Here is a 72,089-nt window from a genome sequence, read left to right on the forward strand (position 1 = left end):
GAGCTCATGTAGGAGAATTATTCTTTGTTACTCTTGGAAAAGATTATGATTCCGTTCATCCTACGTTTTACAGCTGCACTGGAGAGATGGCAAAAAGCTTCTTATTCTCCTTTCCTAAATACTAATTTAGACAATTCTAGGAAGGAATGAGACCATGTTCCAATCCATGACGGATTTCATGAACCTTAGTATTTCTCCAAAGGAAGACTTATCCACTGGGATACTGTGTGGATGAGACATCTTGTTATCTTCTGACTAAAAATAATGGACTGATTCTACTATCTCCTTAGAGGAAGTCAGTCTAAGGGACAGCCTTGTACCTGAGCTCAAGAATGGCTGTGCTTGTATACAGGTGATATGCATAGGAGTGTATGTTTATATGTATATATCTGCACACACACACACACACACACACACATATATATATATATATATATATATATATATATATATATATATATATATATGACAGATGAGCTCTGAATGATGGGTAATATTACTGGTGCTCTATGTGCAAACGCAAATGGTTACCTTGGGGACCTAAGAAATTTATGCTGCACCTTGTGTTAGCATCAGTCTGCATTTGGTAAGGCTGAGCTGCTACACCTGCAAGCAGAGGCCCACCATATCTCAAACAACTGCTTCAAGACTTGGCCTTCACAGTACACCTTAGTGAGAGAGGAACTAGTGGAATTTTCTCAACATGGGCCATCAAGTCCTGATGTTTCCAGATGACAATCCTAGTAAAAATGTCCTTAGTCCTGAGCAGTACCACTGAGTTATGGCCAAATGACCAAATACTCTCCTCCTCTCCCACACTCCTGCCTGCCATATACTTATGTGCCTCACTGACCAGATCAAAGGCAGCATATACTCACTCTGAAAAGGTATTTGTTGTGGGGAGGCACCTATCCTTGATCTCTTGTAATGCACCAAAATGGAGGATGTTTGTAAACTGAAACCATCATTAATTGAGGGAAAGGGCATGCCAACACACAGGGGCCAAGTGGAGGCTGTCTTTGAAACAGACTGATCTCCAAAAAGGTATGCCAGTTGTATGCGCTCTATTTTTAATGTTTGGTATTTTGAGAGGGCCCTCCTTATGATCCTAAATCTTGACACATACCTTCTTTAAACAATGTTAAATCTTTTGTTTGGTAACACATCTGTTGATATTATTAATACATTTTATCTTGAATGTTTATGGCTCTGTTTTTAATAAATTCTCTTTGCAGAAGTAAAAACAAAAATTAGATTCATAGTTTCATAGTATTAGTCAAAATTTATAACTGCTCCAGTATCTAAAACTGCATGCATGCTTAATTTCCTGAAGACTTATATTTATTAGAAGTTTTAGAAACTGCTTTCTTCTTTCCTCACAGTTTTTTTCTCCCCATTTTGTGATTTTTTTGGGGCTTAAAGGGCTTTTTCTAGTGTGTTTTGCTTGTGACTTCAAACATCTAAATGTAGTTGCCTTATTAAACTTTGTGAGATAACATGAACTTCAAGTTTAAGTTCAGGCCCTAAACAAAACAACCACTGGTTGAAGACATTTTAGCGTGCAATTTTTTTACCATAAGCATGCATGTTAGTTAATTAATGGTAGAAGACAGGATGTTTATTCCCTTACTTTAGCAGAAACAGAAATGGCTACATTGCTCATTTTCTTCTATTTTACATTGAATTCTAACACATGGAGGTAAGTATAATTACTCTCCGCAGTAGAAAATCTCTGGTATAATAAAAGCAGATCAGTAGCACATAGATGATAGAAAATATGAAGTGCTTTGCATGACAGCTATGGATTTATGTTACATGCTTCAGTAGTTTCAGTACTTTCAGAGGCATTAAACCAACACATGCATTGGTACCATCACAGGTGCAAGACCAGCATAAGCCTCAGCAGGGAACATGTAAAGCTTTGGTAGAAGTCATGGCAGACAAAAGAAACAGAAACTCATATGTAATGAGTTACAGTTAAAGTGACAGTGACATGTACTGAAGAAAATTAAGTAACACCAAAACACACTGATGGGTTCCCATACAGGTTTGTTCATGGAGTTATTACAAATTCCAGTACAAATGAATTATTAGAAACAACTGACTTTACTAACTTGGAACCAACTCAATAGAAACAATGGAACCAAAAAAAATGGTCATGTGGCCTCACTGAGACCAATGAATGGTGTTGAAACCATGGCCTTAAGCTTAATGCCAAAAAATGCATCATCATCCCCTTTGGGAAAAACTCAGTTCCCACTAATTACCACATCGATGGGAGCCACTGAACACTGAAGGCATTATTAGAGATCTGGGAACACAGGTTGACAGCAACCTGTCCTTCGACCACCACATTGCCACTGTGGTCAGAAAGTCCTTCTCTATGGCACATCTCATTACCAAGAGTTTTGCATCCAGGAAGAAAGAGGTCATCATCCCTGTCTACTCTTCCCTCATTAGGCCAATCATCGAGTATAATGCCCTATTTGGTATGTACCTCACTAGACACATGCAACAGCTGGAAAGGCCACAAAAGTACCTCATGAAGAGGATCTTCAGCCTTAAACACGTCCTACATGGACAGACTCAAAAAAGCCAGCTATTGTCTGTCTCATATCGTCTACTAAGAGGCAATCTGTGCTTGACTTACAAAGCCATGTCTGACCCAGCTCTGTTAGAAATGCTACATCTAAAGAAATCCCAGTCCCAACACACAACACACTCCAGAGACCTCAACCTCATTACCACAATCAACAGAACATGCTGGAGGGACAGGTTCATAACCCAGAGACTGCCCATGCTCTGGAATAGACTTCCCATACATGTCAAGCAGAGCACCACACTAGCTCTCTTCAAGAGAAATCTTGATGAGTGGATGGGAAATAGAAAGTTCACCTCAGGGATCACTCCAGTGGCTTTACTTGATAGAGGCACTGGGAATTAACATCAGGCGGTATGATGCCAGGGCACTTCTATGGGCTAGGCTTGTAAAGGTTCCAGGGCCATTAGCCTAGTACACACCTATAAACCTATGAACCTATATTTTCTAATAGTCTTACCCATGGGGAGCCTACAGGTATCTCCACAGAGCTATGCAATGCAAAATCCTTTACCTGGGTTATGAGAATAATAATAAAAATTGTAACTGAATATTCTAATTAAGAGTGATTTCAGATATGATGACCTCTGGCTTAAAGAATAAATGGGCTGACAAAGCAACTCTTTCATTACTGGATTACCATGTAGGGCCCAGAAAACATTAAAACCTGCAGCTCTGACATCTCATAGTTGTAACTGCAGAAATAAAGATGTTTTTCAAATTAGGATTTTCAAAGAAATAGCAAAGTCCATTTAAAAAAAAAGCTTTGTAAACTTTTCTAAAACAAATGTCAGTTCTTATGTAGGAAATAGAATCTTCTTAAGAGTTTAAGTTGAAGGACTCAGCTATAAAATAATTTAATAACAGGTGAGAAAACAATTGAGAGAAGTTTCCCAAATTAAATGAGCTGACAAAGGAGAACAGTGGTTATTACTGAAAGAGCAGGGTAGTCCTAAAACTAAGGTTTCAGGTATATATTCTAGGCTGAGAAACAAGATCTTATTTTGACACCAAAAGGAATATCATCTCCGGTTTTAGTGTTATTTTCTTGTGTTAAGTTTAATCACTTCTTGCAAAAGCCAGTCATTAAAAAAAACAAAACAAAACAGAGACAGAGATGACACTATTCCAAACAAAATATCAGAATTTAAAATGTAAGATGAAAACTGTGAATAGAGGGCTGAAGGACTCGACCTTGCAGATGAAACAGGACACAGTTCCTGAAAGGAAGCCAAAGAAAATGGGATGCTCTTTCTCTCTCTCTCTCTGTAAGAAGGATAACTACTGTTCTCAGCAAAATGAGCTATCAGTTTTTATAAATCTTTCCCCTTTCTTCTTTAAATACTACCCTTTGAATAAGAGTCATTGTTCGGAATGTATACAGAAGAACCCCCTTTCCAAACCTTTGCATAAATACCTTGCTTCCAGATAAGTCAAAGAGGAAGCTGTGCATTGTGAAGAGGAGGCCAGTAGTTCAATCTGTGTGCTCCCCCAACACATACAAATTAAAGACAAAGGCAGGAAAATCTGTGTGTTTAGACTTGGCACTGGTGATTGAGAGAGAGAGGAATAGTGTGACTCACTTATCTGGCAGCATAATATGCTTCCCTGAAAGGTGTACACCTTTCAGGGAAATTCAGAGAAGCAGGGTCCTCTCTCTTGAGTCATGGTCATCCTGCAGAACTGGTAAGAATGTGCTCTGCCCTGATGTTTGATGTACCTTGACTGCAGTGTTGTCCATGATCATCAGTAGAAACACCCTTTTTTGGACAATCCTTGAATGCCCTGATAACAAAATGTACTGCTAGAGAGGCCATTCATAATGGTTGCTGGCTTGGTCTGTAGTAAGAATATGAACTAAACAGAATTTGATGGTTTAAGTCAGAGATTTTAAACTTTTTAAATCTCATGGCACACATAAAATAATTAAAGAATCTTGCTTCACACCTCATTTCCACCCCGTGAACAGACCTCTGTAAAGACAGTCTCACAACATTCATGTCATGCATCCAAGGAAGAAAAGCTGAACTCCTCGTGTGCTGAGCTACCCCACACTATTACAGACCTTTACAGGCAATGATTTTGATTTTCCTACATAAGGAGTATGTTTGTAAAGCAAGTTGTTGTCAATGCCAGATCAGATCAATCAGCTTTCATTCATGCACTGTGATCTACTTAGGAAGTAGTTGAGGTAGTGGATTAGAGCATCATAACTTAAGGATTCATCAACAGTAGTTGGGTTGCCCAAAGGTTTAAATGATCTGTCAGAAATCACACGATGCATGCACACATTTTAATTTCTTAACAAGTTTTCGAAGTCATCCAGACTATCCACTCCACAGCAGAGGATACATGGATGCTTACATTGTAAGCTGGGAGCCTCTGACTTTTTAAAGTTATTCAGAAGGAAAGCAAAATGACTGCACACACACGTTTTTGCAAGAGCACAAACTGGGCACCACTGGTTACAATTCTTTTTATTTACAGCAGGCTGCACTAATTCTGTCACCCACCTCTCATGCCTTGTATAGCTACAACAAATAGAATAAAAAGGGGTCTATATTAAATCATTGAATGCTTACAAAAGCGAACAATGATTTATCGATCCCTATGTAAGCAAAAGCTTACAAACTCAAATGCTTAGAACAGCGATTTTTTTCCAAGGGAAAAAAATTGCTGTTCCAAAAAAAAAAAACTCTTAAAACATAACATTGCCCCCCACACCCCCCTACTTAAATATACCAACTCCGAGATCACACTATAGTGACGGAAATGGCAAAATAATGGATGCGGCCAAGTGATTTCTTTCCCAGGTAAAGAATTCCTTTATATGCCACTTCATCATTTCACCTTTTCGTCTTTTCAAGTTCGACCAAGACCCCTACACCCCCCCTACTTAAATATACCAACTCCGAGATTGCACTACAGTGACAAAAATGGCAAAGCAACACATGCAGCCAAGCGATTTCTTTCCCAGGGAAAGAATTTGCTTATATGCTGCTTCGTCATTTTGCCTTTTCGTCTTTTCAAGTTCGACCAAGACGCATTTGAAAGAATGCATCTTCGGTCATCTAATAGGAACCCAAGGAAAAGCATATGGTGAATAACCGCTGGCTCAAAATGTTTTGCTTCTACTTTACTAAAGTAAAAATATGGAATGTACACTTAATGGCCCATGTCCTCTGTAACTCAGGACAACTGCATGTCTAAGCATAGTCAATGCCCACAGTTCATGCTAACATCCTTTAATTGCTTATTTTTACCTGCCAAGCTGTACCCAGCTTCCACTTCAGGGGGACTCCCTCTGCCAAGAGCCACTGAAGGCACAGAGTATATTCCAGTAAAGGTGTTTGTATCTCCTTTTTGTGTTTTCAGCTCATATCTTAGCACTGTCAGGTTGTCAACAAATGCTTGTTCACCCTACCCACTAACACTTAGTAGAAGGTTAAGCAAAAGTGAAGGGAGGAATGCTGGGTTGCACATGGCATTGTTTCAGGTTGTGTCAATGGAACAACAGCTTCTATGATTAAGTTCCATTTAACAGTGAGTTATTTTTATGCCAATGTTTTATGTAAGGTACTTGACAGAAAATGACTGATATAGTAGTAAAGTGTATCAGGTGCCTATATGCTTGATCAAATGCAGCCACGGCGTACTGAGGGATAAATAGGGACACTTGTAGATTTCTTTTGTGTTGTATTTCTTTAAAGAAGTTTTTAATTAATTTGTTTTAAAAAATCTTGCAGCACACCTGTTGACCTCTTTCCACAGCACACCAGTTGAAAATCGCTGGTTTAAGTGAATGGTGAACAGGTCTGTCTAGACAGTGCCATCTTGATTAGCAAGTACCAGAGCAGCTTTTTGGGTTGGAGTACAGCATCCTCTATATAATATACAGAATGCAAGGCACACTTGAGTAGATGCAATTCTATTTGAAAGAGAGAGATACCCCAAACAAAATAAACTAATATCCATTGTAAAACTTGTGATATTAGAGTGGAGTCAGGACAGGTGCTGAGAAATACCTGGTTGCAGAATGTACATGCCAACAGCTCCAAACAAGAATTACATCAGGAGCATCATGTGTGTGATATTAAGACTCTGCAATAGTAAGGAGGTGCTTTGGCCAGGAAGATACCATCAAACTATTGATGAACTTTCTTAGCAGTTGGAACAATAATTTTGTGTTGTATGGTAGAAGGATTCTCTAATAAATCTCTCTCAACAGCCAGGTGTGCAGAAGGGTATAAAGCCTCCTGTGCATCACACTGATCTGTAGATGTCCTACAGGTAACATACACCTGTGCAGAGTAAACAATATACTGCAAAAGAAAGCAACACCCAGTGCACAAAGAGTAAACAAAAAAGAACCCAAGTCAGATTAATAAGGAACTGCCATCAATAAAACATTAGTTCCAGATGAAACAGGATGCCCTTTAACAAAATGAAGACCAGCAGATAGTTAAATGCTCTAACTTTTAAACTTCTTCATTGAGGCCCCTGTCTATCTCTGAATACAAATGCTTATTCTCGAAACCTATCCTGCTGCATATTGATCTGTAAAATATGATGTTATGCCTGGGAGGTCTGAGTGGGCCAACAAAGACCTTTTTCATAGGAGGCCTAGATAGAAAAGCTCAGTAATGTTACAGAAAATTAACAGCTCCATGATAGTTGTAAAATTAAAATAGCAAACCAATAATGAAAAGAAGAAATTAGGAAAATTGGAAGCTCCATGAGAGTACATAAACTGAGCCGTAAACCAGTAATGAGAAAAAAGATGGAAAATAACAGTGCATGAGATTAAAGATGGGGTCATCCTGCTGGCAATATGATTATCACTGGCAGTTAGACAAAATGTTAGAAACATTAAAAAATACACAGAGTTTCACTGTAAGCTCTTGGATCACCTGATGGAAGTGTAAGATCAGGTTTCATTTTAATCTATTTTGTTAGACAAAACTACAGTATTCTGTTTGCAGAAGTCTAGAAATACACCCATATTAAAAGAGGCCTTCACAGTTTACATACAGTTTCAGTGAAAACACTTTCAATCATTGAAAATAACCTTCTGTCAAGAATACTGAAAAGAAAAGAATGTGCTGTACATTAAAAACCAACAAACTATCCTGTCTGGATGGTACAAGGCTTGGGAACCGAGGTTAAAGAGAAGTGTAGATTATTAGGAATTATACCATGACCCCCCCCAAAACGTGCACGCTGATTGGCCAGCGTGCCCATTGTAAATCGAGTTATACTAATGGAAAAAGGTCCGGTCGGCCGGACTTTTTTCCATTAGTATAACTCGTTTTTTTAAAACACTGTCTCGCTATGTTAAATGGGTTTAACATAGTGAGACAGCTTTAAAATAAGCAACGGAGATCTCCGTTGCTTATTTTAAAGCTGTCTTGCTATGTTAAACCCATTTAACATAGCGAGACAGTGTTTAAAGCAACGGAGAAAGCAAGATCTCCGTTGCTTTTTTTTAGTGTTTCACTATGTTAAATGAGTTTAACATAGCGAGACAGTTTTAAAATAAGCAACGGACATCTCCGTTGCTTATTTTAAAACTGCCTCGCTATGTTAAACTCATTTAACATAGTGAAACACTAAAAAAAAGCAACGGAGATCTTGCTTTCTCCGTTTTTGCCCAACTCTGATGTACAGGCGCCAGTACATCAGAACTGCCGCGGATGCCAGACATCTGCGGAAGGGCAGCAAACAGGCATTATACTATGCCATTATTTAAGAAAAGTAATAATTTCTTTTCTTCAATAATGTCATGGTATAATAGCAATAACCCACTTCTGGGTGTGGGTAATGCTAAATTTACCCACGGTTGGCTTTGTTTGGTCCTCGGGCTCGCCTCGGGACCAAACCACGCCAACCGTGGGTAAATTTAGCATTACCCACACCCAGGCATGGGTTATTGCTATAATACTTCAGACACAGTTAAGTTAGTCCATTTGGACTGATATGTAGAAAGTCATTGCAGTACAGTCACTTGAGTATGAGTGCAGAAGTCAGGTAAAATGTTAATCCTATTATTCTGGAGGATAGTGTGGAAGCTATGGACATAACTATCAGAATATGAGTGCAGAAGCTATGGACATCATTATCAGCATTGTTACATTATGATCACAGAATTTATGGACAGTATAATGAGTGCAGAAGCCATGGAAATTAATATTTTTATTCAAATATTGTTGACCTCCACTGTACAAAATAAAAGCATTTTAACTGAACTACAGTGTGTGCAGATGTTATTCTAAAATGTACAAGAAGATTTGGCCCATAAAGGAGAGACTGACACCTACTCAGCACAAGTTTGGATAATTAACAGATAAAGACATTAAATCCAGTCTCATTCCAGTTTCTTCAAGTTGCTTCCAGCTCATTCTAGCATTCTATAGTCAGTTCTTACTGAAAAATTCAAATATACTTGATTTTTAAATATCTGACAAAACAGTACCATTCATATACATTAGGCAAGCTTAGTTGTATAGCATCTTTGTAAATATCCATGCCTTTACAGATATTTTGACATTCTTGCTAAAAATATTGCTAATGCTATTTTACTGTATTCATGGCTTTACTTTTAAATAAACCTGCATTAGTTATTAATTTGTACAATTTTCTTTGATTTGTCTTTATTCATATGTCATATTCCTCACCACATCTTTCTGTCCAACAATGGATTTTGCAATGTGACTAGATTACATATTATATATATATATATATATATATATATATATATATAATATGCATACATGTGAGTTATTACTTGCAGAGCTTTTATCCCCGTGCCTGTACTAAAAGTGGTCCTTAAACCTAACTAGAAAACTTGATTAACAAAAGAAAAGCAAAATATATACATGCATACATAAATACACAAATAGAAAAATAATCAGATGCTGTAAGAAGACTGCATTGTGAAATATTTACCTTTATATCAAGGGAAATGCTAGTGAAAGGTTCAAATGTATCTGAGACACCTTCACAGTTGAGACATTTTACTGAAAAACACAAAGTGAGTTATTAAAAAAATGCATAAATGCATTTATGCCAAACACACATGTATGCGATAGCATATGGTCTTACTTCACAGAGTAAGTATTAAATCATGTAATTATGCTCATTCATGCAATACAGTGACCAAAGTAACAGATATCTCCAAGCTTTGCTCATGGACTATGAGTAAAACAAAATAAGAATGAATCTGATGGGGTGTGACCAAACATATAGCAACATCAAGACCCTAACATTTTGTTCACCAGCGTAATGACATGCACAATACCACCACCCAGTAGGCCCAAAAATGCCATGCACAATATCAGCACCCATTAGGTCCAGCAATGCCATGCATAATGCCAACACCCATTGTTCAACAATGGCACTCATAATGCCAACATTCATTAGGCTCAAGAATGGCATGCTTAATACCAGCACCCATTAGGTCCAACAATGCCATGCACAATACCAGCACTCATTAGGTCCAAAAATGGCATGCACAATGCCAGCACCCATTTGGTCCAACAATGCCAACACCCATTAGATCCAGCAGTGCCATGCCCAATACCAGCACCCATTTAGTCCAATAATGGGAAAACACAAAACCAGCAGTCATTATGCCCAACAATGCCATACACAATACCACCATCAATTAGGTCCAACAATGGCATGAACAATGCCAGCACCCATTAGGTCCAACAATGGTATGCACAATACCAGCACCCTTTCATTTCAACAATGCCATGCACTGTGCCAGCACCCATTAAGTCCAACAATGATATGTGCAATATTAGGTCCAACAATGCATTGCACAATACCAGCACCCATTAGGTCCAACAATACCCTGCACAATGCAGCATCCATTAGTTCAAATAGTGACATGCACAATACTAGTACCCAGTCTGTCCAACAATGCCATACACAATGCCACTACCAATTAGGTCCAACAATGGCATGAACAGTACCAGCAACCATTAGTTTCAACAATGGCATGCAGAATACCAGCACCCTTTAGGTCAACAATGCCATGCACAATGCCAGCATCCATTAGGTCTAACAATGGTATGCACAACACCAGCACCCATTATATCCAACAATGGCATGAACAATACCAACACCCATTATATCCTACAATAGAATGCACAGTACCAGCACCCTTTCAGTTCAAGAATGTCATGCACTATGCCAGCGCCCATTATGTCCAACAATACCAACATCATTAGGTCCAAAATGGCATGCACAGTGCCAGCACCCATTAAGTCCAGCAATGCCATGCACAATCCCAGCACCAGTTAGGTCCAGCAATACCATACATAATACCACCTCCAATTAGGTCCAACAATGGCATGAACAATACTGGCACCCATTAGCTCCAACAATGCCATGCACAATACAAGCACCCATTAGTTCCAACAGCACCATACGCAAATCCAACAGTTATTAGGTCCAACAATAGCATGCACAATGCCAGGACCAGTTAGGTCCAACAATGTCATGCACAATACCAGCATCCATTAGGTCTAACAATGCCATACACAACACCACCACCAATTAGGTCCAACAATGGCATGAACAATGCCAGCACCCATTAGATCCAACAATGGTATTCACAATACCAGTACCCTTTCAGTTCAACAATGCCATGCACTATGCCAGCACCCATTAAGTCCAACAATGGTATATGCAATATCAGCACCCATTAGGTCCAACAATGCATTGCACAATACCAGCACCCATTAAGCACAACAGTGCCATGCACAAATCCAGCAGTCATTAAGTCCAACAATACCATGCACAATCCCAGCAAACATTAGGTCCAATAATATCCTGCACAATGCAGCATCCATTAGTTCCAATAGTGACATTCACAATACTAGCACCCAGTCGTCCAACAATGCCATACACAATACCACTACCAATTAGGTCCAACAATGGCATGAACAATACCAGCACCCATTAGTTCCAACAGTGGTATGCAGAATACCAGCACCCTTTAGGTCAACAATGCCATGCACAATGCCAGCATCCATTAGGTCTAACAATGGTATCCACAATACCATCACCCATTAGGTCCAACAATTGTGTGCACAATATCAGCACCCATTATATCCAACAATGGCATGAACAATACCAGCACCCATTAGATCCTACAATAGAATGGACATTACCAGCACCCTTTCAATTCAAGAATGCCATGCACTATGCCAGTGCCCATTATGTCCAACAATACTAGCATCATTAGGTCCAACAATGGCATGCCCAATGCCAGCACCCATTAAGTCCAGCAATGCCATGCACAATCCCAGCACCAGTTAGGTCCAGCAATACCATACACAATACCACCACCAATTAGGTCCAACAATGACATGAACAATACTGGCACCCATTAGCTCCAACAATGCCATGCACAATACCAGCACCAGTTAGGTCCAACAATGTCATGCACAATACCAGCATCCATTAGGTCTAACAATGCCATACACAATACCAGCACTTATTAGGTTTAACAATACCACTCCCACAAGAGGGAAAAACATACTGGACCTGATTATCACCAACATGGGGACTCTATGCTCCAGACCAGAAGTGTATCCCTCACTGGTAAGATCAGACCATAAACTAATCTCACTGGATATTCACATCCAGACCCCACCCGCTCCCCAGAAAACTACAGTGAAAAACCTCTCTAAAGCAAATTTCACACTCCTCAAAACTGAGGTGGAATCCTTCAAAGCCCCCGGGCCTGTGGAAAATACAGCCCAGACCGCAGAATCCTTTATAAAGGCATTCTATGAACACCTTCAGGAATGCATGGATCATGCAATCCCAAATAAAACCAAGACCCAATCCTCCAAAGGCAGACGTCCTGTCTGGTGGACCCCAGCCATAAACAAACTATACAATAGAAGGAGGAAGCTACTACATGATAGAGCAAAATCCCAAAAAGGGAAGGCATCTCTGATCAGTGTTAGCAAAAAACTACGGGCACTTATAAAATTGTCTAAGGCCAGCTTCGAGAGAAAAATTGCACAAGACACTAAGGATAATCACAAGGCTTTCTTTAGTTATGTTAGGAACCTGGGTGGGAATTCCCAGATATGCTCAGAATTAGTCCAAAATGACAAAAAATACACCGAACCCACAGACATTGCCAACATCCTAGCTGACAGGTTCAGTGCAAACTTCTCCCCACCCTCCCCACCAAAAGGGCAAATATCTATCCCAGCAGAGTGCTGCCCCCCTGACATCTCAGATGCTCAGGTAAGAGCCGCCCTCTCCAAAGCAAAACACACAGCATCAATGGGACCAGACGGTGTCCCGGGCTGCGTTCTACATGAACTCCAAGAAGAGCTAAACCCAAACATAAAACTACTGTTCAATCTCAGCCTTACCACAGGATCCATTAGGTCTAACAATGCCAAAGAGTGGCCTACAGCAACAGTGGTCCCTCTCCACAAAGGTGGTGCCTCAATGGATCCTGGAAACTATCTCCCCATAAGCCTGACTAGCTTGGTCTGCAAAGCTATGGAAAGGATCAACATGGACCTCATAAATAAAGATATTGGGGACCTACAGACACTGGATCCTACCCTGTTCGACTTTGTTAAGGGCAGATACTGCCTCTTAAACCTGGTCGATTTCTTTGAAACAGTTACCAAGGCCATTGACGAGGGGAAGGTGGTCCACACAGCCTACCTGGACCTCGCAAAAGCATTCGATACAATACCCTACTTGGGCATTATAGATAAGCTCACCAGCTTAAATATAAACCCCTATGTCACTAGATGGGTTGCAAACCGGCTCAAGGACAGAACCCACATGGTTAGAATTGCTGGAGCCATGTCAGACTCCAAACCAGTTACAAGTGGCGTCCCACAAGGCTCAGTCCAGGGACTGGTCTTGTTCGGTATATATTTCTCGGAGATACAGGCCAACACGGAAGGACTATGGCTGACTAAGTTCGCAGATGACTGCAAACTGGGTGCCATAATCGACTGTCCAGCCGACACAAGCATCCTCCAAAAGGGCCTCATAGAAAGAGACAACTGGTGCCAGAGCCATGACCTCAAGCTAAACGCCAAAAAGTGTATAGTCATCCCCTTTGGCAAAAACAAAGTGCCCACAAATTACCACATAGGTGGTAATCCATTAAGTACGGAAGAAGTAATTAGGGACCTGGGGACCCAAGTTGATAGCAATCTCTCATTTGACAACCACGTGGCCAAAGTGGTTAGAAAAACATTTTATATAGCCCACCTAATCATGAAGGGATTCACATCTAGACCAGGGGAGGTCATCGTGCCTCTTTACTCATCCCTCATCAGGCCCATAATTGAGTACAATGCCCTTTTGGGATGTACCTTACCAGACACCTGCAGCAACTGGAAAGACCCCAAAAGTACCTCACCAAGAGGATCAAAGGGCTCAAACAGATGCCATATGCTGCCCAGTTAAAGAAACTCCAGCTCTACTCAGTGGCATACCGCCTGCTCAGAGGTGATCTGTGCCTGACGTATAAAGCCATGTCCAACCCGGAATTAATGGACATGCTGCACCTCAGAAAATCCAAATCCCATTGAGCTATGCACTCGAGAGACTTGAACCTCAGCACTGAAATAAATAGGACATGCTGGAGGGACAGATTCATAACCCAGAGGCTCCCTTCACTCTGGAATAAAATCCCAGTCCAGGTTAGGCAGAGTCCCTCATTGACTCTCTTCAAGAGGAATCTTGATGAGTGGATGGGGGATCGTAGGTTTACCCCGGGTGTCACTTCTGTGTCACTGTTAGACAGAGGCACAGTATACTAACCTCGAAAAAGGACATAGCAAAATTAATTTAAAATAGTTGGCGAAAGCCAAACACACTCTAGCTAGGCTTATAAATGTCCTAGGGCAGATAGCCTAGTATGAACCTATGAACCTATGAACCTAATAGCATGCACCATCAGCACCCATTGAGTCCAATAATGGCATGCGCAATACCAGCATCCATTAGGTCTAACAATGCCATACACAATACCAGCACTCATTAGGTTCAACAATAGCCTGCACTATCAGCACCCATTGAGTCCAACAATGGCATGTGCAATATCTGCAGACATTAGGTGCAACAATGACATGCACAATACTAGCACCTGTTAGATTCAACAATGCCATGCACAATACCAGCACTCATTAGGTCCAACAATGGCATGCACAATGCCACCACCAATTAGGTTCAACAATGGCATGCATTATCCCAGCACCCATTAAGTCCAACAATGGCATGCGCAATACTATCACCCATTAGGTCCAACAATGGCATGCAGGGGAGCAACTGCTCACCATTTGCCTGCTACATACAAAGAGAGAATGTCACACAATTTGTTAAAACTGCCAGACTCCATGACATACAGGATTAAAGCTCAGACTATGACTCAGAAGATCGGTTTGAATAGCAGCTTGGATGTTGGAGGAACAGAGGAGAAGGAAGAAAAGAAGATGGGAGTAAGTGGTCAATGAAGGCTTACTCATTCTGGGAGGAGAAGATGGTGATTCATCTGGCTGTTTGCCATTTGAAAGCAGATTGTTTTAGGTGGTTGAGATGCAGCCAGTAAGTGGGGACATTGGCTCAGTACTTCCAAACCAATGATGACATCTTTTCTTGTTGGTGTATGAAACGTGACGCGCACAGGCAAGAGTGTAAGAGGCCCTTTAGGTGATGTGAGAACTCATATTAGCCATGGGGGCAGTGCTGGGATTTAATTAAAAATTTCCACCCATCTGCCTTCCTTAAAGAAGGCTTCACTGTGGGCTTATGAACAAATTGGGTAAATGGCTATGGTAGGCAGAGGCAATCCAGTTTGTGTACTTTAAGTCTGTATGAGAGATCTGATGTGAAATTTAATTTCTCTTGTGGTCATTTGTGCTGCCATTCAGAACAATATGGGGTATGGGGCTGGTAACTCACTCAGTAGACAATAGGCTAATATGTAGGCAGATCGCCTGCAGACTGGATTGGTAAAGCTACCTTCATACCTGTCTGGTTACTGGTGAACGGATGGATACAACTAATGGGGGAAGGCTGATGGCTGAAAGGTGAGTAGGCAAAAGTCATTTAGAAAAAAGTGCTGTTTCTTTACATGGATAGGCTCTTTTCAGATAAAAAAGTAAAGTTATATTGCCATAATAGATTTATGCAACCTCACAAATTCAATATCTGGAATAGTAAACCTACTCTGAGATCTAAGATAGCCTCCAAAAATCTGGTGAACTAATGTTGTTTCCTCGGTTTCTGGATCAAGCCTGCAACAAACAAATGTATGTGAGTTATTACTAATTCAAATTACAAAATAAAACAGGTTAAGAAAGTCAGCTACATAACTTAAATTCCATACTATGTCTGTTTATTTTAAAGCACTCCATGAAGGGTACATGTGCAGCTCTATGTACATTTCAAAGTTGAAGACAATATTTGTAAAAATCATTACTAGTCTAAAGGCAACAAAAAACCCTGTATGTATATTTAAAAACAGCCTGTTTTAATCTTTCATTTTTCTTGTTGCTAATACAGCTTGCAGTCAGTTTCTCAGCAACCCTTACATAGTTCTGAGGTGGAGTGGGATATAAAATGTTTGTGAAACTTGTAGAGTCAAACTATGTATATATTTTTGTTAGATTGTCTATGCCCTCCCATAAATGTAAACAATTATTTGTATGCTGTGCATTGTGTTGTTAGATTAGAATGTAACCTGGCCTGAGCCAGTAAATGATCATTGTTTGATCAGTGTTGAACCTGGTAAATACATATAAATAAATAAAAATAAATAACATCATTGTTTACCTGGTTGCCATCCCTTTGTTCCAATCAAAACCCCTCCCACTGCTCACCTCTTTAATCATTCTCACCTCTGCTGAAGCTGCTGCCTACTGTTGAATATGTTCCATGACCTCATCCTCTGTTTTGTCCATGAAGGTGCATAGCCATCTGTGAAACCCAGTTTCTTCAGTTCATCACAGCTCATATGCACAATGATAATCCCCATGCACTAAATCTTAAATACTACCACCTCTCCTTCTTCACGTTACCTCCCCAGATTCTGTTCCTTAGCACTTAACTATTAGGTAATTTTTCATTATTTATCTATTTACTGATTTATTTATTTATTTATTTACTTACTATTTGGGGCAGTGCACTGATCTCAGTGGACCATTTGTAGGCACAGCTGCCTCTTCACTACATTCTGTCGCATTGTTATCTCAGGCATTCCTCCACTTTACTTAAAGAGCAGACTAACTAAAAGAGAGGCTGAGCATCAGCAAAAAAAAAAAAAAAACAGCATCAGATGCTCAGTCTAGCCACAACAATCTTCTCTGTTTGTAACATCTCTGGAAGAAGCAGTCACACAAATTTCTAAAGGCAGTCCAGTGTAGTGATTTTTTTTTATTTAAATGGCATTTCTCTGAACATTACAAAACATCCAAAGTACTACGACATCCTGTAATAGGCACAAACTACCACCTAAACCTTACCCATGCCAGGAGCAACACCTGACCCTCCTTCTCTAATAAAACTCCATGAAAAAAAGGCTATTTCTCCAGTGTTAAAAATGCTGAAACTATTTGATGAACTGCATATCTCTGAACCATGACTTAACAGCTAGTATCACAATGACCACACAACATTACTAAACCATGAAGGGTCACATACATGTAAAAAATTAAGATGCGTAAATGCTGTATTAAGATACATAACAAAATAAAACACTAATCTCATTTGAAACCAGAGAGAATGGGCGAGGAACTATCCTAAAAAAACTGCTACACTTTAGCAGAAGCATTTAATGAAGTTACAATTTCAGAATTTTGAAAATTAAGACATTCACAATCATGAAAAAGTCAACCTATTCTTGTGTAACATTTTTCAGTTTATTGCTATTCTCCATTTGGACTGCCAGACTTAATTTACTTAAAGTGATGCTCCAGTATAGAAACATCTGGATCTTCATTTCTATAAACTTGCAAATCATATACCAAATCTATCTTCCTACATGGGAAAATAACAGATATCACATAATAAAATGTTTTTGCATTAGAAATGAAATTGTGTCATTAAGAATATTAAATACATGGGTATTTCATGTAGAACTTACACATTATTGCCACTCAGGCATGATCTTTGCATGGCATTGATAGTCAGACAAAGAAATTCATGGGCGTCTTCCTGTCTTCCATAACGTAAATGTTCTCCAATCTCTGCAAAGAGAACACATTCAAAATGCTATTAAAATGCAAAGGTGATAGCTTATGCATTTGTTTACTCTACATGATTAAAATTCATCCTAAAATGAAGCAATATTTTTCTTTTTTTTAATATTTATCACATGAACCCTATACTTCATGTAATTACTGTCAGGGTCATAGACATCAGCATAGCTGGTAATGTCTGGAAATGCTCTTTTTAATAAAGCAGATTACATCTAAGAAGTGCAATGACAGTTATTAACCAATTAAACATCCTTTTAATGAGTGCTGTCCCATGATGCTGACAGTAGTAATTAACCATGTCACCAATGGATCTTTTATGGCTAATCTTGCCCACACTGAGTGACTTTTAAGATGGCTTCCTCAATTTAAGATGGAGGTGAACAAAAAAATCACAAGGACAGAAGACAATGCTATCCTACCAACTCCCTCTCGCAGGTCAGAAACATAAAGCAGCAGATATCCAAAACAGCAAAAAATGAAGCATGTGTCTACCTCTGAAACAGCCAGTTCCAAAACTCAGTGTTATAAGAGTAAACTATTTCTGGAGGGAAGTGAAGCCTTGTTCAACTCTATGATGAGAGGGGCTATATATTCCGTACTCCTTCTAATTCCATACACTAACTTTTGAGTTTGTTGCTTTCAGTACTAAAACCTAATTTTATTTTGAAGTTTTCAAACATTGTAGCTTATTATTTCACTATCCAGATTACTCCAAGCTTTGTCTGCTCTACACCCGAAACCATACATTTAGCAGTTCTCATGGCAAACTGTCATTTGTTGGCACAGTTATTTTCATCACATATTAATCACTGGTGAATCAAAATTAAGTCTTAACTCATTTCATAATTTAAGGACATTTAATGCTTCAATTATCAAAAATCTTTTTTAATCAGAGAGCACTGAGTCTTTAGTTCCAACTGCTCTTCCGGATGTGGCCCATTCAGTACTGGTAACTGCTCGATGTACTGCCTCTGTGTTTACTTTTTTGTGGTAGATAGCTGCTTTTTGTTTGGGCTCCAAACAGAAAAGCCACAGTCTGCTTCTGACTAATTTATTAAATATTGTCTTCTTATTGGCGTGGAGTCACTAGTTTTTATATTTTTCAGAGTACAATGAGATAGTCCAGAGGCCTGTTTTCATAAGTTATCTAAACTGAAATCAAAACTAAGCCAGTTATGCACTATCACATCAGGTCATTGTATGATGAAACTTGCATGATGATTTCAAATCTATTTTTTGAGATTCCATGACGTGATCAGTTGATATGAAATGTTAAACACAAAGAACATCCAAAAATGTCCAAGCTGATATTCTTGGTTGACAACTTTTAAAAGCCACAAAAACGTAAACAAGGTTTAGCGCTTTTGTTCCGCTAATGGGAACTTCATCAGAACAATTAAAATCAGTGCAGTCACCCATTTTAAATACACAAACACCAATAAAAAAACTTTCCTAAAATCACATTATGTTAATTATAAAATGCTGATTATTAAACTGCATCAATTATTTCAATGCATAGTTATTCATTTTCAAAATAGGAGTTATTGAACATCCCTCATTTAAACCAGGTAAAACCATAGCTTGTAACCTTATTTGCCATTTTAACTCTTCAATGTTAAGGTGTTCATCCACTATCTTTCTTTGCATGTCTTTCCTTTTATTTGGCTGATAACCTGAAACCCAAAAGTATGTGCTGGCTTTACTGATATGCATTCATACAGTATATTGGTGCTTTTTTTTTATTTTTGATGTCATTTAGATGTTCATATATACAGTCCTTTAACCACCTGGAGGTTTTACCCACATAATATGCCAGGCAGTGTGAACATTGGGCCAAATATACCACATTCATGGATGTGCAATAATAGTGTCCCCTTATTTCATATTCCTTGCCACAAATCATAAAAATATTTTCCTACTATAACATTATTACATTGTGTACAGTGTCCACATTTGTAAGTGCCTCATTTGCTAGTTACTATTTTTGGGTATTTTTTGTCCCCCAATATCTGTTTAATAGACCTGTCCCTTCTGTATACTATTTTAGGGATAGAAACAAATCTTTCCATATAAGTATCATCAACAGAAAGAAGTCTGCAATTCATATTTATTACCTTGACTATTGCCATACTGTCCAAGGATTAAGTGGTGATAAACAATAATTCACTGCTCATGTCCTTTTTATCATAATGTCCTGGTTATTGCATAAATCAATGTTATTACCATTCAAAATAGGAGACATAACACCCAGACTACTTTTTACTGTTACTTCATTTTGTATTTCCATCAAAAAACCTTCTGGATATCCTCTCCTCTTAAACATTTCCATCAATCTTACAGACTCCACTTGAAATGTGTGATCATCAGAAATCATTCTGGCCAGTCTGACCATCTGTGCTTTAACAACTATTTTTTTCTGATGATAGGGGTGCCAACTGAAGTAATGCAGATAATTATTAGAAAAGGTGGCTTACGGTAAATTGTAGATACATAATGCCTTTTTTCCACATCCTTACTCAATAAGACATCCAAAAATGCTATACTATTGACATCATAGCTGTGGAAAAAGGATAAATATATTGACTGTATTGTTGAGATAAATTATAAACTTCTTAAGCTTCTCTCCTGTATCTGTCTAGAAAATAAAAATTTCATCCAAAAAGCGGGTGTATAACGACCAGCAATTACTGTCCCCGGGATTCATGAAGCTTGTGCCAGGCGCAGGCATAGTGTCAGCGATCTAACACCAAATATGGCCACCGAGCAATTCAGGTACGAGCTGTTTCCACGTGCACTACCTGCATATGCCACGCCCGCACAGCTCCCGGCACATGTATACTAATTACTCCATGTGCAGCAGAGCAGCATGCAAATGAAGGTATATAGCGATTCAGGAAGTGGTGCAGGCATAGTGTAAGCATGCAGAAATGTAAATCGAAAAAAACGGTTTACATTTTTCAAACATAAAATTGGTGCCATGACAGTGGACCAAACTCACGTATTATACTGTTAATATATGTCATTGGCTAAATATATAGCCATTGGCATAAAAAAACATGCACAACATATAAAAAAGAACATTTAATGTCATGCCCACACTAACGCGACGTTAAATCGCAGGGCATCGGTGCACAAATGGGATCACAATGAAAATATAATTATATGGAATAAAACTGCAATGTAACACATTTCATGAATTCCCCATAATAGTCAATGGCACGCACACTACACCACACCATGGTGCAAGGATTGCTAAGGGGCTGTGACAGTGTTCTACGTGGTAACTAGGCATTAGTAGGCAATGCCATGCAAATGAGAGGAGTAATACTGAATCACAAAATCCCCGCTGACATAAGGATGCACCTCACAGCGTAGCAGTACAACACCGAGGTGTGGCCTGGAGATAAAGATGACATCAAGAGAGGGGTGTGCCACCTTAGCTGTAAACACATTGGGGCATTGCTAATCCGGTTTGCCTGTTACTAAGCAAAGCTGTAGGATAAGGTTGTGTTGAAGTAGCCATAGCTTTGCTTAGCTGAGAGCACACAAGGTAACCGAATGTGCATGTGAACGTGGATGAAAACGCACTCGAAACCCGGTAAACGGCTGTGCGTGGCACACACCAGAGCTGAAATGGGAAGGATACAGGAAAAAATTAAGGAAATGCTGCAGCATGGTAATTGCAGTACAAATGAGTAATTAACACCTAGGAACCCACAGTGGGCCATTGACAACAGCTAACAAGGTTGCTAGCAGCTATCTGCAGAACAGGAAATGGGAGGTGCCATACTGCAAAGAAAAGAGAACTGTCACAGCAAAACAAAGCAAACTTGCAGCAGATCAGCTACATAACACATTTCGCAACACAATCCTGGGTTGGGAAAGTACAAAACAAGAAAGTTAGCAACTGGATGCATGCCTGACAATGGGAGGGGAATCGGGTTGAAAAGTGAAGTAAAAGGCAATAGATGAATCACGGCAGCCAAGCATAATTCAACACCAAAGGCCCCACAATAGCAGTACCCACTGTAACACCCATAATTAAGATACCCTGCAGCTGGAATTGCACATACACACCCAATTACACCAGCGGCATCCATAGCACAATAGTATAAAGTGTGAAAGCACCTCACACACTTGTATATTCCCAGACACTCTGCACCATTGGTATATACAGACAGGGAACTTTTAATATGTACATGTTAGGGGCTGCCATAGCTTTGATTCACCAGCATATGTTGGAGACTGAAGATGGTGTGGAGGATGATGCTGACAACCATCTCAGGCACCAGAGGAGGAGAACAGTGTTCAGACCCAGGGTAACCTGCTAGGGGCTACATGATAGGGAGATAGTAGAGCATTACAGGGTGGAGAGGGACACCATACAAGAACTTGTTGAGCTGTGCTGGCCATGCCTCAGAGCCAGAAATAACAGAGGGAAACCCATCCCAGTGGACACAAAGGTATGTGTAATCTTGAGAATACTAGCCACAAGTACCTTTCAAAGGCCAACTGGGGATATCCTGGGGATCTCACAGGCATCAGCATACAGGGTACTCCACCAGATCCTGGATGCCATGTTACCACATGCCAATGAGCACACATATGTCCCCTGAATGCAGGAGGAGTTGGCTAGCAATATGTGTCTCTTCCACCTTGTGGCAGACAACCTGGAGGTACTGGATGCAATAGACTGCACGCACATACACATCAAGTCACTACCCAGTGAACAGGGTAGGTGATAAATAAACTGTAAGGGATACCCCTCCATCAGCTGCCAGGTCGTGTGCAATGCCCAGGGCATTATCATGGACGTGTGTGCTGGCAGCCCTGGAAGCTATCATGACTCCCACATCTGGCATGCCTCACAGCTGTATCAGGTATTTGCCAGGGGGGACATCCCATATGGCCACCTGGTGGGGGATGCTGGCTATGCACTGGAACCATGGATGATGACTCCCATCAGAAATGCACATACACCCATCCAAGAACGCCATAATGAGGCACACACACAAACCAGAATCATCATAGATGTGTGTTTAGGATGCTGAAATCACAGTTCCATTGCTTGGACATATCTGGTGGACCCTTGCAGTACTCTCCAGGCACGTGTGCCCACATCTTCATAGTATGTGCCATGCTACACAATATGATCCTGCAGAAACAACTGCAGCAGGGACAGACTGGTGAAGGCCTTCACAGCCCACCACCATTACCAAGGGCCCCACAGGCACAGAGGGACTCAGACCACGAACACCCTGTGCCAGCCCCAGTAGGCAGACGGAGGCATGCCCAGTATCCATGCCTTGGCAAAGAGGGAATGTATAGCACACACACTGACAGTGTAGGCACCTATGGACTGACACCCTTCTCCACCTGCACACACAGTAAACATGGATGGCACACACACAAGACCACCTGTAAATTGTCATGTATAGGTGGTCTACTGTGTGCATCCTACAGAGGCAGCCCTCAACTATTGCACACACAATGCTATTGGCACAAGGTAAGTCAACACCTGAACAGTAAATTAAGCTATTGGCATGTGCTGATACTGTATGTATAGGTTCATAGATACATAGGTAGGTATGTGGCTAACTGCCCGAGACCATTAATACGCCTAGCTGAAATGTGTCAGCTGTTGCCACCCCATTGATTAACTAATTGTCCCTCTGTGGAGCAAAGCCAATTGCGAGATCCCTGGGGTGTACCCACTGTTCCCCATCCAGTCTTCAAGGTGTCCATGGAGTGTTAGTGAGGGGCTCCATATAATGTAATCAGGGATGTAGTTCCAAAGCATGGGGAGTACCTGTGACAGGAATCTGTCACTCCAGCATCTTCCAATTATGGTTGTGGCAAGGTTTAGCTCATTACAGTGCGTGGCTCACTGTGACATGGATTCCCATAGGTGGAGCATATCCATTAAGCCTGGCTTGGACATGTCATTGTTTGGCAGCAAAGATCATCTCTGAGTAAGCGAGATGCCACTGAGTAATGCAAGAGTTCATGCAGTCTGGCAGCATAGGACACATGTCTGAGGCCAGTAATGCTCTTGGCGAGGTATGTTCGTGGACCCTCCAGCTGTCAGATGTGTCTTCTGAGGTACATCCCAAATGGGTTATCATACTCGATGATGGGATTGATGAGTGATGAGTAAAGGGGCACAATAACCTCAGTATGTCTAGATGTGAACCCTCAAGTAATCAGATGGCCTACATAGATGGATGGCCTAAGTACTTTGGAGATGTGATTGTCAAAGGAGAGATCACTATGTAATGTAGTCCCCACATACCCATTACCTTGTCTGTATTAAAGTTGCTGCCACTCATGTGTTAATATGTGGGTGTTTAGTTTTCCCAACATGGAATGACCATGCAGTTTGTGGCCTTTAGCTGGTGGCCATCACTGTGACATCCTGTGCTGGTCTATGTGAGGCCCCTTGAAGGATATCTGTGACAGCTGGACTGTCAGTTATGGCCCCCAGTTTGCAGTAATTGCCAAACACAGTCTGCTGTAGTCCACCTGTGTTTGCCTGTACCTCTGAGAAGTATATGGCAAACAGTAGGGGTCCCAGGACTGAGTCCTGTGGGACACCAGTTGTGACTGGTTAAGAGATGGGTCTGGAGGCTGCTAGGCTTACCATGTGGATTCTGTGTGTAAGCCTGTTGGCAACCCAACCTGTGATGTAAGGGTGTATGTACTGGCTGATGAGTTTATAAACAATACCTGAGTGAGGAATGGTGTCATAATCCTTAGCGGGGTCCAGGTAGTATGTGTGAACTACCACACACCACACCTAACATCTAGGTGACTGTAAGACATCAAACAGGTTCAGTGGGCATGGTCTGCACTCATCAAGCAGACCTGGGTTGGGTCGAGTGTCTGGAGGTTCCCAATGTCTCTGTTATTGAGTTCCATGATGATGCGCTCCATAGCCTTGCAGACCAGGCTAGTCAGGCTTATATGGCAATAGTTCACAGGGTCCGTTGTGGCACCACCTTTGTGGAGTGGGATCACTGTTGCTGTTCGCCACTCTGTGGGTATGTAGCATGTAGAGAGTCTGTGTTTGAACAGTGTGTTTAGGTGAGGGGTTAGTTCATTTGGAGCTCATGTAAGACGCAGCCTGGGACACTGTCTGGTCCCATTGAGGCTGTATTTGTGGCTTTGGATAGGACTGTTTTATCCTGTGTGTCAGGGATTGCTAGGGCCGTACATTCTTCTGGTATGGTTAAGGGCCATTTAGGGGTTGAGAGGGGTGTGATGTTTGCACTGAAAATGTCTGCCAAAATGCTGGCAATATCAGTTGGTTCAGTGTATATTGTGCCAGTCTGCACCATCTCTGAGCAGATCTGAGAGTTCCCACTTAGGTTCTTAACATAGCTAAAGAACGCTTTGTGGTTGTCTGTAGGGTCCTTGGGAAATTGTCTTTCGAAGCTAGCCTTGGATGATATCATGAGGGATTGTAGTTTATTGCTGATACTAATCAGGGATGCCTGTCCTTCTAGGGATTTTGTTCTTATCTGTACTTGTTACCTTCTACTATTGTAGAGCCTGTGCATGGCAGGGGCCCACCAGACCGGTTTCCTGTACTTGGAGGAGTGAGTTCAGGTTAGACTTGGGATAGCATGATTCATGCATTCCTGCAGATGATCATAGAGTGCTTTTGTATAGGTTTCAGCATCTTGGACAGCATTGTCCATTGGCGTGGGGGCTGTGAACCGTTCCATCTCAGGTATAAGCAATGTGAAGTCTGCTTTGGAAAAGATTTCCATGGTGGTTTTCTTGTTTGGGTTTGTGGGCAGAATGTGAATATCCAGAGTGATTAGTCTATGGTCTGATCTAACCAGCAAGGGGTTGACGTCGGGTGTGGAACACTGGTCACCCATGTTGGTGATGACCAGGTCCAATATGTTGTTCCCTCTGGTGGGGGTGTAGACCAGTTGTTCCAGGGCATTAGAGTTGGGGAATTCTAGGAAACGCTGGGAAAGGGAGTTAGTACTTAAGTAGTTCTCCCAGTTAATGTTTGGGTAGTTGACATCATACAGCATTAGGGTGTTTGGTAGGAGCCACGTATTTCCCAGTGTCCCTGGAAATGCAGAATGTGGGTCCTAAGACATGGTGGGTGATCTGTAGCAAGCTACAATTTTGATTGTAGTGTTGCCCATTGTCACTTGCACTTGGAAGATCTCTGATACATCGTGCTGCACCACTAACTTGGAGGTGTGAGTATTCTTGATGAATATGAATACACCCCTGCCTTTTGTGTTCCGGTCCAGGTTCTGTGGCCAAAAGGTGTGATATGAGTTATAGCCTGGTGGTGCTGGGGTGCTCTCTGGAGCCTTAAACCGGTTGTCTGTTACTGCACAGATATCGATGTTCTCCATACTGAGGAGTGCCTTGAGTGTGTGCAATGTGAGGTTTAGACATGTTTCTGGTTACATGTGCTATGTATGTTGATGGGTTTGTCTTATGAGCCTTGCCTAAAAGTCCACCTTGCCTAATATCCACCTCTCTACTATTGTTTGCAATCAATGACAGCTGTTCATGTGTACATGTTCTGCAAATGTGTAGTGACCCTTGTTACAGAGCTGTGCCAAATGGCTATGTGCACACCTACATAGAGTGGATATTGACAGTAGAGACACACTGGTGGAACATGTAGATTTGTGTAGCCTAACCTCTCATTGCCAGACTAACAGCTGCTTGGAAATATGTTGACAGTACTGGTAATGAAACAGGGTGTATATTATCTTTAACTCTAGTGTGACATCTGCAGTAGGCATGTAAGATGTAGGAAACTGCTGCCCATGTGTAATAACAGCTTCATAGGTGATTGTTGTTGTTAAGGTGTTAAGATGTTTTTTAAGCTTATAAAAATAAATGTGGCCCTCAGAGGGGGAATGCTACTAAAGGTAGCTACCATGTTCCTGTAATAGCGAGTGTTGCCACGTCCATAACGCAGATATTTACATGTGAGCATCACTGTCTAAAACATCTTCATAAGCAGTAAGTATACTAAATACAGTACATGCTCATACAGGCATGTCCACTACTCAGCTACTGGTGTTTACTAATGTCAGCTTTGTGTATGTGGCCATCCTGGAGGAATGCAAACTGTATTCCATGTACACTGCCAAACCCTCCTAACACCGCACCCCACACATTGTCTGGGATGCAGCTACAGGGGTGATCTTGGAAGCAGTCCATACTACACCCATGACTGGACTAGACAGTCAAGAGGTGTAGGTTCACATGCATCTCATCACCACAACCAACACATACCCTTACCAGAACACAGTAAGGACAGACACACATCCCACCAGATATCACACACATCCACAGAGGCCTCTAAGTATCTGGCCAAGCAAGAGACCTCCCAAGTTGCAATAGACAGACAACAGAATGCAAAGACTGTACGACATAGTTCACATAATTGGGTCACACCTCAGAACATGTGGCCGGAAACATGGCAAAAAGTACTCATTTGTGAACGCAAACCCTAGCACTATATTACACACCAAGCTATATGAGGCCAAACATACTGTCAACTGTCTGTCTGCGATGATTAGCAACATACCCATGCACTCCAACGACCTTTAGAACTATACACATGTCACTGGCATATGCTATGTCATTGTGCAGGACCTGTGATGCAGTAGCCTGGACTGCATGGAAACACATGTAGGAACTTTCAGGTCATGTAGCCCATGCGGGTATGTCCCCAAGGCCTGGGTAGCATTCTGCCAGTGGCCAGAATGATGCAGCAGTACAGGGACAAGGATTATATTCCACAATCGTGCCATTTACTGGTGTAATGCAAAGAGTATGCAGCATTTTTCTGCCTGGGATAACATGGTTGATAGACCATGATGCTTTGCCAGACAGGATCTGCACCTGTCACCCCTGAGATTCTGGATACTGGCAATGGCCCATTCATCCCCTATAGTGCCCTCATCATGCTAGGTTCAATTGAAAGTCCACTGGGGCAACAGGGACAGCCAAGAAATAAACTGTGGGTCTTGCTACTCAATGATACAAATCAGGTACTCAATATGGACTCACGTACGGCAATCTGAAACATGGAGAACATATCTGTGCAGCGATTGAGAAATGGTTCAATGCTTTGGAGAGCACTCCTGCATGACCATGTTATAACACATACCTCACCTCTTGGCCAACATCCTTTATTGGAACACATGGGCCACAGGTGTGTCCAACTACCTAAGGGGATATGTACACACCCACGCAAGTTGCACTTGCACAATGTAAGATGCATTATACTGAGCAACTACCTTTGTGCCAAAGTGTAATCCAAATTGCACCTTGCGACAGATCATCCACCATGCTTCAGAAATCCCAACTGTCATTGTGCTGTAATGAGGAATACCAGCTGTGAGACAGGACACCATAATCATGGCCACTCAGCTATCCCATTATGAACTGGGAAGACTCATAATGTACCAACACATGTGCTTAATGCATGTTGGATGTCATCAACACCAATGACCTGGATCACAATAGTCACGCATGGTCAGTCCTCAAAGCCAATGTTATGCTCCTTAAGAGTGAAGTGGTGACTGTCATGCACCCATGCAGATGTACAATGCATGTGCAAATGCTGAGTCCTACACAAATGCACTTTAGGCACTCACATATGTGCAGTGATCATGCCATTGAAACAGAAACAGGATTCAAACAAACACAACCAGGAAGGCAAACTGGTGGTACCCTGCCTTAAACTGTACCACAGAAGGTAGTACATGTTGCAAGGGTCAACACACATGAGTGGAAGATGATCCATGGTCAGCCTCAGTAAGATGCAGATACACCATATAATGCCACACAACGCTACTGTGAAACTACACATCCACATATTATGAGGCCAAACACAGAGGATTTCATAGCTGTGTCATGAAACATAATGGCAATAACAACACCTGCTGTGCTTCACAGCACTATGGCATGAGAGGTACTGCACCTACGGAAATAGCACCTGTTCAGCCAGATAGGGTCTTGGATAACATAAACACACTGCCCCCCCAACAGGTACACATTCATATATCCATGTACACTACAGAGCCCCTGTAATAACAACTATGCAGGTACAAGCTGCAGTTTCTAATGCCATACATACAGGCTGCATGAGACCTGTCCACGTTCCAGGTTATATCTTACACAAATGTCAAAACATTCTGCTCTCCACATAAACATCTCGTGCAATCATAGCTTCATGTCAGGCTGTGTACACACTCAATGGTACACAGCAACAGTCATCTGTTAATGCTGTCAATATCCGAGGAACCCTGGTATGTGTACAGCTGACCTGGTTACAAACAGTGGTATCATTGCATTGCATAACACATAATGTAACTGTGTCAATACATTGGGTACTCTGCACAGTTGTTGTAGGGCTAGGTACAGTCCACCAGTCAAAGGTTACTTGGTGTTGTTCCATTACATGTCATACCACATGTATGGATGTGTGTTGGTGGTCTGAGGACATGGTGGTGTCTGAGGATTACATCCTAGGATGCAGCTTTTGACACTGTGACCTGCACCTGGCTCATCTGTGATTATACATGCTGGAGTACTGCTCTGTACATGTGAGTAGCCATTATGGATGTGGGGACACCACCACCTGGAGTGGTCTGTACAAGTGTTATGACCCAAATGTCTGGTTCTGAGTTATATGGTGGTAGTGCTATATTGCACAACAGAGCGGTCAGCCAGGTGTTCCTCACTGCACAGATGTCAGTATTCCCCATTGTAGGTTCAACAGTGAGCAGCTGTGATTACAACAGCAACACATCTAGCACTGGTTAGCATAAGCATACAATACAATTGTCTTCTAGGTGTCAGGGTGTTATCCTGTGCTTAGGTAATTTGCCCTGGAATGACATTATATGGGCAAATGTGAATGAGGTATTATCAACACTCCCTTGAATCATGTGATCTGTGACAAAGTCTTGTCTTCTGTCAGTCATGTCATCCCAGACTGACAGACACTGGACAACCTTGTAATTGCAGCAGGATATTGGCTCATTGTGTTGGTCAAGAAGTTGCCATTCCTAGCATGAAATCACTGCGAGTGGTAGTATTGTGCTTGTTATAGACTGATACATCTAAGGTGTCGGACAGCAGCAGGTGTTGTGTAGATGACCAGTGTCAGATACATGTAGTGCAGCATTCCTGCTAACAATGACAACTACTAATACCAGAGACCATTACAACATGTTCTGTATGTCTAACTGTATGAGCATGGCCACTGTGGCCTTCCGTATTTAGAGTGCATCCTAAACAGCCCTGTGCTACTAAGTGTATGAGTATGCCCAGTATAACCTTGTGTATTTGGACTCATAGTGCATTCCAAACAGCCCTGTGCTACTAAGTGTGTGAGCATGCCCACTGACACCTTGTGTATGTTATGTACTACTATGTGTATGAGCATGGCAATTGTAACTCTGTATAGTGATAGTAGTCGTCCATTCCACAGAAGGGCATACTCCTGTTCGGGATGGACTCCCACATTAAACACATAGGTTTACAGCTATGTAGATCATAACTGTCAGCATCCCTGTTGATGTCCGCAATCCTAGGAGGTCATGATGACTGCTTTGGAATGTGTAATCTCTGTGGCGCAACTCGTAACTGCGTAGTACTGTACTAGTGATCTGTAGATAGGCAGGTGTTCTGATCCCATCACTGATGTGTGTGTCCATTTCCTGGTGGACAGAACAATGCTTTTTAGAGTACTCACACTCCGTATGATTCCTATACTCAACTTTGGCAAGGCTGATGATGTCACCAACCTAGGAATACTCCTCTGGGATTGATGTGATCCAGTAATCTCGAAAGCGCGTTCTGTAACTGCGTAATGCTGTAGTGTGATAAAATAGTTAGGTCGATATTCTAATGACAGACATGCCGCGTGTGAGTGTGTGTGTGTGTGTGTCCGTCTGCCGGTAGACAGAACAATGCTTTTTAGAGTACTCACACTCTGTACGATTCCTATACTCAACTTTGGCAAGGCTGATGATGTCACCCACCTAGGAATACTCCTCTGGGATTGATGTGACCCAGTAATCTCGATAGCGAGTTCTGTAACTGTGTAATGCTGTAGTGTGATAAAGTGGTTAGGTCGGTGTTATAATCCCAGACATGCCGTGTGTGTCCATCTGCTGGTGGGCAGAACAATGATTTTTAGAGTACTCACACTCTGTATGATTCCTATACTCAACTTTGGCAAGGCTGATGATATCACCCACCTAGGAATACTCCTCTGGGATTGCTGTGACCCAGTAATCTTGCTAGGGCATTCTGTAACTGCATAATGCTGTAGTGTGATAAAGTAGTTAGGTTGGTGTTCTAATCTCAGACATGCCAAGTGTGTGTGTGTGTGTGTGTGTGTGTGTGTGTGTGTGTGTGTGTGTGTGTGTGTGTGTGTGTGTGTGTGTGTGTATCCATCTGCCAGTGGACAGAACAATGCTTTTTAGAGTACTCACACTCCGCATGATTCCTATACTCAACTTCGGCAAGGCTGATGATGTCACCCACCTAGGAATACTTCTCTGGGATTGATGTGACCCAGTAATCTCAATAGCGCATTCTGTAACTTCATATTGCTGTAGTGTGATAAAGTAGGTCGATATTCTAATGCCAGACATGCCGAGTGTGTGTGTGTGTGTGTGTGTGTGTGTGTGTGTGTGTGTGTGTGTGTGTGTGTGTGTGTGTGTGTCCATCTGCCAGTGGACAGAACAATGCTTTTTAGAGAAATCACACTCCGTATCATTCCTATACTCAACTTTGGCAAGGCTGATTATGTCACCAACCTAGGAATACTCCTCTGGGATTGATGTAACCCAGTAACCTCGATAGCATGTTCTGCAACTGCGTAATGCTGTAGTGTGATCAAGTAGTCAGGTAGGTGTTCTATTCTAAGGCATAGCAGGTGTGTGTGTTTGTTTTGTTCTTTCCCTATATAGTGGCCATAAATGTCACAATCAGCCAAGAGACTGGGTTGGCAAGGCATACCCATACATTTGGCAATAGGCCTGGTGAGTAATGTCAGCAACCCTAATATTACCCTGAATACAGTCTGAACCCATGTGTTGCACAGAAACACACTTGCCTTGGGATTAACACCAGCACATAATACAGGTGTCGCTGGTGGTTTCCTTTTCATTCTTGTCTAATGCTTTGCTGTCACGAGGTTTGTTCTTGAGATATATATGCTATATCTATGTGTGTGTGTGTGTGTGTGTGTGTGTGTGTGTGTGTGTGTGTGTGTGTGTGTGTGTGTGTGTGTCTATATATATATATATATATATATATATATATATATATATATATATATATCTATGGACATTAACACAAATACATCTACGTGATTGAATACATGTCCTATACTGCTGAATGCCTGTGCTGGATGATTTGTATGTGATAACATCTGATGTATGTATATCTGCCATGGCTTAGTAATAAAGCATGTCATCTGTGGTGTGCAGGGTCCTGGTTTCGAGCCTTGCAGGGGCTGGTTGTTTTGTTGCTGGGCAGAACAAGGGCGGTTGAATAGGGTGTGAGTAAGGCACATTTAAGCAGTTGTGTGTGGGTTTGCACGACGGTAAACAGTGGTTAGTTTTTGGGGGGCTCAGTATGGGTCATGTAACTATGCATTAGCAGGCAATCCTATGCAAATGAGGTAAAGGAGAGTTAATCCCCAGTGTGTGAGGCAGGTCCCAAGAGTGTATGTGTATAGATAACTGGGTGCAGGACTCAGATATGGGTGACATCATGGGGGGGTTGTGTCAGGCATACTGTACGTGGATAGGAGCCCTGTGGCTCGGGATTGCTCCTAGCTTAGCATGACTAAGCTAGGGGTATGTCTATACCTGCCAAGTGCAATTGGGAGGGGCAACAGCAGTAGGAGAGTAATCAAGGTGAACTAGCTGAGCTGACAGGTGATACGTATCAGAATCAGCAGATTACAGGTCCAGCAGACCAGCCCAGCCCAGAACACTACTATAAACTAAGCAAACACCTTCCCCTCTGGTTTTTTCACCCTCTACACCACTGGTGTATACATGTTGGGAAATTTTAACAAACAAACATACGAAATGAGAAGGGCTGCAGCAGGCAACACAGACCAACATGTGCAAGAGGCGAGGGTGGTGAAGATGTGAATGTTGCCGAACAACCCTCAGTGAGGAGACAGAGAAGAGTGTACAGACTCAGGGTAACCTACCAGGGGCTACATGAGCTGGAGATAGTGGAGCACTATAGGGTGGACAGAGACCTCCTACAGCAGATTGTTGAGCTACCGGCCACACCTGACACATCAAACAGGCCGAGGGAAACCCATCCTAGTGGATACCAAGGTATGTGTAGGCCTAGGTATACTAGCCACAGGTACCTCCCAAAGCACAACTGGGGATATCATGGGGATCTCACAGGCATCAGCATCCAGAGTATTCCACCAGTTCCTGGATGCCATGTCAGCACATGCCACTGAGCACGTATATTTCCTCAACACATGTGAGGTGTTGACCAGCAATATGCGTCTCTACCACCAAATAGCAGACTACCCTTGGGTAGTGGGTGCTATAGCCTGCACGCACTTGCACATCAAAGCACCACCCAGTGAGCTGGGTAGGGCCTACATCAACCACAGGGCCATCCCCTCCATCAACTTCCAGGTCATATGTGATGCCCAGGGCATTATAATGAATGTGTGTGCTGGCTGCCCTGGAAGCTATGATGATTCAGAAATATGGCATCTGAAGCAGCTGTACCACAGCTTTGCCAATATGGACATCCCCTATGGTCACCTAGTGGGGGATGCTGGGTACCCACTGGAGCCGTGGCTGATGAGACCCATCAGAAATGCACACACACCTAAACAACAATGCCATAATGAGGCACATGCACAGGCCAGACATATAATAGAGCATGTGTTTGGGATGCTCAGGTCACAGTTCCGGTGTTTGGACACATCCGGTGGAGCCTTACAGTATTCACCAGCTACATGCACCCAAATTGTTATGGTATGTGCTATGCTGCACAATATGATCCTGTGGAAACAGCTGCAGCAGGAACAGCATGGGGCAGGGCCACACAGCCCCCCACCAGTGCTAAGGCCTGTACAGGCACAGAGTGACTCAGAGGGGGAACAACCTGAGCCTAACCCAGTAGGCGGAAGGAGGCGTGCCCAGTATGACCTGGCCTTGGTGACCGGGTGGTGCTTGGCAAAGAGGCAATGCATAGCATATGCACTGACACAGTAGGGACCCAGGGAATGTCACCCTGTCTGACTCGCACAGACATTAAAAGGGATGCCAAACATGATACTACCTGTGCTCAGCCATGTATAGGGAGTGTACTATGTGCATCCAACATAGGCACATCCCGTGCAATACTCAAGTTTACTTTTACATGTTATTGGTTTTACAGCAGAATGACATTCATTCCACAAGGAAAATGATATGTGCTATAGTCGAACCTGAACCGTGAATGCCTATTTGTTAGGTGGATGCTCTAACCACTGCACTACTGGTGTTCTGCTTCATTTATATTTATACCCATGGTTCATAGTTACTCGAACACACACCTCAACACTTCACTAACACAGAAGGCATCCATTCTCCTGATGGGAAAACCGCACAACTACACATGCGCCATTCCCTATGGCTCTGGACGCATCCCGCATGTTGACTCACTCCAAGTATATTCAGACTTCCCAAGTCTATAGTCCTGGCACATACGTTTGCATGATGGTCAGGGTGTTCATATGGTCATCTGGGTTTAGGCTCATCCGACTGGGGACCGGGACTGCCCTGTACCCATTTGAAAGTCAGACTTAGAACATGGACAAAGTTACTCCCACTGTTAGCATCCTACCTGTGGGTGGGGACGCAGAAGGTGTGTTCACATCTGGCCAGCTTGATATGACAGCACTAAATAATACAGGGGTGTTCCGCTGCTGTTTCCCTTCAAATTCATTATGACTGCTTTATTGTGACCATGTTCATTCTTCTTGTGTGTGTGTGTGTGTATATATATATATATATATATATATATATATATATATATATATACATATATATATATATATATATATATATATATATATATATATATATATATATATATAAGTATATGTCTGTACATACACATGCATATACACCTGCATACTTATTTCCCTTTCCATACTGTTAAATGACCGCCACTTACCGCCGCCCCTATATCCGATGGCTATTATTCTGGGCATCATATAAAATTAGCAGCCCTTGCATGGTTTGGACCCAGGAATGGAAATACCTTAGTCACTGGTTTGACCACTACACCATCTGTGGTACATTCTGCATGGATAGTAGTTAGGTTATATGACTTTAAAACAGGCATTTCACACTACTGGCAACAAATGTGACAGTCGGTTGGTGTACATATGTATAGTACATGTTAATGTTCATATGTTTCTGAGAGACATATGTATACATTTGCAAATATACACATTTATAAATAGGACACATACTTGACAACTTCTTATATGTATGTATGTGTGATGTGTAGCTGTAGCTATGCGTATATAAGTATGCACATTTATAGATGTATGAATACATATCTGGGGTTGTACTTGGCCATGTATATGAACTCCTGCATCTGAGAGAGATGTGTACCGTTTGTATACAGGGGTTGTGTGCATCATTACAACGTGGAACCTGGACATGGCATACAATTTGGGTCGTGTACTATTTGAACGATGGCTATGGGGAAGCTTCTAGGGAACATGTGAAAGGTATATATTCCCGATAATGCACATGGGGAGATGTGCATCACAGTCAGGTGTTTAATCCCAGGTCGTAGGTAATGCAGGTCCGGCTGGAGGCTGAGCAGGGTTGTGGACAACTACTGCTAATGCAACTTTTGTCCAGATATCTATGGGGCTGGACATTGTTCTGTGCCACCAAGTCTAATCTTTAGTACAGACACTAATCCCACGAGGGATGTTCAAAAATTGCCGACGCCAATGACTCCCATTCTTTTGGCTTTATGAAAATGAGGGAGGGTTATACATGCATGGGATACCTAGTTTTCAAGCCTGAGGCTGCCTAGGGTGAGACTGCCTACTTGATGTGGGTAGGGGGCACTATCTGCAGATATGGCTGGCCCAAGCTAGCAGCCTGAGAATGGGTGGTTTTGGTGGACGTTCAAGGGGGGTGTGCTGTGGAGGGGATGATGGGTATTCAATTATGTATCCAGGTGTGTGTAGGGGTTGGATGGCTCAGTTCAGGCCAGACCATTTTGTGGGTGTGAGCCGGTACCGTTTCTGTACATGTGTATCACACATTTTAATGTTCATATGTTTGTGGGATTGTGTTCTGCAGTATGGCCTGTCAGCATTTATTGGGGATGTGTGTGTATGTTTTTTTGGTTTCCTTTTTGATTTACCCACTGCTCTCTTGTACACCTCCAGTTCCCCTATTGTACATCCGACCCAGTCTCCCCTTGGCAAATTATTACATTATCCATCACCCCCCCAAATTCCACAAACACACCATCCATCCCTTCTCTGGTTGCTGGCCCATGGCACAGACAGCAGTACACATTGCGTACTCTACATATCTCTGGTACCAATATGATTGTGAGGGCAACCCTAGCATATTTGGTCTTCCACATGCTATAATTCACACACATAGGTACACACAAATACTTATCTTTCATGACATAGTAGGGTGACCTGGGTAATACCCATTCATCTTTGTACCGTCCAGACAAGGACGACTCAGACCGCGAATGGCCAGTTATTGAGCAAATGCTCTGACCATTGGTAGGGTTGCCACCTTTTCAAATGGCCAAAGTGGGACATTTTTCGGGACACACATCAGATTTTACAGGCAGACACATACCCACAGTCAGTACAAAGGATAGAACTTAACTTTTTTGCCTACATGATAGCTTATTCTTGTAGCATTTTAGTTGCTTATTCTGTTTCTTATAACATTTAGGTATTTTAGATACAGAATAACTGTGTTATGCAACTATTACATACAATACAGGACATAATTATGTCCTACAATCTCAGGACATTTGCCATTTTTAATAAGTTTTGCCAGGACACAACTGCCCAAAGAGGGACTGTCCCTCACAACATGGGACAGGTGATAACCCTAACCATTGGGCTAGGCTTAGCAAAGGGCAGTGGCGTGCAAACACGCTGCATTTCACTTCCACTTGGTATAACAATCAACACTACAATGAAATAAGGACATGGGGTTTCAAATGTCATTGTTCGAGGGACGGGGGCTCAAAATTCAGCTACGTGCTTTTGTGTTTACTCCTGTGATTTAATTTTGGGATTTGCAGAACTCTCTTCTATGCTTTGCATACATTTCAGTATCCATGGACACTAACAGGAGTGATTACTATTAGAGGCAGGCTGTACTAGTCAGCATTTTAGGTTATGCGACTGTAGCCGACATGTTCACACCTCAGTGCAGTGCTTAAACACGCACCTGTACTTGCACACTTTTCCTGTGCAAGTGGACGGTGCAGCAGCACGCCTTCATTAATATGCATATGGTGCTGCTACACCATCTCTACGCCACATGGTCGGCACAAGGCTAAAGCCGTCCTTGCACCGAACTTCATAAATCCCGGGGTATATGTACAATTTGTAGCATATTGTTCTTCCCATTCAGCCATAATTAAATTGGCGAAACTGGCAGCGCATGCTACGCCCATGGCTACCCCTGCTACCTGTTTGAAAAATTGTCCTTTGAAATATAAAAAATTATTCCTTAGGACAGTTTCCATAAAGGTGACCAAAGTATACACCCTGTTGTTAGTGAAATCACTACCTTTCAACAATTAAGAGTAAAGTGTCTAAAGTGAAGTAAATTTGTAAGGATTCATGGCACTTTTTACAAATGATGAATGGCATAGATTTTTGTGCACATGCATTTTTTGTCACAATTGATTTCAAAAATTTGTTTTCAGTTATCCCATATGAACAGGGGTTGCTGTGGTTTGAATAACAGTTGTTGAAAGGTAGTAATTTCACTAACAACAGGGTGTATACATTGGTCATCCTTAAGGAAACTGTCCTAAGGAATTTGAAAATGAATAATTATGCATTGAAATAGTTGATGTGTTTTAATAATCAGCATTTTATAATGAACATCGTGTGATGTACACATTTTTAGTCATGTGATTTTAGGAAAGTTTTCTATTGGTGTTTGTGTATTTAAAATGGATGACTGTACATTAGCGGAACAAAAGTGCTAAATCCTTGTTTACATTTTTGTGGCTATTTAAAAGTTGTCAACCAAGTACATCAGCTCGGACATTTTTGGATGTTCCTTGTGTTTACTATTTTTTTTATATTTGGTCATGGTGATATGAAGTGTTATACAGACTGTTTTAGTATGATTCCTTAATTGCACACAAGATTCTGGTGTTATCTGCATATCATTGATTTACCATTTGTTTCCATCACATCTAAAGTATAAATTGTAAATCACTGTGAACCCAATACTGATCCCTGTGGGTATCCAATAGTCATATTTTAAGTTCGCCAATGACAGTTTAATTGTGGGAGTGGCCACGGTGGTGCAGTGGTTAGCATTGTCGCCTCACAGCAAGAGGTTCACTGGTTCAATCCTTGGCTGGGGTGCCGGTTCTCCGGTTTCCTCCCACATCTCAAAGACATGCTATAGGTGGATTGGACACTCTAAATTGGCCCTAGGTGTGAGTGCGTGTGTGTGTGTGCCTTCTGTGGAAGGTTGGGCTCCGGGCTGGCAACTCAACACTGCAAAAGCTCCACTGGGAAAAGCCAAAAGAAAAAGAATGACAGTTTAATTGTACTTATCATTGCCTTCTATTATGATGGAATTTGATTAGTACATGGAGATATGTTTTTTTTCCAAAACTGGTAACATTTTCCCCATGTCAAAGACCTTGCTATAATTGAGGTAAACTATACATTCCTGTATATTATCAACTTTTGACACTCTGTCACTTGTATACAGGGATACTGCAGCTGCAGCTGTAGACTTCATTTTACATGCACCCTGATTCCCATTTGAATACTTGGTCTCTGTAATTTAGCCAATACTAGATCCATTATTCATCACAAAGTGAATCTGACCAAATAGTCTGCGAGATTTATTGGTTGATAATTAGCTCCATTACACCTGTCCCTTTTCCCTTTGTGTACAGCTACTGCATCCACATATTTCCATTCTACTGCTACTTATTAATAACTTTGTTATTTAACTGTAACCATGTTATGTCAATAAGGAGCTTTTCTCCTCAGACCTGATCTGAAAATGGGATATTATCCCATTTAGACTTTCCTAGTAAACAAATGTCAAAGAAATAAAAAAATTCTTGAGCTGTACTGCCTTAAAAGGATAGTGTGATCTGTGTTGTTTACCTGATACTATCTCTCCTCTCTAGCTGTTCTGCTACTACTTCTAACTAACCTGCCATATCCTTTTTATTCTAGACCAGCTATATGTCATACTCAATTGAGTCCTCAACATTTTCTAAACTACTAGTCTACTTCCTCACCTCCACAGACCTGTTCTCATCTTCACTTTCTCCTTCCTAGTACACTTCAAGAGAAATCTTGATGCACATCTATGAACCTAACTCTCTGATGATATTCACCCCAACCCTGGCCCAAACTAACCCCCTTGAACTCCTAACTCCTAAACATCTCTCCTTCTACTCTATCAACATTCATAATATCCTTAATAAATTAACTGAATTCCACTCATGGATAAACTTGGCTTAAACCACACAACACTGATAATGAATTCCTCCCCCCAGGTTACAACATTCTACACCTTGATAGAACCTATAAGAAAGGCGGTGGAGTTGCTATCCTGTACTCAGACTTCCTAACCCTAACTCCCCTACCAAATCTTCCTACCTCCTTTCATCCAGCTGAGCTCCTCATAGCCAACCCAATCAGAAAACTATAACAATAGCTGCCAACTACATGCCACCACGTGATAACATACCCTTACTAGAGCAGATTCTCAATTGGATCTCTGACCACATCCCTAATGAGACCATTATACTTCTTCTGCTTCTTCTTTTGGCTTTTCCCAGTTAGGGGTCGTCACAGCGGATCACCTGTCCACTCATGATTGGCAGTGGAGTTTTATGGTGTCAAGTTGCCAGCCCGATGCCCAACCTTCCACAGAAGGCACACACATGCGCACACTCACACCTAGGGCCAATTTAGAGTGTCCAATCCACATACAGCATGTCTTTGGGATGTGGGAGGAAACCGGAGCACCCAGAGGAAACCCACGCAACCACAGGGAGGATATGCAGACACTACACAGAAGACACCCTAGCCGAGGATCAAACCAGAGAGCCTCTTGCTGTGAGGTGGCAACACTAACCGCTGCACCACCGTGGCCGTCCAATGAGACCATTATACTAGAAGACATTAATATCAACTGGCTCACTCTCACCTCTAACTCCCCTACAACCTGCATTAACCTTTATGGTTACACCCATCTTATCTCCTTCCCCTTATTCCACAACAAATCCACCAACTCCAGTTCTATCATTGACTGGATTCTTGCCTCCAATCCCAGCCTCTATCTTCAGCCTGAAACACTACTGACTCCATCAGTGACCATTGCCCAATACGAATCCTTCGACTCTCCCCCCGCATTCCTAAACTCCACAGATTCAAAGAATGTCAGAAACTGACTACCTTCAACCCTGAGACATTCAATAATTCTCTCTCAGCAATAGACTCATCCACACTCTTTACATTACCTCTCAACGATGCTGTAGCATACTTTAACTCCATCTTCCTTAACACATTTAACTCCCTTGCTCCTCCATGTACTATTAGAGTCAAATCCCACATCTCCCCTAGCTCATCAACACAACTCTGTCTCTAATTCAAAAAAGAGACTCTGCCTGGAAACTTTGGTCCAAGACAAAATCTCCCCCACACTTCCAAAGATATAGGGAACTCCAAAATCTCACTAAAGACACATTAATAACAATAAAAAGTATTTCTACCTTCAGCCCCAGACTACATGTTCCAGAAACCCCAAAATTTTCTGGGACACTATCAACCAAATACTTCACCCAGGAAATCCTTCCAACACCCAACCCCTTCCCCAACAACACACCCCTCAAAACTGCACCTATCTTTAATTCTTATTTCATAGACACCATAAGCAAATTTATGCAGACTTCTAACCCACCCCATCCCTCACCACCCACAACTCCCCATCTAGAAAATTCCCCCTTCTCTCTAAGACCAGTTCTGACAAGCTACATTAAAAACTCCTCCTTAAACTCAAACCATGCTCCCCATTAGCTGACAACCTGCAATCACTCTTCCTAAAAATTGCTGCTACATCACTAGCTTACCCAGTTTCCATCCTAATTAACTGTTCTATCTCTGAATCATCTGTTCCTACCCTATGGAAAAAAGTCTATATTATACCCATTCACAAAGGTGGTAACTCCACAGAACCTTCAAACTTTCGACCAATTGCCATACTTTCTCCCCTCTCCAAAATTCTGGAACACTGTCTACACAAACAAATCTCGACCCATCTCATTCAAGGTAACCTGATCAGCCCTACCCAACATGGCTCTTGCTCACACCACAGCACCTCCATTGCTCTCATCACTTTTACCAATTCCATTTCCCTAGCCAGCGATAATAAACTCATGTTCTGCTTATTCTTAGATATTTCCAAAGCCTTTGACACTGTCTCCCACCCTATTCTCCTCTCAAAACTCTCCTAACTCAACCTTTCCATAGCAACTATATCCTGGTTTAAAAGCTACCTGCCTGATCGGTAGCAATCTGTCAAATGGCTCTCTGCTCTCTCCCCCTCTCTTCCCATCAAATTTGGTGTCCCACATGGCTCCATTCTTTGACCCCTCCTTTTTAACATCTTCATCAATGAACTCCATAAATCCTGACCCCAGTCATCCCTCATACAGTAGGCTGACGACTCTGCAATTATATCCATAACCGACAACCTAACCAAACTGCTCACCCTCATACAAGCATCATTCAACGTCACAGAAACCTGGCTTACAAAAAAACAACTCATACTTAACCCCCTCCCAAAAAAAACTCTTACTCTTCCTCCCAAAACCCATTTACCACCTTAAATCCTCATTTAACATCGCTTCCTTTTCTCCATGATATCTTTCTCCAACCTACCCACTTTCTACTATAACAATTTCCTGACTCTTTATGGGCTACATCACTCATCAGTTCTAGACTTCTGCTGTACTGTCTCGGGCCCTACCTTCTAACACCACCTCATATACATTACTATTAGTAACTGGCTGATATAAGTCTCTCTTGCCTTCATTTTTGTAAATGCATTTGTAGACCATCTCATTGTATTTCACATCTACTGTAACATGTAATATTATATAATTGTACTTTGGAGCTTTTCTCCCTGGGACTCTGGTGAAAATGGGCTTTGACCTAGTCGGACTGTCCTGGTCAACAAATGTCAAACAAATCAATGTAGCCATTTTATTTCAGTTGATATTAGACCAGTAGATATCTCTGTAATAGTCCAATTATGCTATGCATGATCAACAAATGTCCCGATTTCTAGCAGAATCCATTGAAATGAAACAATACACTGCATTTGCTTTGTTACTTCTCTATAGCATACAGAACAATGGTACTTGGAAAAGACAATCAGATGAATTTCTTGCAGGGCAGCAATTAACTCTTTAAATACTTCTGAAATGATAATGGCTCTTTTATGTGATCTCTCATGCCTAAAAATATTGCATCCTGGTAAGATGACATTGATGCTTTTAATGTGTGGTTTGAAATGTGTGTAGAATTTGGAAAAGGCCATTAAGTGTTCTCATTTATTGCACATACTTCATGCACTCATATGCATATTTTTAGGGCAGAGGTAGTCAGGCATGGCATAGTGAGTGGAACGATAAAGATATATATTACTAGAGTGCAGCTGGACAGTGAGAGAGCCTAAATTCTGAAGTGCCAGGAAAAGGACGTATGTCATCAGGCCTGCATAGGAGGGTGTGACAGACAAATGAGCAGAAGGACGAACGATATTTAAGCCAGATCTTCAGACATATATAAATGTCTCCATTGCTCTTTCAAAAGAGTAGCTGAAAGATTCTTCAGGGATTCCGGTATTTTATTTATGTGCAATGAACATTGCTACTACTAGAGTCTGATTGCAATGTTGTATTTTAGAGAGCAGTATCCTGCAATGGAGCTGCTCAGTTCTACATTTAAGAAGAGTGCTGGACTCAAACCATGGATACTTAATTTGTTTTACTTTATCTGTCAAGCAGTAAGCCTAACAGGCACAAGTGTCTCCTTTCAGTGCTGATCCAGGAAAACTGCTAGTTCTATGACATTTTAAAGTCACAGATCCTGAAAGTGGAGATGAGGGAATCAAACAGAACAAAACTCATTAGTGGCTTGTGGCCTTAGCCTTGTGAGCAAGACTGCCAATTCATTAACAGCTTAAGATTTAGCCTTTTGTACTAAACTACCAGATTGAGAAATCCATGTGAAGTAACAGCAAACCAAGAATAACTCATCTTTTTAAACCTGTATAGGAGAACTTAGCTCCTCTCTCCAGCAATAAAGTGCTGTGACCTTTAGGCTTCTGTGTACTGTTCTGAAACAAAAATAACAACACAGTGCACTCTGGCCTGGGTAGGATACCAACTAAGATTAGCTCACGGGGGCCCTATACAGTTTAGGAGCTATATGATCCAATAAGGGCATACAGTCTACATGTTTGGATTTGACTAAGCTAATTGTCAGTTTTATTCTCAAAGGGTTGGGCATACTTTTGCTTACAGCCTAACAACTCCCTGTCCAGTGGATTAATTAATGCACCCGAAAGGCTTGCAGCAGGTGGGCAACTAATTGGAAAGAGGAAGTGTAGATGCCAGCATCAGGAGTACATAAATGGGGATATGTGCATACTACACTTTTTACAATGAACATCATTCATGTTAAGGGGGGGGGGGGTGGAGGGAATCATGGGTAGGGTGTAAGTAAATAAAGGGGTGCTTGAATGTGTCAGTCTCAGGCTGGGATGTCTGTCTACCACACTTCTTCTACAGAGGGATGAAATTAGACATTAGCCAATGGTTGGAATGCCTGGTCTTGAGCCAGTTTGGGGTGAATGACAAAAAAAAAACATGATTTACATGCATTGTGAATGCTGATAACCTGAGTGGTGTTGTTATAAGCTCTGTCATCCCAATTCACCAACAGAATGGTCATATAGTGGCTTTCTAGGAACCCACTTAGGAGCATTTCTTAGTACCTCTGAGACTGTCCACCTCCAAAAGCTAATTATGCAGCATACAGGTCATTTTCAAATTCCGACAGCCACCACTGCGCACTAGTACTAGAATGACAACTCTGGCTGGTTTGGGTTTAATTCTTGCGTCAGAATCACAAAATAATTACAGCATGAATATGAAAGTGTGTGTGTGTGTGTGTGTGTGTGTGTGTCTGTGTGTGTGTGTGTGTGTGTGTGTGTGTGTGTGTGTCTGTGTGTGTGTGTGTCTGTGAGAGAGAGAGAGAGAGAGAGAGAGAGAGCAGGCATCCTTATACATATAATTTTATATATATGTGTTGGGTTCCTATTACGAGAGCAAAGATTCCTTTAGGCGAATACGAAGACGTCGACCCGTATTGCGCAAAGTACGTAAACTGCAAAAATTCAAAACCTCGAAGTTTGAAATGTCGATTTCTTTTAGTTGGCCCGTCTGTGGTATAGCTCCGTAAGGTAAGTGTGCGATAGATAGAACTTTAGTGTTAGGATTTGGGTTAAGGTAAGTGCATAGATGGGTAATGTATGTAACAGTTAGTGTAGTGTTAGAAGTAGGTGTTTTTTAAATGTATGTATGTGTTTTATTTATTTTGTTTGGGTGTATGTGTTTAGGGGAAGTGTGCGGTAGTTATGGACCTTAGGGTTAGGGAGGGGTTAAGGATAGTGCATAGTTAGTTGTGTATGTGGGGTTTAGTATAGTGTTGGAGGTAGGGTTTTTTTTAAATGTATGTATGTGTTTTATTTATTTTGTTTGGGTGTATGTGTGTAGGGGAAGTGTGTGGTAGTTACGGACCTTAGGGTTAGGGAGGGGTTAAGGAGAGGTCATAGATAGTTGTGTTTGTGGGGTTTAGTGTAGTGTTGGAGGTAGGGTTTTGGTGCTTTAGTTTAGGTTAGAAGTAGGGTTTGGTTAGTGTATGTATGTGGTTTATTTATTTTGTTTGGGTAGGTAGTATGTAGCGGGTGGTGGGGTTGGCCAACTATGACAGTTCGATATTTTTTTTTCTCGTTTTAGTGCGTTGGGATTTTCTCAGTTCACGGTATAGGGGTCGATGTTTTGGTATTCGCACATAGGGTTTTTCGCTTTGGTAATATAAACCCATATATATTGTATAAAGTTTAATTGATGCATTTTATTTAATACACAGCAATTAATATTTTACTCAAATAAAGACTCTTAGTCTTATGAAGTATATAAGACAGTCATTGTGCTAAATAAAAGCATTATATATAGACAATTAATGTAATTTACTTTTAAGTTGACGGACTATATCCCCAGGTTTAATCACAGATCCAGGACTTGTGAATATCTTCTTTACGTGTTCCTGCAGAGTACAAACCATGCAAAATCCTTGCACTTGACCTACAAGATAAGACATAGGCAATTAGGAGTATTTTTATTTTATTGCCATTTCTATTTTCCCCTTCTTGTCACCATACTTAAATGTTTACATTTATTGTATCCACTACTGTAATATATATTTAGGCAAAAAAGTTACATGAAGAGCAAAATCACTTCTTACTATTCATTTCATAAACTGAATAGCAGAAAAATTCAAACATGCATTTCAACAATACTGAAAAAAAATAATATATATATATATATATATATATATATATACACACACACACACACACACACACACACACACACACACACACACACACACACACATGTTTTTCAACCTTGCAACAGTGCATTCTCCTGCAACCTCACAACTCTAAATGTACTAGCTCAGTAACTGCACAACCTTTGATTAAAATTCTTTAGAAGTGAGCCACCTCTGTTGGCATAAAAGGATATAGACCTGACAACTACACTAGCAAGATAGTTTGATTAGCAGGTCATTTTCTAGTTGGAGCTGTTTGGGGGGAGAGAGAAGTGATGTGGTTCTGCTGGCTCACCTCTCTTTCCATGGAGGGGTTGGAGGTGCATTCTTGAGTACTTGTTCACATTGAGGAATTCCCACCAGAGGCCATAGATCCCATGGTCAAATTACTTTAAGGGGAGAAGGGAGTCCTGATGGTTTATGTCATCCACGGAAGTGAGTTGCATGCCGTCTCTGATTCCGATTGTTTATAAACTCTGGGATGGTTATGGATACTCACAAGGGGATTAGGGCCCTGGTGTCAATACCATAGTATAGAGGGACAAAGCCCTGATTACAGACAGGGTGACCCAGATTCAATTAGTGTATTGTGTGTCTAAGACGCTGACAGGGGTGGATGGGTGTTCTCATCCTGGGAGGAGATGAGGAAGAGGTGCATGCTGGGGAACACATTCCAGTTCAGTTTCCCTGGAGGATAGGCAGGACATTTTACTGACATCATTGCCTTGTAGAAGTGAGGGGTGGTCCAGTCTTGATAGCCATTGCAGGCCCATCCCTTGGAGCATTACTGGGTATATATTTGGGTGTGGAAATATTGTGGGAAACCCCCCACTTCCAACAGTGTGACATTTCAACAGGATCGTCAATCTCCTCACTGTTTCTGGACATGAGTTTGGATCTACCAGAGAGAGGCTAACATAAGTTTTGTAGACCCAGCAGACAAGAAATGGAACTCATAACAGTTGATGCTCAGTTGTGGAAAGCCAAAACAGATGCAGAAAAGAATTATGGTCTGAAAGCTACAAAAACTCTAACTGCCAAAGTATGACAACTTCACTCTGTACTGCCTCATCTCTTGCTCCTAAGGGGATTGAAAGGAAAGCAGGGCTCTCTTCTCCTGGGGCAATGAATGGGCTGCATGGAACAGGATCTTGATGAGCATTGGAGAGGGATGGAAAAATATCCCCTCCAAAAACAAATCTTTATTAGTGATTGACAAGGAGTGAAATAAGAAGCTTTGTGCTAAAGTACTATGAATTATAATGAAAAAAGTGGGAGTGTTTTATACATATTATAACATGGGGTAACAGCAAATTGTTGAAAGGAAATAAGGGGACAAATGAGTAACGAACATAATGGAGACTGAAAGTAAGAATCTTTTAAGGCCGTGTGAATCTTAACAAATCACCACTCAAGTGTTAAGGTGGTTGAGCAGACACTGTCTAAAGAATGAAAGACCTGTGAGATGTAGAATGCCAACAAGTTTAGAGAGTCAGACATCAGGAACAAGGTTAAAGAATGTACTTTCCAAAGCATTTGGGGTTTAGAAGAAGTACTGGCCTCAGTGTGTGCCGTCGTCTGAGAGGTGTGATCACAGGAGGTACACTAAAGAGTTTATGCAAAACTTTGCAAATACAGAAGGACATAAATCAATTATAATTAAGTAACTTGACTAAGATAGTGGAAAAAATGTGAAGTTCCTTGTTAAGGAGGACAAAGCCATTTCATTATAAATGCATATATGAAGGAGGATTGTGTATCACTTCATTGAAGGCAGATTTGACTGAAGCAGAAATGGTCAAATAAATGACTGAAAGTGTATATGACTGAAGGCATATTTGAACAAAAATCCATTTAATCAAAAACATTCTGCAGAACATATACACTGCAAAACTTTGTTTTTCAAATGGAGCAAGCCGCCCCTGCACCCTCAAAGTGGGGGGATCTGCCCTCACTCCCTATTAATTATATATATTCTAACTCCATGATGACACACCACTGGAGAAAATGAAAAACACCACACGCACATTGAATCAATACTTGCATATAAACACAAACATCTACAAATCTGGAGGTACAACATGACAATTGCCAATCCACACAAAACCTTTAAAATTATGTCCCCTAACAGCTCCCATGGGCAAAAATAACATGAAATTTCATCTAAATGGCCTTTCAGTCAAATTTGTGTTTTAGTCAAAGAACCGTTGATGAAATGATACACAGCCACGAAGGATATATTTAAAAATGCAAACCTTTAATCATCTCTTTTCTCAAGGCAGTCCAACTACTGCTTATTTTAATTGCTTAAATCTGAAATGCATTGTATGCAGTATTTTGCCAATGAAACAGCATCCAAGATGATATTCATAAATTAAACAAGTCTGGAAATGATGCTAATGCTAATTAATAATGTCAAATATTGACACAAATCTGTGTATTCCCAGCCTACCACAATTTGATGTTCAAGGTGTTTGGTGAAATCTGTCTCAAAATAACATTAACCAATATATAATTAAAAATATGGTTATGGGACCAAGGGGCAGTTGGACTGTTAGATAGATGATATGTATGGGTTTTAAAAAGGAAAGTAAACTATTTAAAACAATCACCACTGTTTTTTTAGACGAGAACAAAAATAACGAAAGAACATACATATTTCAGAGTGCTCTTCTGAGAGTAAATAATTTGTTAAGGGTGGTGTATATGTAAGGCATTGCAGAGCTGAATTAAGAAAACATGTATTCCCAAGATTTTTGAGTCCGGCTGGCCTTCCCTGAAAGCGATAATGCCAGCTCAAACACAATTTCTCTTTTGGAAAAAGAATCTTCTCTGGAGGAGGGATGCCATCCCATTCAGTCAGACAATCTGAAAAAAATAAATAAATAAATGAAGAAATCATTTAAAGAACTTGAGAATATCTTCTGCATACCTGCTGTAGTTATACTAGGTTATCATTCTTTGTTGCATATAAATGTTTGAACCACTCACTTTCAAACATGGACAAAAAGCTGTCTGAAAAGGCATGCAAATTAATAATGCAGGACATACATACAATGATAAACAGCATTTTAATTTACAGCCTAACAAACAATTTAACAGTTAAAGTACATATGTATGAAATACCATAACAGATATTCACATAAAAAGGTAATTGTTTCTAGATTAGAAAACTGACTGAGACATATGCACATGCATCATACCCCAGGAAGTAGTCTCATTAGTACAACAAGCCTAATATGCAAGACCATGGAAGACTTGACATCAGACTATTTAAAAACTGACATTAAAAAATCTTATTGCCCTGGACACATATCAGTTTGACTTTGTCAAAGGAAAGTCATGCCTACTAGCAATAGTTAATTTCTTTGAAAATGTCATAGAAGCTGTAGATATTGGCTATGCATTCCACAGATCATCCCCAGGCCTCCTTTATTCTGATAGATAGGATAGAATACTAAGGGAAGAAGGGATTGGTTGAAAGACACTTCCGATATCACCTTGGACCTGTTGTGAAAGAGAGTGAAGGTAAGTTTCACATCAGAACTTATAATTCTGAAGTTTTTATCCCTGAAGATAAAAGTACTGGAAAGAGCTTTTTTTCAAGCCTTGTACATAATGTTTTTTCCTATATGTTTCTTGTGTCATACTTTTTAACCATCAGGCCTCCACCCATTGGACTTGAACCTTCCCCTTCCCCACCCCACTTGGTATCCCCAGCAGAAGATCAAGGGCCACCTAAAGGGCTTGTTATTCAGACAACCATGGGGTGGGTTTGTGCCCTCAATGGCATCCCAGCAATGATGCCATGAAATATAGGCCCTAGCCCCTCCTTTAGGTGAAGATGACTCAAGTCACCACAGGGACCACTCTAGTTTCCCAGATGCAAATGCACCTTTCCATGCAACCATTGTAAAGGTTAACATGTGAGGCTCGGTGCACTCCAAGTATGCCACTATGTTACTGTCCCTTCTCTGAAAGATTGTGGCATTGGATGGCAGCATTCCCTTTTCCCCTCACAAATATGCATAGCCACACTCCCTATGCCAGCTCCAACAGATGCCAAAACCGTTAGTCACCTGTATCATTGTCAGAGATTTATACCGTCATACCAACAGAGCTGACTTAGGTATGGTAATCAATGACAACTGTGTCAGCTGGTAAAAATGGACTAAGAGTTAGCTTTTTTAGCATGACATTCAAATCCCAAAAAGGAGAGATATGTGTTCTAGGAGGAAAACAAATGTATACATCTTTTAGAACATAAGAAATGGATGATGTACTAGAAGAAAATGCAGTGGGATGTTCTTTGACAGGAGAATAGTTATCCCACTCCACAAGAGGGGATCCACTTTGGATCCCGGGAAATACTGCCCCATCAGTCTGACGAGCTTGATCTGCAAGGCCATGGAATGTATTATCATGGAACTTATAAACAAAGACATTGGCAATCTTCAAACACTTGACCCCACCCAGTTTGGGTTCGAGAAGGGCTGATCTTGTCTCCTGAACCTGATTGACTTCTTTGAATCAGTCTCCAGAACCATGGACGAGGGTAAGGCAGTCCACACAGCCTATCTGGACCTCGCCAAGGCCTTTGACACCATCCTCCACTCAGAAATCATAGATAAACTTACTAAGCTGGGCATTAATCCCTACGTCACTCGATGGGTTGCCAACAGGCTTACTGACAGAGCCCACACTATAAAAGTAGCTGACTCAAAATCCAGCTCCAGACAAGTGACAAGTGGAGTACCTCAGGGTTCAGTCCTGGGACCTCTCTTGTTTGGCATCTACTTCTCTGAAGTACAGGCCAACACTAAGGGACTGTGGCTAACAATGTTTGCAGATGACTGCAAACTGGGAGCCATTACTGAATCCCCAAATGATGTTGATACTCTACAAAAGGGCCTTACAGAAACAGTTGCTTGGTGCCAGAGCCATGGGCTCAAGCTCAATGGCAAGAAATGTATAGTTATCCCCTTTGGGAAAAAACATGTACCTGTGAATTGCCACATAGGTGGCAGTACACTAAACACTAAAAGTGTGATAAGAGACTTAGGGACACAGGTGGACAGTGGTCTCACCTTCAATAACCACATTGCCACAACAGTCAGGAAATCCTTCTATGTGGCACACCTCATCACTAAGGGCTTTTCATCCAGAAAAAAGGAGGTCATTGTCCCACTGTACACAGCCCTCATTAGACCCATTATAGAATACAATGCCCCATTTGGTATGTACCTCTCAAGACATCTGCAACAACTGGGAAAGCCGCAGAAATACCTCACTAAAAGAATCACAGGCCTAAAGCAGATGCCCTATGCTGACCACCTAAACAATTCCAGCTATACTCTGTTGCATATCGTCTACTCTGAGGCGATCTCTGCTTAACATACAAGGCTATGTCAAACCCAGAGCTGTTGGACATGCTACACTTAAAGAAATCCCACTCCCTCAGAGCCACACGCTCCAGGGATCTAAACCTTGTCATCACAATAAACAAAACATGCTGGAGGGATAGGTTCCTGACCCAGAGACTTCCCAGACTCTGGAATAGACTACCCATACCTCTTTGGCCCTCTTCAAAAGGAACCTTGATGATTGGATAGGAGAAAGGAAATTCACCCCAGGGATCACGTCAGTCACCCTGCTAGACAGGGGTCCAGGGAAGTAAATAGTGTGGGAAGAAATCATCAGGGAATTGTTATGGCTAGGCTTGTATAGGCCCTAGGGCCAATAGCCTAGTTCCAACCTATGAACCTATAAACAACTCACAGAACAAATAAACCTATGAACCTATGAACCTATAATATTCTATGTTTGATTAAAGCAAATGGTTTAGGTGGTACTGAACCCTTGTGCTGGGGCAGTTTGTTAGGCATAAGATGTTTGTGACTCTTCAGAAGGCAAAATGCTTCCATTTTTATAAATACAATTTCCTTACATTGTGCCTTCCTGTTTTCTTTAAGATGATTACTATTCAGTTAGAGAAACTCTCACTACTGGTAATTAAAATTCTGTACTCTAAGCTATGAAAGTCATTGACTTTATACAATGGAGTAATACTTTTCCTGCTGAGTCCATGAGGACTTACATTGAGTTAAAGATAATAGCAGAAGAGACGCTACTTTGATCAATACAGAAAAACAAGATTATGCTGACCAAAAAAGACCTATAGGAGCAAGCTTATCTGTATCTTGAGTCAGATTTAATACCTTCTGATTTAGAGGAAATGGATGTAAGTCATAAAATATGGCTTCAGCCCAAGGGAATGACAAAAGCATCTTCTACAAATGACTAGTAAGGTTGGTGAGGTCGAAGAGAGCAAAAGGTTTGGACTTGATTGCAGATATGAATAGCAAGCAGGTTCACTTGTATCAGGAAACTTATAATCTAGTATCTTGAAATGACAAACGTCTAGTCACCATTGTTGAGTTACATTTTTGTTTTCTTGTTGAGATTTGTTAGTTGTTTTTTTAAGCTTGGAAGATGTACTGCCAAGAGTTGTGGATTTTGTTTAATGGCATAATGCCTAACGAGAAGTGTCTGCACAGGCAAGAGTGCATTTCTTAACCTTAAATTATTATCACACTTAGGAAGCCAAACATTACTGTCCACCTGTGCACTTTAAAAGAAAAAATGCTGAAAAGAAGAGTGCTGAGACCGATCCCTACAGAATGTGATTATTGATGTGAGCAGGTACTAGGAACTCACTACCCACTTTACTTGTGTCCATTTTGAGAGCCACTTCTGAATTCATTGGTTTACCCACCCATTAACCAAGAGGTCCTAGAATGAGTTTAAGTGGTAAAGGTCTTATGTTTGTTGTTTGCTCATTTTCCTGCTTTTCCTAACTAGTATAGTCCAGATCTCAGGCTTTGCTGGTTTCAGGACTTCAGTTTCTGTATTCAGAGCTATCCAGACCTTGCTGTGGTTGAGGGAAGTCCTCCTGCTTACTAGTGGGAGTGGTGAGCATTGTACTGCCTATCTAATGCTAGAGGAGTGGTTTCCAGTTCTGAAATTGTAATTTTATTGGCCATTTGGGGCTGATTTCTATCCCTTTCAACTTTCTGGCTTAATAAACATGTGTTTGTTTATTTTTGCGCATCGCACAGCACCACAGGGCTATGGTTAACCTATTCCCGGCGCCAGAAAAACTGCTTTTCAAATTGTCCCTAAGAACTAGCTGGTTTCTTGGTAGTAGCACTAAAATCTGAATCCCTGTGACTAGCACTTGCTCTAAAGCCTGCTGGTAAGCACTAGGAAGCCTTAAACTGATACAAGCACTCATCTCTCCTTGTAAATAAGGAGAAACTAATTGTAGGCACTAAACAGCCTATAATTGCAAAGTACCTTGCCAAGGTAAGAGAAAATAGCTCCTGTACTTTACAAAAGAAACACCAAACCAGGCATGTCCAAAGGTCAGCTTCCAGTGATTTCTCCTGTCCACCTGGTGAATCTGGGCATACTGGGGCAATGCAGCAATTGCCTCATGTACACAGACAACCCTCTCCTCCTACCACCCAACACTACAACCTGAGAGAGATGCACTTACATAGCCAAACTAGAAGCAAAGCTCTCTCCAGCCAAGATTGTGCTAGACAGTCAAGAGGAGAAGGTTAACACCTGCACTACACCTCAAGCAACACATAGCCCTTCAAAACCCACACCACCAACACCCACACATAATAACATTAAACCCACATATGCGGAGGCCCTTAACATTAACCTGCCCAAGCAACAAGGACCTCCGAAGCCGAAACGCAAACAAACACCAATCACAATCAAAGTGACACATAGCTCAAATCACCAGTGTGCCACCCAACAACAGCCCCAAGGAAAGACAATGTACTCAACACTTGTCATAGGTGACTCCATAGTCAGGCACACTGATGTTCCACTCACCAGGCTGAACAAGGAGAAAATTACCGTCAGCTGCCTGCCGGGTGCCAGGATCCACCACAATACGCATGCACTCAAGTCACTCCACAACAGGTACAAATATGACTCTGTCATTGTCCATGTTAGAGTGAATGACTTGAGATGTACCTCCCTGGACTACATGAAAAGAGACATGGAAGAGCTCTCAGATCATCTGGCCCAGGCAGGTTTGACTCTAGCCATGAGTAGCATCCTGCCTTCACCCAGAATGATACTACAGTATAAGACAAAATGATTGACTTCAACAATTGGCTAAGCTTCTGGTGTCATTCAAAGGGGATCCAGTATCTGTCTGCCTGTGACAACATGATCGACAGACCATGATGCTTTGCTGGAGATGGTCTGCACATGTCGCCCCTGGGATTCAGGCTACCGCTAAGGCTCTTGCCAACCTTATAGTGCCTTTTTTAGGCAAGGCTCAAATGACAAAACCACCACTGTAACAGATTAAAGCATGCAAAATCTGAAGGTAATGCTACTCAATGCTAGAAGTCTAAACCTCAAAATGCACCCCCTCGAGGCACTCCTAAAAATGGAGAACATCGATATCTGTGCAGTAACTGAGACATGGTTCAAGGCTCCAGAGAGCACCCCTGCAATACCAGGCTACAACTCTTACCACACTTTTTGGCCACCAAACCAGTACCAAAACACTAAAGGTGGTGGACTGTCCATATTCACCAAGGATATTCACACCTCCAGGCTAATTGCCCAACACAATGCATCTGAAATACTACAGATGCAACTAACACCAGGTAAGACTGCAATCCAAATTGTAGTTTGCTACAGATCCCCCACCATGCCCCAAGATTCTCACTACACCTTTCTAAACATACTGAAAAATATTAAGATACAACCAAACACCCTAATACTGGGTGATTTCAATTACCCTGCCATTAATTGGGAAAAAACTCAGGTACCAACACCTTTGCCCAACGGTTCTTGGAATTCATAAATTCCAACGCCTTAGATCAACTAATCCATAGTCCCACCAAGGGCTCAAATATTCTTGACCTGGTCATTGCCAACATGGGAGATCGATGCACCACACCAGTGGTCACTCCCTTGTTGGTCAGATCTGACCATAAACTAATCACCCTTGACGTCCACATCCCACCCCTCACCCCCCCCAGCAGGGAAACCACCATAAAAAACTTATCCAAAGACAACTTCATGCTCCTCAAGTCAGAAGTGACAAACTTCATGACACCCACACAGACAGGAACTGAAATTTCGACTGCTGAATCCTTCACTAAGGCACTGTACGAGCACATCCACTCGTGCATAAATTGTGCTATTCCAAATAGAACCAAGGTGCTCTCCTCCAAAAAAGGAAGCCAATCTGGTGGTCCCCAGCCATAAACAAACTATACAACAGAAGGAAGAAACTGTTGCAGAAAAGAGAAAAATCCCAGGATACAAAAACTCCCTTACCAGCTTCAGTAAGAAGCTGAGATTCCTCATAAAATCATCCAAAGCTAGTTATGAAAATAAAATTGCCAAAGATTCTAAGGACAACCACAAGGCTTTCTATAGTTATTTAGAGAAATAAACTACACAACAACTTACAAGGCAAGAAACTTTAATACATAACAAAATAAAAAGAGAAAATAGTTATGTCAAAAATCTAAATGGCAATGCTTAGATCTGCTCTGAGCTACAACAGAATGACACTAAATATACTGATCCCAAAGATATTGCCAATATCCTGGCAGATTGATTCAGTGCTAACTTCACACCCTCTCACTCCCTAAAGGGCCCATCTAAATACCAAAAGATTGCTAAATTTCAGTAATCTCGGCCACACAGGTAAAAAACACACTCTCCAATGCTAAGAATACAGCATCCATGGGACCAGATGACATCCCGGGCTGTGTACTACATGAACTACAAAATGAACTGGCACCTCACCTAAGCATCATGTTTAATCATAGTCTCACATCAGGCTTCGTGCCCAATGAGTGGCGCACAACTACAGTTATCCCACTCCACAAGTGAGGATCCACCTTGGATCCCGGTAACTATTGTCCCATCAGTCTGATGAGCCTGATCTGCAAAGCCATGGAATGCATTATCATGGAACTTATAAAGAAAGACATTGGCAACCTTCAAACACTGGACCCTACCCAGTTTGGTTTCGCGAAGGGCCAATCTTGTCTACTCAACCTGATTGACTTCTTCAAATCAGTCTCGAGAGCTGTGGATGAGGGTAAGGTGGTCCAGACAGCCTATCTGGACCTCGCCAAGGCCTTCGACACCATCCCCCACTCTGGAATCATAGATACATTTACTAAGCTGGGCATTAACCCCTACATCACTCGATGGGTTGCCAGCTGGCTTACTGACAGAATCCACACTGTAAAAGTAGCCGACTCCAAATCCAGCTCCAGACAAATGACAAGTGGAGTCCCTCATGGTTCAGTCCTGGGACCACTATTGTTTGGCATCTACTTCTCTGAAGTACAGGCCAACAATAAGGGACTCTGGCTAACAAAGTTCGCAGATGTCTGTAAACTGGGAGCCATTATCGAATCCCCAAATGATGTGAATATTCTACAAAAGGGCCTTACAGAGATAGATGCTTGGTGCCAGAGCCATGGGCTCAAGCTCAATGCTAAGAAATGTATAGTTATCCCCTTTGGGAAAAACCATGTACCCATGAATTACCACATAAGTGGCAGTGCACTAAACACCAAAAGTGTGATAAGGGACTTAGGGACACAGGTAGACGGTGGTCTCACCTTCAATAACCACATCACCGTAACAGTCAAGAAATCCTTCTATGTGGCACATCTCATCACTAAGGGCTTTTCATCCAGAAAAAAGGAGGTCATTCTCCCACTGTACTCATCCATCATTTGACCTGTTATAGAGTACAACGCCCCATTTGGTATGTACCTCACAAGACATCTGCAACAGTTGGAAAGGCTGCAGAAATACCTCACTAAAAAATCACAGGCCTAAAGCAGATGTCCTATGCTGACCATCTAAAAAAACTCCAGCTTTACTCTATCACATATCGTCTACACAGAGGCGACATCTGCTTAACATACAAGGCCATGTCAAACCCAGAGCTGTTGGACATGCTACACTTAAAGAAATCCCAGTCTGTCAGAGCCACACACTCCAGGGATCTAAACCTGGTCATCATAATGAACAAAACATGCTGGAGGGATAGATTCCTGTCCCAGAGACTCTCCATACTCTGGAATAGACTGCCCATACTTGTCAAGCAGGGCTCATCTTTGGCCCTCTTCAAAGTGAACCTTGATGATTGGATGGGAGATAGGAAATTCACCCCAGGGATCATGTCAGTTGCCCTGCTAGACAGGGAACCAGGGAAGTAAATATTCTGGGAAGAAATAGCCAGGGAAGTTTTTATGGCTAGGCTTATATAGACCCTAGGGCCAATAGTCTAGTACCAACATATGAACCTATGAAATCAAAGTATGTTGCTTGCTTTGTAATCCCTTAATTGGGACAGAGATGCTACAAGAAAAAGGGAGTAGATTCAAGAAGTAGGAACCTCTCATAACAAGTCATTCTGACTTATGACCCAAAGTAACAGGTCAGCTGTGGCATCTTGGCACTATTATATTCTTTTCCATAATGCTATATAGTGCACATGTGAGGTTTAAAACTCTTCAGGTCTGCTGAGGAATTTGCATTTGGATGGGAACAACCATAACCTTCCTCTAAAGGACTAAGACTGTGGACAGGAACCTCTTAAATAGAATGTAGAATGGATAGGTGAAGCTTTCTCTTACAGTATACAGAAGACTGAGGAATGTTGTCTGTCCACATGCAACTTGTATGTTTGATTTTGCATAAGGATTTTTCCATCAGGTTAAGTAATATCCACTGGAAAGTACTTTTCTGGATCTTGCAAGGTATTCCAAGAATTATTGGTGGGCTAAACGTTGGTCATAACCTTATCTACTAGGATATTGGTGAGTCCTTGTAGATATAAAAAGTCTGTTGCCTTTCAAGGCACAATTTTATCATTGATTTTTCTGATATTGAAGAAAAAGGCCTGATTATTGCTCGCCATTTTAACAGTGAGTTTAAGCTTACATGCAAGTTCTTTTGTTTGCTTAATGGACTTCCTCAAGAGCTGCCCAAGTATTTCTGTGCCGCGGTAAGTGCAGCTGAGACATATATTCAAAGCTGATACCGCTCTCTGACTCCTTTACTCAAAATAATACACATTAAACCATTTCAATAGGTTTTGCATGGCTTCTGGTACTGACAGTGGACTGATTATTTGTCTTTCCTCTCATAATAAACTATTTTAGTAGCCCTCTCTCTTTATACTTATCTATATGGATGCTAATATGAATGAGGAACATTACAGTTAATTTCCTATGGATTGCCTGTTTTCAGTTTATTCTTGTAAACATTAAATCTTTAGAACTCTTGTGTAGTAGGTAGTGTCTAACCAACTGTCAATAAGGAAGGAAAATAACATCATGTTCAGGGAGAATCACTGCAGCAGTAAATCACCATATCTGAATTCATCTACCTTCTCTTTTCCTATGATCCAACCATTTTCTTCAGTATTCATAGTGTTTACTGCAAGGACCAAGCTAGTCTTGTAACTTTGATACTGCTAACACAGGCAGCAACAGAGTCCAGTGCCATTGGGTGACTTTAATTGCCCATCCATTGACTGGGTAAATTGCTCATGCTCAAGCTCATTTGCCCAAAGGTTCCTTAACATTGTTAACTCCAGTGCCCTGGACCAGCTAGTTGATACCCTCACAAGGGGTGACAACATCCTGGATCTGGTGCTTACCACTACGGAGACCACTGTAGCACCCCCACTGTGAGGTCTTCCTTGGTGACGTCTGATCACAAATCAGTTTCATTCGATGTAACCATTACACTTGCCCCCCCCCCCCCCCCCCCCAGCAGCAACTAAACTAAAAAACTTATCCAAAGCAGATTATAACCTCTTATGGGATCGCATAAATAGCTGCAATGCACCTCCTCTCTCAGATGGAACTGGCAACTATGCCGAGTTCTACACTAATGCTTTATACAAACACCGGTATAACTGCATGGACTCAGTCATACCTGATAGGATCAAAACAAGTTCTTCAAGGAAGAGCAAACCTGCCTAGTGAACAACTGCCATTAACAGGCTTTACAATAAGAGGAAGAAATTGCTGTCTAAGAGTAAGAGGGCGCAAGCTCTAAACTAGAAACACTCCCTCCTCAGTTTAAACAAGCAAATAAAACTTCATGTGAAGTCCTCCAAAGCAAACTATTACTCCAGATTAGCTTTCTCAGCTAAGGAAAACCATAAGGCATTCTTTAGTTACATCCGTAACCTAAAAGGAAAGGTCCAGATTTGTGCCAAACTGTAGTTAATGATACCACATATACTGAGCCTGTGAATGTAGCTAACCTGTTAGCCAACGGGTTCTGTAAAAACTTCACTCCTCTGTCCCCGCCACACATACCCCATGACATCCCTACCACCTGCCTCCTACTTTGTATCTCTAAAGAGCAGGTCATAAATGCCCTCTCTAAGACCAAAAACACAGCATCTAATGGACCTGATAACATCCCAGGCTGTGTCCTACATAGGCTCCAACAAGGATTAGCAGCACCACTGGGTACTCTTTTCAGTCATAGTCTAAGCACCATCTTCATCCCAGCTGAATGGAAAATGGACACCATTATTCAGGTGGTGCTTCCAATGACCCCAAGAACTATAAACCTATTAGCCTGACTAGCCTTATCTACAAGGCCATTGAGCAAATCATCATGGACCTTATCAACAAGGATTTAGGTAATCTCCAAACACTTGACCCTACTCAGTTTGGATTTGTCAAAGGGAGATCATGCCTGTTAAACCTGGTGTACTTCTTTGAGATGGTCACCAATGCCCTGGATGAGGGGAAATCTGTGCATACAGTCTAACTAGACTTAGCCAAGACTTTTGACAGTATCCCCCACTCAGGCCTCACTGACAAACTCACCCAAGTAGGTATCAACCCTTATATCGTTAGATGGATCGCTACTAGGTATCAACCCTTATATCGTTAGATGGATCGCTAGCTGGCACACTGATAGAACCTATATAGTTAAAACAGGGGAATCCACCTCCAACAGCAGACCTGTAACCAGTGGTATTCCACAGGGATCAGTCCTGGAACCTCTACTATTTGGAATCTATTTCTCAGAAGTGCAAGCAAAAACTAAAGGTCTGTGGCTGACAAAGTTTGCTGATGACTGCAAACTGGGAGCAGTCATAGAATCCCCCAGATGATGTCAACATCCTACAAGAGTGTCTTACACATAGATGGGCATAACATTAAAATGCCAGGTGAACGTTTGAAGTGGTTAAAGCTCATTTGGTTGTGTCCATCTTTGGTTTACCTAGTGTGATGCACTGCAGGTCTTTTATTTTTTTTTTACCTGTACTAACATTCTGTATGCTTCCTACAAATGGTATCCACTTATGTTGAATTTGTTTACATAGCTAAAGAAGGATCCTCAGTGTAAACAGACATTTTAATTGCTGTGATACTTTGGCTGTTTATGTGGCCCAATGTGAATCATATAACATATATTATGTGCAAAAATAAGTAGGAGGTTGGCAGAGAGAGAGAGAGAGAGAGAGAGACAGAGACAGAGAGTATGCAAACACCTCTATACTATGAAAAAACAGACACCTCTATGCCAGGAATTCTTTGTTTAGACACTCAGTTACATGCCAACACTCCAAAAAAAAAGTCAACATTTTGTGTTAGACAAATTTGGAGCAATGTTTTGCGAGTTGATGTTGAAACTAAATTGGAAATCAGAGAGCTGTCTTGGCAGCTGAGGATTAAGGTCAACCGTACTCGTAGTTTAAATGATAGCTTTAATATCAAGTGCGTTCTTGAGCAGTGGATGGCAAAATTATAATAAAAGTATGAAGGCACCTCTTATTGATTCCATGGGGAATATATGATTTTTTCTTTGGATTTCTTAAGAGGCAATTTTAATTTGTAACTCATTCTGATTAAGACTTTTCAACTAAAAAAAATAAAGCACTAGTTTTGAATCTTGTGTGGTCAGTGATTTCCTTTACCCTGTGTTTTTTTTCTTTTCTTTTCTTTTTTTTTTGTATATTGACTAAGCTCTGTCAAGTTTACATGCACTAAACTGTAATTATTGTATACAATCAATATATTCTTTGAGTGAAAAAGCCTGAACTTGTAGTCTAGCTCAAACATCTGCTCTGATCATCACTTTATAGCTACTTCTTCAATTGTCAGCATTTTTGGACCTCTTATTACATTTCTGAAAAATGTTGAGCTTATTTTCAGTATTGGTAATTATGGTATAGCTTCATTAATTTCCTTTCATCAATAAGTTGATCTTTCTCCTCAGATAACTGCAGATATCTGAACATATCAATTGTATGCAGTTGTTTTCCTTGCATGTAACTCATTCTAAAGTCATATTTGTGTAGGGACATTTATTTTAGTTTTTATGGTGCTCTGTGCAATGATTGAATACACTCTGTACCGGTTTATCAATAATCTCCAACAGCGACTAAACTTTTTACAGTAATTTACTATGGCTAACAGCTTTTCATCAGTGCATCACTTTTTTGTGCAAATCTGTAAAAGCTATTGACCTATGTGCAACTAGATTGTCTTCTTGTAAAAATCACCGCACAAATTCTCTTCTGAATGAAATCTAGGTACAGAATGTCTGGTGTAGTTTTATTAAAATAATTAATTGGCGGTACTTGTGTGTTTCCTGTTTAAGAAGTGCTAAACTCTTTTCTTTCCCTTGGTTCTAATATCATAGCACATCCTATTCCAGTTGTTGACTTAGTACATTTATTTCTGACAATCAGAATTACGATAGGAAGATACTGTATAATATCAAGAAATCTTGTGATCAATATTTTGTCCTCTGCTAATGAAATGTGTACTGAAGCATTAGCTTTCTTGTCTGGTGTCTGGCCCCCCTGACATTAGAACATGATCCATGGCCTTCATCTCTGCAACTCTAGTTTTATATTTTCATTCAGTATGTGGTTGTACTGTCTCAGCCAGGTCAAAAACCATATATACTCTTGTGTCTGGCTTATGTCTTAGGGCATTTATAAATTCGCCCAACCATGATGTGGCTTTCGCCAGTTGCCATACTATAGTTTCTCCTCTCTAGTAGTGACACATAGTAACCTTATTTTGTGTAGTGTATACACTAGTCTAGTGACTCGTAAACACTCCCGATCTCCCCATCCATCTCCCAGATCCATTCTTGAAGTTTGCCTGAACGAGGCTCTTGAGGCTCTGTGTGAACTGATTTGGTCCAGAGTATGGGTAAATCTCTGTGTTATGAATCTATATCTCCAGCATGTCTGTGTTCATCCTGTTGCCCTTTAGAATCCGGTAGCTCGTTGTGTTCTGGTGGAGTTCTTTTTGAGATGGAGCAGCTCCATCAATTCCTGGTTGGACATGGCCCTGTATGTTGTTAGCATGTCACCTCTGAGCAGAAGGTATTACTGAATAGAGCTGGAGTTTCTTTAATCTAGCTGATAACGGCACATGTTTTTCACCCATGATCCTCTTTATGAGGGTACTTCTGGGTCTTTTTCAGTCTTTGCATGTTGGGGTGTGCACATACCCAAATGGAGCATTATATCATTATATGGGCCAATGTTCAGAGGAATAAGGAGGTAATACCTCCTCATCTGGACCTGATGAGAGTTGATGAGATGGGCAAGGTAATATGTAGATCTCTGACTGATTTCTTTGTCTTTCGCATTTGAGGTCACACATCCACTTTGAGTCCCCCAGGTGTCTGATTACACAGGTCCCATTCAGTGTGATTACATCTTCCGTGTTTGTTTGTGGGTACTTTTTTTTCCCATTTGGATGACTATTTTTTTTTCCCAGTTTTGACCATGATTTTTGATTCCCAAGTTTGTTTGTCTGCTTCAGTGGTTGTTTCTGTGGATGTGTGTGTCGTGGCACCAATCCACTGTGGCATGCAGTCATTGTCAACTATCAAACTTTGTCAGCCATAATCCTTCCATATTTCCTTTCATACATCTGAGAATAAGTGGAGACAGAAGTGCACCCAAGAGGACTGTGGGACCACCACTTGTGATGGGTTTGACCAGGACATGGCTCCTACAATTTTAACCTTAATGGTTTTGTTTTTTTCCACTTTGCTACCCATCTTTTTACCCATCTTGTGACGCTATGGCTTACTGATTGAGCTTGTGTATTTGTGTGTGTTGTGAGCCTGTGTCAAGTCCCTAAAGGCCTTCCAAATTTCAGGCAGCCCAGTGTGAATACAGCCTTTGACTCATCACTAGCTCTAGTCTCAAAGAAGAAAGGCAGCAGGAAGAGGCAGGACCTGCCTTTTACAAAGTGTGGGATCAAGGGATCAAGGGTCTGCAGATCCCCAATGTCGCCATTGGCGAGTTTTTTGATGATTTCTTAGATACAACCAGATGGTCAAACTTATGAGGTAGTTATGGGGCTGGGTCCGGTAGTAATTTCCCCTGTGGGTCAGGGAGGGCTGTTGCTGTGTGTTAAGGTGCTACCAGTGTTCGCAGTGGTAGGGTGAATAGGTAGAGTTCTTATAGAGTTCTTAGGGAGTTTTAGTTCATCTTAAGTTCACGAACGGGGGACCATCGGGTCCCATAGATGCTGTGTTTTTGCCTTGTTGAGTGTGATTTCACCTGTGTGTCTGTGATGACTGGTGAGTTACATTCCAGCAGGATAGTTACTGATCTTTTAGGGGTGAGGGAGGGCAGTCTTTTCTTCTGATTTGTTGTTTTGTTTGCGGGGGTCACACCAAACCGGGCGTTTTCCCTTGGTGGAGAGGGTCTTGGTTTTAGTCATCCTTTTATCATGCCTTTTATCATCCCCTACTGTGGTCTTACCTCACACTAGTAAAACATCAGTTATATTCATAACACCTTGAAGCTACTCAATCATGTAAGCAACAGGTCAATGAAACACTTCGGGCAGTGGGTAACTGTGAAATATGAGTCTTACAATCAGTGTTTGTTTGTAGATTAAAAGTATGCAACCTGGAACTCTCTTTATTGAGTTTAATTTGCCAAAATCTTGTTTTGCATCAGGTATTAGAAAAAATTTCTGTTAGGTATATCAGAAATTCGATTTTCTGTTGGACAAATCAGATGGTACTCTCTCTTTTATAGCTCTAGTAACATATTGAAGATTTATGCATATCCAAATTCTGTTTGTCTTCAGTGTTCACCATATCATTTATCTAGTCTGCTTGCCCTATTTGTTTCTTAATTATAACCATTCCTCCATTTTGGCTCAAATCCTTTTCATTTCTTCTCCATTGGTCTACAGGAACTTTCTTCACAGCAGGCAGTAATGGTATAGCTTCATTATTTATTTTATTATGGAGGTCTCCATGCAAATAGTCCAAACCAGTAGCTATATCAAATTCGCAAACTAAATTAGCACATTACATATTTTTTCTCTTAACTCACTCAAGTCTAAAATGCCTTTACACCCCATACAGCCTTATGGTGTCCAGAAATTTTTTGTGTCTGGTTACTTTAACTAAGTGATTTTTCTAGCTAATGATAAGCAGTATTAGAAAAGGCAAAGAGTAATTAGGAAAGTGACAGTAAAATTGTTAGCCTAGGATGTTCTGCAGTGGCTACATTAATCTTTGCCACTTATTATTCATATTTTCAAATTTATATTCATATTTTTATAACTGATAGATTTACATGTTATTGAGGTGTATGGTATGAAACACCAATGTGGGAGATGGGACATCTGACTGTGAATGTTGACTTATATCACACTATACTGGAAGTATTACTAGTTGTTTGTTAGCAATTATTTAAAATAAGCAATATTTCCATATGTATGTTAATACTTCAAAGACCAAGTAAGTCTGATGTACAAACTTGTTCCATGACATTTGGTGAAACCTAAGATGTTGTTGAAGAAAACTGTCTTTGATATTTGCACTGTTAGGTTTCATGTCTTGTGAGCTACCCAATTTAATTTGTTTTGCTAAATATACAATTAAACATATTTTTCATATTTCTGTAACTGTCTCAATAAACATGCTCTTAAAGAGGAATTTCTTGTTGTCATGTAAACATTTATGTCTGGTTATCAGAACTGTTCTAATAATTTATGTCTAGGTTGTACAGTTTATAAGACATAAACATTTGTTTGTGAAACTTTATGAAAAAATGCAATTGGGTGTGTGTGTGTACTATAATATATTACAGTATTTGTGGAAAAGACTATGGATGCACTAACCATTATCATTGCAAAGAATACATCTTACTGATAACATTATTTATACAGTTTCACTATCTTCTATAGTTCATAGAATATTTACATGTATGTTATGCTTTTTAAGTTTATTTTTCAGAAAATGGTCTGGAAAGCAACATGTGCATAGGCCACTAGAGGTGTGACACTCCACACCACCTACGTGTTACTGAGTTAATGTAAATGTTCATGTATTCTTTCTTTTTATACTTCTTAACACAAGTGTTTATTTTTCACAGCTCCTACACAGTTGACTTGCTTGTTTATAGATGTATGTCCTGCTTTTATGTTTCATATTTCCCATGCTTCTCATGGCTCACCTTTACAGAAGACTGATGCTTAGTCTGTTTTTACCTTGTTCTTTTTTTCTCTGCCTCATTCAGCTTTACACAATTCCATCTCTTCAGTTACTTATTTTAAATGGGAAGACATCATTTTCTTCACTCTGCATTCATTCATAGGTTCATAGGTTCATAGGTTGGTACTAGGCTATCGGCCCTAGGGCCTATACAAGCCTAGCCATAACAATTCCCTGGCTATTTCTTCCTGCACTATTTACTTCCCTGGACCCCTGTTTAGCAGGGTGACTGACATGATCCCTGGGGTGAATTTCTTTTCTCCCATCCAATCATCAAGGTTCCTTTTGAAGAAGGCCAAAGAGGTGCTCTGCTTGACATGTATGGGCAGTCTATTCCAGAGTCTGGGGAGTCACTGGGTCAGGAACCTATCCCTCCAGCATGTTTTGTTTATTGTGATGACAAGGTTTAGATCCCTGGAGCGTGTGGCTCTGAGGGATTGGGATTTCTTTAAGTGTAGCATGTCCAACAGCTCTGGGTTTGACATGGCCTTGTATGTTAAGCAGAGATTGCCTCTGAGTAGAAGATATGCGACAGAGTATAGCTGGAGTTTTTTAAGGCGGTCAGCATAGGGCATCTGCTTTAGGCCTGTGATTCTTTTAGTGAGGTATTTCTGCAGCCTTTCCAGTTATTGCAGATGTCTTGAGAGGTACATACCAAATGGGGCATTGTATTCTATAATGGGTCTAATGAGGGATGAGTACAGTGGGACAATGACCTCCTTTTTTCTGGATGAAAAGCCCTTAGTGATGAGGTGTGCTACATAGAAGGATTTCCTGACTGTTGTGGAGATGTGGTTATTGAAGGTGAGACCACTGTCCACCTGTGTCCCTAAGTCTCTTATCACACTTTCGGTGTTTAGTTTACTGCCACCTATGTGGTAATTCATGTGTACATGTTTTTTCCCAAAGGGGATAACTATACATTTCTTGGCATTGAGCTTGAGCCCATGGCTCTGGCACCAAGCATCTGTTTCTGTAAAGCCCTTTTGTAGAGTATCGACATAATTTGGGGATTCAATAATGGCTCCCAGTTTGCAGTCATTTGCAAACTTTTTTTAGCCAGAGCCCCTTAGTGTTGGCCTGTACTTCAGAGAAGCAGATGCCAAACAAGAGAGGTCCCAGGACTGAACCCTGAGGTACTCCACTTGTCACTTGCCTGGAGCTGGATTTGGAGTCAGCTACTTTTACAGTGTGGATTCTGTCAGTAAGCCAGTTGGCAACCCATCGAGTGATGTAGGGATTAATGCCCAGCTTAGTAAGTTTATCTATGATTCCAGAGTGGGGGATGGTGTCAAAGGCCTTGTTGAGGTCCAAATAGGCTGTGTGGACTGCTTTACCCTCATTCACAGCTCTGGAGACTGATTTGAAGAAGTCAATCAGGTTCAGGAGATGAGATTGGCCCTTCACAAACCCAAACTGAGTGGGGTCCAGTGTTTTAAAGTTGCCAATGTCTTTGTTTATAAGTTCCATGATAATATGTTCCATGGCCTTGCAGATCAGGCTCATCAGACTGATGGGGCAGTAGCTTCGGGGATCCAAGGTGAATCCCCCCTTGTGGAGTGGGATAACTGTAGCTGTGCGCCACTCAGTGGGCATGATGCCTGAGGTGAGGGTAGGATTAAGTATGACACTTAGGTGAAGTACCAATTCATTTTGTAGTTCATGTAGCACACAGCCCGGGATGTCATCTGTTCCCATGGATGCGTTTTTCACCTGTGTGGCCATTATTACCAGAATTTGGCAATCTTTCGGTATTGAGATGGGCCATTTAGGGGGTGAGAGGGAGGTGAAGTTGGCACTGAATCGATCTGCCAGGATATTGGCAATATCCTTGGGATCAGTATATTTAATGCCATTCTGTTGTAGCTCAGAGAAGATCTAAGCATTGCCATTTAGATTCTTGACATAGTTATAGAATGCCTTGTGGTTGTCTTTGGAATCTTTGGCAATTTTATTTTCGTAACTAGCTTTGGAGGATTTTATGAGGGATCTCAGCTTCTTACTGAGGCTGGTAAGGGAGGTTTTGCATCATGGGATTTTCCTCTTTTCTGCAACAGTTTCTTCCTTTTGTTGTAAAGTTTGTTTATGGCAGGGGACCACCAGATTGGCTTCCTTTTTTGGAGGAGAGCATCTTGGTTCTATTTGGGATGGCACGATTCATGCATGAGTGGATGTGCTTGTACAGTGCCTTAGTGTAGGACTCAGCAGTCAAACTTTTAGTTCCCATCTGCATGGGTGTCATGAAGTTTGTAACTTCTGACTTGAGTAGCATGAAGTTGGCTTTGGAGAAGTTTTTTATGGAGGTTTCCTTACTAGGGGGTGGGAGTGGGATGTGGATATTATGGGTGATTAGCTTATGGTCTGATCTGACCAATTGGGGGGGGTGACCATAGGTGTGGAGCATCGATTTCCCATGTTGGTAATGACCAGGTCTAGGATATTGGAGCCCCTGGTGGGGACTATGGATTAGTTGATCCAGGGCATTGGAATTTATGAATTCCAAGAACTGTTGGGCAAAGGTGTTGGTACACGAGTAGTTTTCCCAGTTAATGGCAGGGTAATTGAAATCACCCAGTATTAGGGTGTTTGGTTGTATATTAATATTTTCCAGTATGTTTAGAAAGGTGTAGTGAGAATCTTGGGGCATGGTGGGGGATCTGTAGCAAGCTACAATTTGGATTGCAGTCTTACCTAGTGTTAGTTGCACCTGGAGAATTTCAGACGCATTGTGTTGGGCAACTAACCTGGTGGTGTGAATATCCTTGGTGAATATGGACACTCCTCCACCTATTAATTCCTTTGTTTATAGTTAAACCTGCAAATGATACACTGTCTCACTTAACAGCAGTTAAATCCCTTTACAGTGGTACAGCCACTCTGCTCAAGAGAAAGCTGCAGCAAGGCCTTCTTAGCACATTTTTATAAAGGTACAGAATGTACTTCCAGTAAGTATTAGAACAGCTATTACTTACAATTGCTTGAGAGTTGAAGCTGAAGCTCTGTCACTCTGTTTTGCAGGTAAGAATACTAATAACCATCTACCTGTATTACACAATTTCTGCTGGAACTCATTGAAGGGTGTTTGTTTAATAGCTGCAGTGGTCATTTTGCTGTGTTTTCAGCAAACTTCCCTTTGTTAATTGTGCTTTTTAATTGTTACCATAATATTGTCAAAGCTCCCTGCATTGTGATGTTTATATGTTGCTTTTGAGTGCATGATGTTGTAGCCAAAAAGGGGGGTACTTTGTACTTGTGTACCTACCCTTTAAATTATTAAATGAAATATTTTTGGTCCTCTTACTTACCATCTTCATTCATTTCTAATGTGTTTAGGTTTTCCTGTACACATATCAGATCATAGTACTCGGGTGGTCCAGGAAGGTGTTCCATTTCAAGCGATATGTCTGAACTGCTGGCTGGAGTAGAAAAAATGCAACACCCTGCACAAAGCAGCTTCATAGTTCTTGAAGAAAAGTATCACAAATGTTTTTGGTAACTTGCTGATTAGGAGACGTCAGCTGATCTGTTAGCTATAGTTATTTTGCAGCACTGATATGAATAACTCAGATTGCTTCTAGGATGCTTTGTCGCTGTGAAAGTTTAAAAAGGCAGCATTTATATGAATAAGCATATCATAATCAAAGCTTTAATTATAGGCATAAACAAGTTCAGTATACCAAAAAGGGATTTATCTTCCAATACATGCTAATACATGAGAGTGGATATGTAATAAAATAACACAATTTTAAAATATGTTGTCAGAATTACCTATAGAATATCTTTCATAAGTTCTTTCCATACCCTATAAGTCTTTGCTAACTAATTTCTTTGATGACTCTGTAGAGATCAAATACATCTACACCCCCTGTGTAATTTTGGCAGCAGCAGCAAACCGATATGCAGCCTTTATCCCGTATGTTATGCGTTTATTTATATTATGTTGTGCACGCATAACTGATGGTCAGAAAACAACATATTGGGTATCTGAACAAACCAATTCTGTAGGTGAATCTCAGCAACAGCAAGCAGAGATCTTATAGAAGAACAAAGGAAAGAAAATAAAGGAAGACACAAACATCTCAAAAGAGATGATAAAAAATGCATCATGCCAAAAGAGAAGATCTTTTTTTTTCTTGTGTGTATTTCAAGGTTCTTCTGCTGGATATCCAGTGTTAATCATGGGTGATAAAAAAGCAGTTTGCCTAGCAAGAACAGTTAGAATAGATGGCAGGAATTAAGTGAAAGCAGCATTTGATTTTTGTTGAAGACTAGAAATAGAAGGAAAGATAAAAACGAGATATGATGTGTGTGACAGAAGCTTAAGAAGGAACAGTGGGGGTGAAGAAAGAATATGAAAATAAAAGATGTGGCAGAAGGAGCTGAAGGAGAGTTACTAGAAGAATTTTATAAAACAGTATTGCAAAAATAGGTGAATCTTCCAGAGAGCATGCTGGCAAATTAAGCATCCCCCAAAACTGGGTCATGTTAGGAGTACAATAGGGAGCCTATAAAAAGGTGGTCCAGAGACACATGCTCTGTAGCATTTGTTATATTACAATCTCCGTACAACGTAGAGGGGTAAGAAATGGGCTTCCTAGATATGAAAGAAGCCATGGAATGATACACTGCAGCTGCCAGCAAATGGCCAGTAGAGAGGCATGGAATGATGGGACAAAGAGCCTAAAGAATGGACTGGCACCAGTGAAGCTTATGAAGGAGGCCATCACCCCAGATCTCTTTCCTTGTGAAGTCATTGACTCAGGATTCCAGGAGAAGAAAAAAGGCAGCTGTAGAAGGTAGGAGAGCAAACTCTGTTTTGAGGAAGACTATGATTGTAGTGTAATTTATAAGTAAGAGAAAATTGAGATGAAAATGTGATAGCTGTGAGTGTTACCAGATAAATTTGAGGTGAAATACTAGAAAGGAAATGGAAGTCACTGAGTCTTCAATGGTATTTAATGATAATTACAGGCAAACATTTAAAAATGATGAATACTGCAAAGAACAGAACAAAATAGGTCAGGATTTCGATGAGAAATAAGTTGATAAGTGGTTCAGAAAGAGAGAAAAATGAATAAAGGTCATGAACTAATTGAGAAAGACATGAAGTGAAGACCCTTACTTAAAATACTGGCCATATCTGATCACATTGGAAAGGAATTATGTGCCTAACAAATATTATAACTAAAGACATTTTAGAAAAAAAAAAGTAGTAGCATAAACGAGACTACTGAAAGGAAACATAAATATTAGATTTAATCCTCAGTGTATATTAAAACAATATGATGAATAATGTGACAGATAAAAAATCGATAGACAAAATATTATAGATGAGAAATTAAAAAAGAATATATTATTAGCCAAAATAAAAATTAAGAAAGCAAGCAAAGAACTGCAGAAGATGCTAATTTCAGAAGATAAATAAAAGTAATAAATACAGTTCTTGAAATCACTTAGAAGGATCTAAAATACAAAATAAGCAAATTATGTGATACTTTACAAGTAGATTAATAAAGATATAACACTGAAAAAGAAAAACAAAGCAAAAAGATGAAATACAAGTTAATGATGAATATTACCAGGAAAATGACTGCTGGATGATTAAAAGAAGCAGCAATAAGATGAGCGCTGTATCATTACACACAGGATTAAAATTTAGTTAAAGTGAATCAATAACATTGTTTAAAATACAGATATATTAAAAGAAAAATGCATAATCAGATAAAGATTTATTTTAAATAATTTCAAACAATTTAAAAGTTTGTACCAAGAATTAAAAATGTAAGAAGGAGATAAAACAAAATAAACAGCATAGGCATACCTGATGTATGCTGTCGTATTGAACTAGAAAGTAATAATATGAGACAAATAACACCAGCAAGAGCATAAGAAATGAACAGATTTTGGAGAAAATGCTATGAAGACCCTACTAAATGAAACAGGACATGAAATGGATATGGTGCAAGAGGTACAAAATTAAACAAAACTACATTTATGCAGACAGCATTGAATTAACAAAGGTCCTAAAGTGCCGAACCTCAGGTCCGGATGCTGCATCCAACTTCTGGCTAAAAGTATTAACAATTTTTGTCATGACTCTGTATGAGTATCATGTACTTGTATGTCCAGAACTAACTTGCACACAGAGTAATAGTTTTCTTGTTATCCCAGTCTGCTAATCAAATGTGTTGGATGTTGATAACTTTCGTGCCAAGATGATTTTAACTTGAATGTTATTTTAACTTCAACATCCATTTTAAAAAAATGAACTATAATTTGTTTCTAAGGATTTGCTTTTCCCTTTCCTATTTTCACTGTATGATACAATTTCTCTCTGAATATTTATTAAAGCCTAGACTTCTTTCTGAGAATGAAATATGATCATTAAATGTGTCTCACCTGTGGTACCTGTTTGTCTTTCTCTTTTTGTTAAGAAATAAACTCAAGCAAATATCTACGCTCTTTCTCTGTTTCTGCTTGTTAAGAACTCTGCTATGTAGTTACTTTGGAATGTAAAGTTCTATGACATCATGAGCATAATGACATCAGCAGATTCAAGTGTTTAATTGCTGAATGTAATATTTACTTATACTAGACTCATACTTACATACAAATGCAGTATTCTGTACAATTAAGTTTTTACATGTTTTGAGCTATATAACCTATTGGT

This window comes from Protopterus annectens, chromosome 1.part1 (assembly GCF_019279795.1).
Source record: "Protopterus annectens isolate FY-2018-M chromosome 1.part1, PAN1.0, whole genome shotgun sequence".
Lineage (NCBI taxonomy): Eukaryota > Metazoa > Chordata > Ceratodontiformes > Protopteridae > Protopterus > Protopterus annectens.